General features: G+C 51.3%; 2 protein-coding genes across 2 annotated transcripts; one reads left to right on the top strand and one right to left on the bottom strand.

Annotated features, from left to right (window-relative positions):
- Nucleotides 1–3912: 3912 nt before the first annotated feature.
- On the bottom strand, nucleotides 3913–13462 carry MRPL21 (mitochondrial ribosomal protein L21). The gene is made up of 7 exons (XM_003419534.4): nucleotides 13346–13462; nucleotides 11291–11348; nucleotides 9314–9399; nucleotides 7969–8132; nucleotides 6360–6412; nucleotides 5852–5955; nucleotides 3913–4025 (listed from the first exon to the last, which is right to left on the bottom strand). The coding sequence occupies exons 1-7, from the start codon at nucleotides 13443–13445 to the stop codon at nucleotides 3964–3966; spliced, it is 627 nt and encodes a 208-aa protein (XP_003419582.1). The 5' UTR covers nucleotides 13446–13462; the 3' UTR covers nucleotides 3913–3963.
- A 58-nt stretch (nucleotides 13463–13520) lies between these two features.
- Nucleotides 13521–54227, top strand: IGHMBP2 (immunoglobulin mu DNA binding protein 2). The gene is made up of 15 exons (XM_064287628.1): nucleotides 13521–13659; nucleotides 15589–15758; nucleotides 24773–24965; nucleotides 26421–26518; nucleotides 29381–29544; nucleotides 33445–33645; nucleotides 35840–35987; nucleotides 43427–43601; nucleotides 44956–45138; nucleotides 45522–45640; nucleotides 45989–46083; nucleotides 47379–47502; nucleotides 48717–49670; nucleotides 49938–50110; nucleotides 52808–54227. Exons 1-15 carry the CDS (start codon nucleotides 13574–13576, stop codon nucleotides 53003–53005), a joined length of 3081 nt encoding a protein of 1026 aa, XP_064143698.1. The 5' UTR covers nucleotides 13521–13573; the 3' UTR covers nucleotides 53006–54227.
- The last annotated feature ends 10379 nt before the right edge of the window (nucleotides 54228–64606 follow it).

The following is a 64606-nucleotide window of genomic DNA, read 5'->3' as shown; positions in this document are numbered from 1 at the left end:
TCTCTGTTGTGCTCCCTGTCAGGGCAGTCATCGATTGTGGCCGGGCACCAACTAGTTCTTCTGGTCTCAGGATGATGTAGGTCTCTGGTTCATGTGGCCCTTTCTGTCTTTTGGGCTCTTAGTTATCATGTGACCTTGGTGTTCTTCATTCTCCTTTGCTCCAGGTGGGTTGAGACCAATTGATGCATCTTAGATGGCTGCTTGTTAGCATTTAAGACCCCAGATGCCACATTTCAAAGTGGGATGCAGAATGTTTTCATAATAGAATTATTTTGCCAATTGACTTAGAAGTCCCCTTAAACCATGGTCCCCAACCCCCCGCCCTTGCTCCGCTGACCTTTGAAGCATTCAGTTTATCCCGGAAACTTCTTTGCTTTTGGTCCCGTCCAGTTGAGCTGACCTTCCATGTATTGAGTATTGTCCTTCCCTTCACCTAAAGTAGTTCTTACCTACTAATTAATCAGTAAAAAACCCTCTCCTACCCTCCCTCCCTCCCCGCCCCGTAACCACAAAAGTATGTGTTCTTCTCAGTTTATATTATCTCTCAAGATCTTATAATAGTGGTCTTATACAATATTTGTCCTTTTGCCTCTGACTAATTTCGCTCAGCATAATTCCTTCCAGGTTCCTCCATGTTATGAAATGTTTGACAGATTCGTCACTGTTCTTTATCGATGCGTAGTATTCCATTGTGTGAATATACCACAATTTATTTATCCATTCATCCGTAGATGGACACGTTGGTTGCTTCCAGCTTTTTGCTATTGTAAACAGAGCTGCAATAAACATGGGTGTGCATATATCTCTTTGTGTGAAGGCTCTTGTTTCTCTAGGGTATATTCCGAGGAGTGGGATTTCTGGGTTGTATGGTAGTTCTATTTCTAACTGTTTAAGATAACGCCAGATAGATTTCCAAAGTGGTTGTACCATTTTACATTCCCACCAGCAGTGTATAAGAGTTCCAATCTCTCCGCAGCCTCTCCAACATTTATTATTTTGTGTTTTTTGGATTAATGCCAGCCTCGTTGGAGTGAGATGGAATCTCATCGTAGTTTTAATTTGCACTTCTCTAATGGCTAATGATCGAGAGCATTTTCTCATGTATCTGTTAGCTGCCTGAATATCTTCTTTAGTGAAGTACGTGTTCATATCCTTTGCCCACTTCTTGATTGGGTTGTCTTTTTGCGGTTGAGTTTTGACAGAATCATATAGATTTTAGAGATCAGGCGCTGGTCGGAGACGTCATAGCTGAAAATTCTTTCCCAGTCTGTAGGTGGTCTTTTTACTCTTTTGGAGAAGTCTTTAGATGAGCATAGGTGTTTGATTTTTAGGAGCTCCCAGTTATCTGGTTTCTCTTCGTCATTTTTGGTAATGTTTTGTATTCTGTTTATGCCTTGTATTAGGGCTCCTAATGTTGTCCCTATTTTTTCTTCCATGATCTTTATCATTTTAGTCTTTATGTTTAGGTCTTTGATCCACTTGGAGTTAGTTTTTGTGCATGGTGTGAGGTATGGGTCCTGTTTCATTCTTTTGCAAATGGATATCCAGTTATGCCAGCACCATTTGTTAAAAAGACTATCTTTTCCCCAATTAACTGACACTGTGCCTTTGTCAAATATCAGCTGCTCATATGTGGATGGATTTATATCTGGGTTCTCAATTCTGTTCCACTGGTCTACGTGTCTCTCCTAGTCCAATTTCTAAAAGAAGCAAAATCTCACCAGTTCAACCCTGATATTAAGACTTCACAGGCACGCCCCGGAACAGCTCCGTGGACAACTCCTGCTGGGCTCCATGCTGGGTGACACAACAGTGATGCCACCAGGCACTCACTGTTTCAGGGGTCCGGAGACAGTACTGGTGCCGCTGCCATTTGACAAATGAGGAGCGTCAGGCTTGGAGGGTAAGCGGCTGGCCCAAAGCACACCTGGCTCTTTGGGGGGTGGGTCTGGGTCTCACCCAGGTCTGTCTGGCTCCAAAACACACACACCACTAGGAAAATGCCCCACCAAAGCAGTCATTTTCATTTTGGTGCCCCATTCTGGTATTCTTCGGTGGAGCACTGGTTAAGATCTTGGCTGCTAACCAAAAGGCCGGCAGTTCGAACTCACCAGGCGCTACTTGGAAACCCTATGGGGCAGTTCTACTTTGTCCTGCAGGGTTGCTGAGCCAGAATTGACCCGACGGCAATGGGTTTCAACGCTCAAGGAGCCCTGGTGGCACCGTGGTTAAGTGCTCAGCAGCTAACCAAAAGATCAGCAGTTCAAATTCACCAGGCACTCCTTGGAAACCCTGTGGGGCAGTTCTACTGTCTTATAGGGTCGCTGTGAGTCGGAATTGACTCCTAGGCAGCTGGTTTTGCCTTCGTTTTTGGTTCTCTATTTCAAACATAGTAAGAAATGTGAACTATGTAAGAAAATGAGTTCCAGACGTGATTCCTGCCTGAACATCACACAGCCTGGGGAAGACACGCAGACACCTGCACATGGATCCCCCATGGACAGCACCAATGACCTGGAGACCTGAGGGAAGGCCAGGAGAGGCAGATGCCGGCCACAGGACTTGTGACTCAGCTGTAGGCTGTGGCCGCTAGCATGAACTATGGTGTCTAGAAACTTGTTAAAAAATTCCAGAAGTGGTGGCATAGAAGAGGCGAGAACCCCGTTTTGAGGTTTGGTCCCACCTTCCACATGGCAGCTGTCAACACAAGCTCCCTGGGGCCAGCACAGGGGAGCAGCTCAGTTCACCCGGCCAGCAGGGCTACTGCCCCCTGCTGTCCACAGAGGACACTGCAGGGGAAGGAGCCCTCCAGGGCCAGGTGAAGGTGGAAGTGGAGGGAGGTGGGAGAGGAGAGACACAGAGTGAAAAGTGGACAGTGGAGAGATGGGGAGAGGGAGAGAAAGAGAGCAGTTAAAAGGGCTTCAAGGAGAGGCTTCCTGGTGAGGAGTGCTGTCTTCATTTCTTTTCTCCAGACCACAGGGACGCCCCGTGGGCCTCCCAGAGGAAATGTGTAGGAAAAATGGTGTGGTTAACAGTACCATTGTGTCACATGAGAGCCCTACCCATGCTCAGGGAGTAAGATCCTGTCTCTGTGAATGGCACAAAACCAGGGGCCTATCTGAGAGCCCAGCCCTCCCTCCTCCAGGTGGCCCAAGCCCTCCTTCCTGCCTCTGGGCTCCTGTAGCCACTCTGGGTTCAGGACCTGACACTTCTTACCTGGACCTGCTTCTGAACTGTCCCCCTGCCCCACTGCCTGCCCACCCTCCTGAAAGGGGCCTGGGCACCCCAAACCTGCAGGCCTCTTTGAAGCTCACATGGGTTGGGACCAGGACCAGCCCTGAGTCTCTGCTATTCTCCTAGAAGAGTCCCCTTAAGCAGCCCCAGACCCAGAGCACACAGTCCCCACCACCTTGAGGGTCACCCCTCCAGACTCGGCCCTCCCCACCGCCCTGCACCCATCTCCCCTCTCTGATGGACCGGGAGCAGGACTCTGGAGCCATGTGGCCTGGTTTGAACCTCAGCTTTTAAAAGGGCAAATCATCAGAGAAGGTGCTTTTTCGGTTCCCTAGGGATGCAAGTCTCATGTTCTGTGCATCTTGCCCAGAAATGGGATCTAGATGGCACCTCTCCTGACGGTAGGTCCTGGTCCCAGCCATGCCCCCAAGGCCCTCCCTCCCCCGAGCCAGCCACGGGCGGTGGGGAGGGGGAGAAGGATGGCCGAGAGTGCGATTGTCTTCCACAAGCACACAGACCCTAGGAGGCCCTGCCAGGAGGTTTTCCCCAAGTCCTGTTTTCTCTGGCTCTGCGGAGAAGTGGTATGTGTTAAGAATAAGCTTGTTGCCACAGAGCTTGAGGCAACATGGTCATGCATAACAGGCCTGTGGGGCTTCCTACATAGCACACACACCCGTCTCCTTGGAAAAGCAGAGTTTATTTTTCTGCTTCTGTCAACATGAGTTCCAGTCACAGGCAGGGCGCAATCTCGATGGTGTTTATCCGGAGCACAGTCTGTGCTGTGACAATAACTGCAGGAGAGAACACATTGACAGGCTGGCAGCAAACTCTGTGCTGTTCGCCAGGCCCCGCTCCACAGGCAGCGCGCGCCCAGACGGCCCCAGCAACACCAGGTCACCCGCTGGGGCACGAGTTCCCTGTGATGCTCCCACCTGCTGCCCACACGTTCCGTGCACAGGCTACACCAGCTCTGTGGCTACGTGGACGTCATTGCAGAGGCTGGAACACCCAGAGCCTAGGGCCGGCACGTAGTCTTCCCTCCCCACACTGCTCACACCTGGTGACCTCGCCTGCCTGGGATGGGATGGCCTCCACCGGGCTTACCTGGGGGCTACCTGGAAGCATCCAGATGTAGGGGAGGCTCCCCACTAAAGTGGCTTTAAGGTAGCCTGGGGTCACCGTTTCGGGAGACCCTAATTCACTCATGCTGCTGTGGAACGGCCGGAGGTGCCACTGTTGCGGGTGTACTTTAACTACTCCCCGCTCACAGCAGCGGCGGTGGTAGGACTCTCGCCTTCCATGCGGGAGACCTGGGACCAATTTCCAGCCAGTGCACCTCATGCAGCTGCCACTCGTCCCTTAGTGGAGGCTTACGAGGTGCCATGATGCTGACCAGGTTTCAGCAGGGCTTCCTGACCAAGATGGCCTAAGAAGAAAGGTCTGGCAATCTACTTCTGAAAGTCAGCCACTGAAAACCTAATGGGTCACAACGGTCCAGCCCATTGTGTGTGGGGTCCCCATGAGTGGGGACCACCTCACCGACAGTTAAGTATGACACCGTAGTTTAGGCTGACAATCACTTTTGCAAATGAGAGCTGTAATAGCCATTTCCCCTGACAGGGCTCTATACCCACCCGCCGTATGCTAGCCAGGCCCTGGGCCACCCCAAGGAGCCCTGGCCCCCTGGGCTGTGTCTCCTGGCGGGGCCTCCTGGCGTGGGTGTCCACTAACTGCTTCCTTGGGGGCAATGCTAGGTGTCCAGGCCTGGAACAGAGAAGTGCAGGGTGGCGGGGACGGTGAGGACTTTGGCCAAGCTAGGGGTCAGGAACTCCCTCAGGATGGGCAGAGGAGGACAAGCCGTGGGGGATGGAGTGAGGCCACCTGGCACAGCCTCTCCCGAGACCTCACCTTCCCCTGCCCTCCCTATGGGTGTGTTGGTGTTTACGGACACCCCGGTCCCCTGTGCCCAGAGACTGCTGGACACGCTCCGCCTGCCCCTGCTTCTCTGTCTCGGCCACCCAGGAGCCCGGGTGGTGTCTCCTGTGTCACAGCCAATGCCTGATGCTTCTTGGCTTCTGTGGCCAGGACCAGAATGCCATCAGGGCCTCAGCTGCCTCACGCCGCAGGCCTTGGCTCACTCACACTGTTGAGTAATGGCTGTAATGGCTACAGTTCATTTCCTGTGCGGCTCTGACAGTCCCCAAGTGGGTCTATCTCAGCGAACCCACCCCTGCTCCTAGCATGCCATGGGGGTTGTGTCAAGCTTTTTGCTCCCATAAACAAAGCTGTTGCCCATATTCTTGTTTGTATCTCACGGTGCATGAGTGTGAGAGTCTAGCTGGGGAAGAGCGGAATTGCTGGTTGTGGTGCGGATGGGTGTTCAGCTAGTCCCAGGGGTCGTCCACATCACAGCTCTGGGGGCAGTGACTGCGGGTTCCCAGAGACCTGCTCCCACCACCCTGGCGCAGCTGAGAAGGAATCTTGACAGACCCCGGGGCCTCCTCACCTCAAACGGCACCTGGCAGAGGGTAGGGAAGTGCCTGGCCCGGCCCAGGGAGACACGGGACAACAACCAAGGCACAACAGTGCCCCGGACGCCAGCTACGCTCTTGCTTACTTTTTTTTCTCCTGTAGTTTCTCCTTTTCTTAAATTTCATATTGATTTTTGGCCATGATTCTGTCTTTTCAATGACTGTGGCTTCTACTCGAACAAGATCCTTTCTAGAAGGAAGGAGAATAAACAATGACATACCGTCTGATTATGTTTCAATTTTACTCACACCCCACGTGAGAATTTCTAAAGTAAAATTTTATTTTCCTTTCTGCTGATTATAAAAGGAACTGTGGACATTTTGAAAACTACGGAAGCATGTGAGGAAGGTGAGTTCTGAGCAAGACATCAGCCAGTCCTAAAGGGACCGCACAGGGCTGGATGAGCAACGTGTTCTTTTCAGGGGACGCTGACGGGTACCCTCCACCGCTCTCAAGCAGGAATGCGTTGTGTGTGGCCTTTACAGCAAGTGGGACCAGACCCCCCCTCACACCCAGCCTAGCTGCACTGTCTCCTTGGTCCGCACAACCAGCCCCCAGTCTGGAGACCATGCCCGTCATGTAACAGCACGTACCCAAGGAGCGGCTTGCCAACTAACGTGAAGTTGTCAGACCCAACCAGCAGGACCTTGAAAAATCAAATGGGAGCACTTATTTAATCATCAGCTCATGACCAATCAGTAACAAGGGTCTGAGGCTAGAAGTAAGGATCAAGTCTCACGTGGCTGCACTGCTGACGCGCAAAGGAGCAGATTATCTGATATCGAAAACACTTGAATACGCATTTGATTTATGCAATGACTCCTTTTAACATCAAAAACCTGGGTGGGCAAGCTTCCAGGCTCGTGGCCCTGAACGTGGCGGGGTGCTCTTACGTTCAGGCCCTGGCTGCCTTTGTCGCAGTGGCTCTGCACTCAGATAACTGCCATGAACCCCCTACAGAAACTGGGGCCTTTTCGAGCAGTTGATGTTACTGCTGGTACGGCGGAGTCAGGCTCAGCTGTGTACTAACGGCTGCGAGCTTGTGTACAGCCCGGCAGCCACCCGCAAGGTGGGGAAACCGGGACGCTAAGCTGTCGCAGGGGAAACGTCTGCACTCCAACCACAACGGTCACCTTATCAGATGTTGGGAGAGTGTCTTAAGTTTTACTGATGAGGACGAAATCCCATCCCATCCAACGCAATGTCTAAAGGCAAAGTACATTTTACAGCAATGTCAATGGACGATGTACAGTAGATAGTAACAAATAATAAAAAGAAGCTTTTAGAGTTGATTTCAGCGTGACACGTTCTCCGTTACGGGGTTTCCTAAGTTCTGCGAAGCTGTCTGCATTACGTGGGTTTCCCATAACCTTTCTGTTAACATGGAATGGCTCAAAATGGTGTCTTTTAAAAAATCCTCAGAGACATGCTCCTGAAGTCTCCTACATTTCTGACATGAAAAAACACTGGCACCCTGGCCTGTATGTGGCGACAGGGTCCCTGACATGCTTGGGGAGAACCGGGCTCCGCTGGCTGCTGGTGCTTCACGACAGCTCAACTCACAGGCTGCATGCGGGAGGGCCTGGAGATGGAGGTTGCTGCCCGCCCTGGTCTACAGACACAGAAACTGTACCACCGTGAAGGAAGGAGGAGTTTTAAATAGTAAAATCACACATATGAATTATTAAATACACCCTGGAAAAATCAGCCATTGCAGAGATAAATGCAGGTTGATCCGCTCGGCTGAATCAGAACAGATCACTCTGTGCTGGCTGGGCCGTGAGGTACATCAGTGCCTGGAAGTGCCCTAAACAGTCCCGGTTAAAAATGGCAGCCACAGCAGACAAACCCAAGGTCAGAACAGTGTTCTGGCCGAAATGTAACCTTGTTCCCCTTAAATCTGGGCTTCAAGACCCACTCTGTACTTCCTGGGATGTTTACAGTACCTCAGGGCCAAACATTTCCCGGGGAACGTGCTGAGAGTGGAGGGCAAATCAATATGGACACGCTTCGTTCCAGAGGGAGCAGTCGCCTCACCTGCACTTCCTGCGGCTCTGCCAGCGAGCAGGAGGGAGGGCTCCGGGCCAAACATCCCCCGTCCCTTCCAACAACGCAGGGTACACCTCCTCCCCTCAGCGGTGGACTGGGGCTGGGGTTGCCTCCTTGGTGACTCAGCCCGAGTGCAGGGAAACCATGCCTCACCTTCTCCAGGCGGATCCTCTCGCCACAGGCGGCATCCAGCTCATTCTCAATCAAAATCAGGTCCTCACTGGTCACTTTCCACTGGTGGCCGGCGAAGTGCACCACAGCAAAGAGCCTACCGTACTGGCCCGTGGCGATCAGCTCATTCACCTTGCCCACGACCTCTGCGGGGGAAGGGGACAGGTCAGTAAGCACACCTGGGAGGTAGCAGCCCCTGCAGGGGTCTCACCGTGCAACCCTCCACTCTCCCCAGTGACCCAGAGCTCCGTGAAGTGTCTTGGGCTGATGTGACAGCGGTACGCTTTCTCAGGCTGCCGGCTGAGCTCTTGCCCCCCTTCTCCCCGCCACCCTGTAGGGGCACCGGCACCAAGTACTGCAGGGCCTGCCCCACTCCCAGGAACATCGCTCACCATGAGAGGCCTGCACAGACCGACATCCCCACACGTCAGACCGCCAGAATGCCTCACACAATTCTCTGGCCCATGCACCCGGCCTACGCGGCCCCCTCCTTACGAATCTGGGGCAGTCTTGCTGGGGTGTAACAGCTGGAGGACTGAAGGGTGTAAAAACCCCAGAAGTAAAGGGAGGCCTTAGCACCTTTAGAATTAGCTGGGAAGGCCTCTAACCCACGCCTCACCCACCAGGGCTCCTGGCTCGTCTCCACTGTTGCTGCTCTGACTCAGCCCAGACCCCTCCACCAGGGCTATTCACTTTCTGAACAGGTGCTCCCCGTGTACCAGCCCAGTGGCCCTGGCTCAGGGTGGGGCACAGGCTGGCGTGGCCGTTCCTGCCCTGGACATGCAGCTGAGGCCACAGCTGCAGCCGGCAGTGCAGGGCTGACGGCATCGTCCTGCATTGCGTCCGAGGCAGTATGGTAAAACTAGAGGATTCCATGTGATAATTGGGATTCCCAGCTTCTCTGAAAACTGAAGGTCCGGCATGGGCACGGCCGAGGCGGCTGCTGGCTGTGCCCTCTTCCTCACATGCAGCATCTCACACGGCTCCGAGGGCTCTGCCTGTCTCCAGCAGGAGGACGCACCGGCCCCCGCTGGCCATCACGCCTGGTGCCCTTGTGCTTGGGAGGGGTCTTCCTCTGAACCCACAATTCTACCAACAGACAGGGAGGGCCGCCCTCACCCCGGTACCTGCCCAGAGTGCGGCAGGTGCTCAGGGACCATCCGTGAGGTGAACACATTTCACATTTTGGTGTCAGCTGGCAGAAAATTAAGAGGCGCTTTTACACGTGCTGTGTCCCAGAGCACCTGGAGGTGAGACCTCCTCGACCTGGGCCAGGGGATGCCTCTGGCTGGAGGTATGGGTGTGGCCTTGCGGTGAAGCCTGTTACCTGCGTGGTGCTTCACCTCCTCAACGGGGTCGGGCAGCACGACCTCTGGCCAAGGTGGCGAGCTCAGGGAGGTCTTAGGAACGTATCTGTGAAGACAATTTTATAGACGCACATCACACTCCCGTACAAAGGTGCACAGACCCTACGAGGTGATGTGCACAAAAGGCTAAGAAGCACAGGGTCCCACCCGCTCAGGGAGTCGGGCTTGGGTCCTGCAGGCCCTTGTGGGGAGGCTGCCCTTGCAGCGGGAGTTAGCTGCCCTCAGACATTCACAGGAATGGCTGGAATGCTGGGAAGGGGCGTGCGGGTGTGTGCACCCATGTATGTGTGTGTACGTGTGTGCATGCACGTGTGAGCTATCTTGATGTTAAGTGACTCCAGGCAACACCAACGCTGTCTCTCTAGTACAGACCCCACTTCTGCTGTGACCCTGAGGACAGGCGCCCACACATGCTCTCAGAACCCCATATACTTCAAGGGGCAACAGCAGTCATTCAGTGATCAGGGCAAGAACCCGAGGATATTGTGCTGTAGGCCAGCCCTCACTCCTGGGTGGGCACCCAGGGAGGCCGGACTCTCCCGGTGTCCTGGGGCACCCTTACCCTCGGAGGCTGAACCACTCACCCCTTCTCCCTACCTTCCCCATACGCTTTACTCTCCCCGCCTCCCGAATGCAGTTATGGTGCTCCCCACTCCCCTCCCCGCAGGCAAGGGCATCGAAAGCCTGGCTCCAATCGCCCTTCCCTGCATCTCATGCGAACAGGACTACTTTCCTTGCTCTTCCCTCACCTTATGAGCCCCAGCCCCTACCCGTGCCAGGTGGGTGCCTCCTCTTCCTTTCTGCCCAGACAGGAGCTGTGTGTCACCCCTGCCCTGCCACTTATGGCTACCATGATCTTAGGCAAGATGTTTACTCTATGTCCCAGCTCCTTCAGCTGAGAAAATGAGAACAGAAGCAGCAGCCTGAAGGGCTGTGGTGGGATGAGATCAGCCAATGTTCCCAGATATGCACTAGGCAGGGCCACAGGGCTGGGAACGTGGCCAGTGTGCTGTACCTGGGGCCCATCACAGTCTGTCCTTGCTACAGCCACGGGTCTGTCCGCCCCCCACCTCAGTGACTATGAGTGCCATATGGGCAAAGTCATCTCTGTTTTAGTAACTCCGCCTGTTCCACCCTCTGCCTCAGTTCCCAACTCCCTGACCCATACTTCCCTCTAATACCTGGCATCTACAAAGAGGGAAGGCCTGGTGGCACAGTGGTTAAGAGCTCGGCTGCTAACCAAAAGGTCAACAGTTTGAACCTATCAGCTGTTCCTTGGGAACCCTATGGGGCAGTTCTGCTCTGTCCTATAGGGTCGCTATGAGTCAGAATTGACTTGACGGCAACAGGTACAAAAAGGGGAGGGGTAGCCAGAGCCCAATCCAAACGATCCTGACTGCTTTTATGCTTTTGTTGTTGCTTCTAACAGAAAATGAAATTGCAGTTTTTCTACCCCAGGGCCGCATAAAAAACAAACAACAAAAACCAAACCAAACAAACAAAAGCTGCCTGCAGGGAAACGTGCTCTCCTCTCGGGCACTGACACACAGAAGGTCTCAGCACAAAACTTACTTCTGTTGTTTACATTAAATTTCTTTTTGTTTTCCAAGTGTAACATTTTAACACTCAGTGTGATTTTCAGATCATGTCAATTCCTCCTGGAGATTGTGATACAGCCTTCTGCTCTCTCTTCCCAGTTAGAAATCTCTGATTAGGAATTACAAGATTTCCCTTAAGGAACTACAGCTATATAAGGCCTAAAACGCCTTTCTCTCGGGGTGTTTGCAATGCTATCTATATTTAAAGGGCCTGAGGAAAACACTGCCAAAAAGTCAAATTTAAATATTCTTGAAAACCTGATGTTTGAATTTATGAATTCAGAAAGACAGTCCTACCAATGAAAGGAAAGAGCCACCAAGCCCCGCGTTTGGCATTACCCTTGTGGAAGTGAAGAGCTCTGGGAGCAGAGCTGCCGAGCAGCGGACCAGAGGGGAGCTGCGGGAACAAGAGAGACAGGGATGATTACCAGCGTGAACCACAAACTGCCCTTTACCGTGCTAAACACGCAACCGCAGTCACTGGTCCTAGCCAGTGTAAGCCACGGCATCGTAACTTCTGCAGAAAACTCTAGGGAGCCAAGCTAAAAGCATGTGGTTCTAGTAGCTGGTTATCTGTTGCCATGTGCTCATCACGCCATGTCACAGTACCAACTGCAGAATCATCTTCCCACGCACTTGGTCCTCAACCAAGTGCCTTGTACGTTTGTCTCCATTCTATGTCCACCTGGGGGAGCAGCCTCCAAGAGGGCCCCAGTGAGCCCCGCTTCGTGGCCTTCTCACCCTTGTGTGGACCCACCTACAGGGTGGGTGTGGCCATTGGCACATCACTTCTGAGACCAAGTTATAAAAGAGACCGTGGCCTCCTCCTGCGTGCCCACTCTCTCTCTCTCTGGCTGTGGGGGCTGCTGTGTTGTGAGCAGCCACACGTTGTTGAGCAGCCACACGGAGAGGAGCTGAGTCCTGCTAAGCACCACAGGAGTGAGCTTGGCAGCACTTTAGCCCCAGTGGAATGTTGCAGTAAGTGCAGTTCCAGCTGCTGCTTGACTGCAATCTCTTAAGAGACCCTGAGCCAGACCCTTCCAGCCCAGCTGCTTCTGTATTCTCAGCACTCAGAAACAGTGTGAGATAATAAACGTTTGCTGTCTTGAGCTACTAAATTTTCGGTAATTTGTTTTGTAGTAGCAGATAACTAATAGTTTAGGGGACAAAGGCACTCACAGTCAGAGGAGAGAAATACAGTGTATGGTACTTTGAAAAAAACAGGGGAGAGGTTTCTCAGTAAGTACAGTTCCTGGAGAAGGACGTCGTGCTTCTAGCCTTTAGAAATAGCTTGCCTAGTTTCACGTAATTGTATTTAGGTGATCAGGCTCACTCAAACACTTGAAACTTATTCTTTCAGAAAACAATCAAGGATTAACGAACATGACTCCAGAGATCTTGTAATCGTGGCTCACTGATCCTGTGATTGTCTTAGTAAGATTTCTATTTTTTATTCTTTATAATGTTTATGCAGATTTATGTATTCTGACATAATCCTCTACCAATCAAAACTTCTTGTTCAAAATTCCTGATTAAATTATACATAATTACCCTCAAAAATCTTAATTGGTGCACTGATTTACTTAGTAATGGTGTGATACCCAGCTTTAAAAGTTGTCTGTTAAACCTGCATGTTGTTGCTGTTAGGCGCCCCGGAGTCGGTTCTGACTCACAGCAACCTGTGTATGACAGAAGGAAACACTGCCAGGTCCTGTGCCATGCTCACAATCGTTATGCTTGAGCCCACTGTTGCAGCCACTGTGTCAATCCAGCTTCTTGAGGGTTTTCTTCTTTTTAGACGATCTTCTACTTTAGCAAGTATGACGTCCTTCTCCGGGGACTGATCCCTCCTGATAAACCTGCACAACAATCTGTTAATGGTGTTCTGAGTTGTATATTTTGGACAAGAGGCCTGCAGAGCTTGGACAATGCGATCCTCTTTTATCTCTGAACCATCTCCTGTGCTCCTTCCCCCTTGCACCCTGCACCAGCTGCTCTAGTTCCTTGCCATTCCCGGAATCCGCCAGGCACACGCCTGCCTCCGAGCCTTCGTCCTGTGACTTGGGGGTGCGTTTGGATCACTCCCGTTTCCCTGCTGTGTGACCCTGGGCAAGTTACGTAACTCCTCTGAGCCTGAGTCCCCACCCCGACCCCTGTAACACAGAGAATATACAGAAGCTGAAGCGCCATAGTCAAAATTTAAGCTATTAACGGGAGAAACCGAGATCTGCACCCAGGTTCCCCTAACTCCAAAGCCCGTGCTCTAGCCACCGCATCAAAACACGTGATCAAACCGAAGCCACCAAGCTGGACAGACACGGACGCACACGTGGCGGGACGGCAGGGAGCACCGCTCGCCATGCCTCCCCCTCCACTCCGGGGCCCGGGTCTCACCCGCTCCGGGGCCGGGTGCTCTGAGGATGCTGCGGCGGCACTCAGACGCCAGCCGCCCGAGGTTGACCCTCAAAACCGAAGCTACTACGGCCGCCGCCATCTTCCTGCAGCCGCGGCCGGAAGCGGAAGTGGCGCGAACGTCGTGCGTCGACGCATCGGGTCCGGGGGGGGAACACCGGCCCGGCTGGGAGCATCCGACGGGTAGAGAGCATCGGCCCGGCGGCGGCCATGGCCTCGGCGGCTGTGGAGAGCTTCGTGACCAAGCAGTTGGAACTGCTGGCGCTCGAGAGAGACGCGGAGGTCGAGGAGCGCAGGTACGGTCGCCGCCTCCCTGCGGCCCCAGCCCGCCCGGCTCAGAGCTCCCGGGCCCTCCGGTGCTGCCGGGGCCGCGGGGCTCTGCTCGGCCGCCTGCAGGGAGGGCTCCCTCCGGACCTCCCGCGGCAGCCTGTGGGCGTTTTCCGACCCCTGGGAAGCCCTTTCGTTTCTCGGCCCGAAGCCCCCTTTCTAGACTTGCACTCAGAGGGCGGTGGTGGTTCACCGTAGAGCCCTCGCCTTCCATGCGGGAGACCCGGGTTCGGTTCCCAGCCAGTGCGCCTCGGGCGCAGCCAGCACCCTGTCGGTGGGGGCTTGTGTGTTGCTGGGATGCCGACCAGCCTTCAGCGGAGCTTGCAGCCTGAGGTGGACGAGGAAGAAAGGCTGGCGATCTACCCCCCAAAAATCAGCCAAGGGAAACCTTATGGGGCACAGTACACGGATCCCGTTGTATATGGGGTCGGCGTAAGTTGGGGCCGACTGGAGGGCAGCTCACAGCCACCCCAAAGCATACAGCTATAGGTACTGGTCCTAGCCCCAGTTCAGCCCCAGCTGCTCTCAGCCTTTTTCCCTATTCATCCGCTCAGTAAGCACCGTTTGCACCTATTCTGCGCTAGGCCCAGGCAAAGCAAGTAAGATACGGCCTCTGGGCCTCTGTGCCCGGTATGGTCAACTGGAGGCTGGGTGTAAGCAGACAGGGTAGATGGAAACGTAAACAACTGCCTTCCAGTGGGAGAAATGCTGACAACTCCTTTACAGCTCACTCCCCCGTGCAGCAGGTTACTGTTGTCACCCTCACTTTGCTGATAGGGAGATGGAGCCAGAGAGGTAAAGTCACATGGTAACACAGGTGTCAGGATTTGAGTTGAGGCACACGGATTCTAGGGTTTGCACTCAGCCAGCACACTGCGGGCAGTGATGGGATTTGTTTGAGAGCGTATTGCTGGTGAAGGTTAAGTCAGCCCTCCCTTACTGGAATCCCAGCTCTCCATCTATGGCTGTGTGACTCTGCAGGTTCCCTCTCCGAGCCTGAGTTACCTCATCTGTAAAATGGCAACAGTTCCCACCTGGCAGGTTTACTCTGAGAATGGAATGGCCTCCAGGTGCTTGGCGTGGTACGCAGCGCCTCAGGTTGGTAGCTGTTCCTGACAGCAAAGGAGAGAGACAGAGGGTGCTCATCCAAGGGGCGTCTGTTCTATTCTGTGCACGGAGCGTGGGCAGCAGAGCTGTTAAGCAGGTGACGGAGGTGGATCGATCTGCATTTTAGCAGGCTCACTCTGGTACAGCTGCTGGACAGCTGGTCTGGGAGAGGCCAGAGCTCAGGCAGTTACAGTTACAGCTGCTATTGAGGCAACTCTGATTCGTGGCGCCCCGGTGTGTGCTAGAGTAGTACTGTGCCCCGTTGGGTTTTTGATAGCTGATTTTACGGAATTAGGTCACCAGGCCTTTCTTCCGAGGTACGTCTGGGTGGACTTGAACCATTGACCTTTCCGTAGCAGCCGAGCACGTTAACTGTTTGCACCACACAGAGACTCTGGTGAGGCTAAGTTAGGAGACCATTGAGTTCAGGTGAACAGTGACATTGGTGTGAACCAGGGCTACAGCAGTGAGCATGAGAGGTGGAGATAGACTCAGGGTATAACTGGGGGGAGGGGTTGATAAAACTCAACGACTAATGGGAGTAGGGGAGGGTAAAAGTGAATGAAGTCTCCTTGGGTAGCTGAGAGGAGGGTCCTGGTGTCATGGGCACCGGGAGATATAGGAGGAGGAGCAGGTTTGCGAGTGGCCCGGTTCTGAGTTTCGTCGGGGAGTATTTAGTGCTCACACAGATCTCTTTCTGCTTTTCTCTCCCTTTTACTTTCCTCCTGCATGAATGGAAGTAAAGGCCTGCAAAGTACAAATATTGAGAATTAATGCCGTGTGTCTTCCAGGTCCTGGCAGGAAAGCGTCTCCCTGAAGGAGCTCCAGAGCCGAGGTGTTTGTCTGCTGAAGCTCCAGGTATCCAACCAGCGGACTGGGCTGTACGGGAAGCTGCTGGCCACCTTCGAGCCCAGGAGGTGCGGGTCTGCTGCAGTGCTGCCCAGCAACAGCTTCACTTCCGGTTCGTGCCATGTTTGCAAACAGCTTTATTGAGTTAGAATTTGCACGCCATGCAATTCACTTGTTTAAAGTGTACAATTTGATGGAAGAAACCCTGTTCTCTTTAACTGTCACCTCCCCACCCTCCAGCCCCCCAAGCCCAAAACGCAGTGCTGTTGAGTCAATTCTGACTCATAGCAACCCCATAGGACAGGGTAGAACTGCCCCATAGGGTTTCCAAGGCGGTAGTCTTTATGGAAGCAGACTGCCAGATCTTCCTCCTGTGGGTGGCTGGTGGGTTTGAATCTCTGACCCTTTGGTTAGCAGCAGAGTACTTAACCACTGTGCCTCTAGGGCTCCTTCCCTAAGCCCTGGGCACCCACTAATCTACTTTCTGTCTCTATGCATTTGCCTACTTTGGATATTTCATATAAATGGAACCATACGCTATATGACCTTTCTGTCAGGCGTCTTTCAGTTAGTGTGATGTTTGCAAGGATCATCCGTGTTGTAGCATGTATCAGAATGCCATTCCTTTTTTTTTTTTTTTACACATTTTCAACAGCTCTATTGATATATAAGGAGCCCTGGTGGCACAATGGTTAAAGCAGTCAGCTGCTAACCGCAAGGTTGGCGGTTTGAACCTCCCAGCTGCCCTACAGGAGAAGGATGTGGCAGTCTGCTCCGTAAAGACCACAGCCTTGGAAGCCTGCGGGGCAGTCCTGCTCGTCTAACACAGGCGCCGTGAGTCAGAATCCACTCGGTGGCAGTGGCCTTAGTGTTGGTTATTGATGTGTAATTCGCATATACGGTTGACCCATTTAAAGTGTATAATTCAGTGGGTTTTAGTATATTCACATAAGTGTACAACCATCACGATAATCACGTTAGAACATTTTCATTTCCCCTAAAAGAAGCTGCCATTTCTCAGTCCCTCCCATCCCATTCCAGCCCTAGGCAACCACTAGTCTACTCTTTGTAGTTTTGCCTGTTTCATATAAATGAAACCATACAGTATGTAGTCCTTTGTGACTGACTGGCTTTCTTTCACTTAGCATGATGTATTCAAGGTTCATCCGTGTCGTAGCATGTATCAGGACCTCATTCCCTTTTATGACTGAGTAATACTGCTATCAGAAATATCAGGAAACGTGTGCGGCAGGGTTGTATTCTTTCGCCATACCTATTTAGTCTGTATGCTTAGCAAATAATCCAAGAAGCTGGACTATATGAAGAAGAACAGGGCATTAGGATTGGAGGAAGACTCATTAACAACCTGTGCTATGCAGATGACACAACCTTGCTTGCTGAAAGTGAGGAGGACTTGAAGTACTTACTGATGAAGATGAAAGACCACAGCCTTCAGAGTGTGGATTACACCTCAACATAAAGAAAACAAAAATCCCCACCACTGGACCAATGAGCAACATCATGATAAACGGAGAAAAGATTGAAGTTGTCAAGGATTTCATTTTACTTGGATCCACAATCAAGAGCCATGGAAGCAGCGGTCAAGAAATCAAAAGACGTGTTGCATTGGGCAAATCTGCCGCAAAGGACCTCTTCAAAGTGTTGAAGAGCAAAGATGTCACCCTGAAGACTACGGTGCGCCTGACCCAAGCCATGGTATTTCCAATCGCATCACGTGCATGTGAAAGCTGGACAATGAATAAGGAAGACCGAAGAAGAGCTGACGCCTTTGAATTGTGGTGTTGGCGAAGAATATTGAATATACCACAGACTGCCAAAAGAACGAACAAATCTGTCTTGGAAGGAGTGCGGCCAGAATGCTCCTTAGAGGCAAGGATGGCGAGACTGCGTCTTATATACTTTGGACATGTTGTCAGGAGGGATGAGTCCCTGGAGAAGGACATCATGCTTGGCAGAGTACAGGGTCAGCAGAAAAGAGGAAGACCCTCAACGAGGTGGATTGACACAGTGGCTGCAACAATGAGCTCAAGCATAACAATGATTGTAAGGATGGCGCAGGACCTGGCAGCGTTTCTTTCTGTTGTGTGTAGGGTCACTATGAGTCGGAACCGATTCGACGGCACCTAACAACAACAACAACAACATTGTTACTGCATGGATATCCCACATTTCGTGTATCCATTCATCCGTTGGTGGACATTTGGGTTGTTTTCTCCGTTTGGCTGTTATGAATAATACTGCTGTAAAAAGTCATGTACAAGTTTCTGTGTGGACATGTCTTCATTTCTCTTGGGTACATGCTTAGGAGTAGGGTTGCTGGGTCACATGGTAAAAGTTTGTACGTTTTTTCGTGCAGAAATATGTTGACTCTTGCTGGCATTCAAACTGTGACTTTTATTCTTGTAAAAGAATAACCGAGGTTGGGAGAAGGACAATGAGAAACTCCACAGCTGCATGGCTTTCTCATAGTCTAGATCAGCAGTGTCCACAATGGCAGCCGCTGGCCACCGTGGTTATAGCACTTGAAATGTGGCTAGTGATGTGTTGAAAGTGTAAAATATACCCCCGATTTTGAAGACTTGGTACAAAAAACAGAAATCTAGAATATATCCTGGATAATTTTCTGAATATTGATTATATGTTAAATGGATCACATATTCTTCGTTTCTAAGGTTAAATGAAATATATTACTATTAAAATTAATTTTACCCATTTATTTTTTGTTTTGTTTTTAATGTGGCTGCTAGAAAGCTTTGAATTACACGTGGCTCTCATTACATTTCCGTTGGACGGCGTTGGTCCGGGTTGCTGAACATGCAGCCTGTGTAGTTCTGTATTCCCGTACTTTCCGTACCACACATACTGTGGCCAAATCTGTGCGTCTTAGTCACCCAGCACTGCTGTAACAGAAATGGCACAAGTGGATGACTTTAACAAACAAATTTACTCTCTCACAGTCTAGGAGGCTAGAAGTGCAAATTTATGGTACCAGCTCCAGGGGAAGGCTTTCTCTCTCTCTTGGCTTTTGGAGAAGGCCCTTGTCATCAATCTTCCCCTGGTCTAGGAGCTTCCCATCCCATGGACCTTGGGTCCAGAAGATGCACTTCGCTTCTGGAGCTTCTTTCTTGGTGGCGTGAGGTCCCTTTCCTCACTGCTTGATTCTCTCCTTTATATCTCAAAAGAGGTTGACTCAAGATACAACCTAATCCTGTAGATTGAGTCTGGCCTCATTAACATAACTGCTTCTAACCCTGCCTCATTAATATCATGTTGTTGTTGTTGTTAGGTTCTGTCCAGTCGGTTCCAACTCATAGCGACCCTGTGTACAACAGAACCAAACCCTGCCCACTCCCGCAGCAGCCTCACAATCGTTGTTGTGCTTGAGCCCATTGTTGCAGCCACTGTGCCGATCCATGTTGTTGAGAGTCTTCCTCTTTTTCGATGACCCTCTACTTAACAAGCATGATGTCCTCCTCCAGGGAGTGATCCCTCCTGACAACATGTCCAAAGTACATGAGCTGAAGCTCACCATCCTTGATTCTAAGGAGCATTCTCATTGTACTTCTTTTAAGACAGATCTGTTTGTTCTTTTGGTAGTCCATGGTATATTCAGTATTCGCCAACACCACAATTCAAAGGCGTCAGTTCTTCTTGGGTCTTCCTTATTCATTGTCCAGCTTTCATGTGCATATGATGCTATTGAAAATACCGTGGCTTGAGTCAGGCATGCCTTAGTCTTCAAGGTGACATCTTGGCTTTTTAACACTTTAAAGACATCTTTTGCAGCAGATTTGCCCAATGCAACGCGTCTTTTGATTTCTTGACTGCTGCTTCCATGGGTGTTGATTGTGGATCCAAGTAAAATGGAATCCTTGACAACTTCAGTCTTTTCTCAGTTTATCATGATGTTGCTCATTGGTCCAGTTGTGAGGATTTTTGTTTTCTTTATGTTGAGGTGTAATCCACACAGAAGGCTGTGGTCTTTGATTTTCATTGGTAAATGCTTCAAGTCCTCTTCACTTTCAGCAAGCAAGGTTGTGTCATCTGCATAACGCAGGTTGTTAATGAGTCTTCCCCCAATCCTAATGCCCCATTCTTCTTCACATAGTCCAGCTTCTTGGATTATTTGCTCAGCATACAGATTGAATAAGTATGGTGAAAGGATACACACCTTTCCTGACTTTAAACCATGCAGTATCTCATTGTTCTGTTTGAATGACTGCTTCTTGGTCTGTGTACAGGCTCCTCATGAGCACAGCTGAATGTTCGGGAATTCCCATTCTTTGCAATGTTATCCATAACTTGTTATGATCCACACAGTCAAATGCCTTTGCATAGTCCATAAAACACAGGTAAACATCCTTCTGGCGTTCTCTGCTTTCAGCCAGGATCCATCTGACATCAGCAACGATATCCCTGGTTCCACGTCCTCTTCTGATCGGGCCTGAACTTCTGGCAGTTCCCTGTTGATATACTGCTGCAACCACTTTTGAATGATCTTCAGCAAAATTTTACTTGTGTGTGATATTGATGCCTATTCCAAAGAAAGGTGATCACCTTTCTTTGGAATAGGCATAAATATGGACCTCTTCCAGTCGGATGGCCAGGTAATTGTCTTCCAAATTACTTGGCATAGGTGAGTGAGCACTTCCACTTCTGCATCCGTTTGTTGAAACATCTCATTTGGTATTCCATGAAGTCCTGAAGCCTTGTTTTTTGCCAATGTCTTCAGTGCAGCTTGGACTTCTTCCTTCAGTACCATTGGTTCTTGATCATAGGCTACCTCCTGAAATGGTTAAATGTCGACCAGTTTTTTTTGGTACAGTGACTCTGTGTATTCCTTCCATCTTCTTTTACTGCTTCCCGTGTCATTCAGTATTTTGCCCATAGAATCTTTCACTATTGCAATTTGAGGCCTGATTTTTTCTTCAATTCTTCCAGCTTGAGAAATGCCAAGCATGTTCTTCCCTTTTGATTTTCTACCTCCAGGTCTTTGCATGTGTCCTTATACTACTTTACCTTCTTGAGCCGCCCTTTGAAATCTTCTGTTCAACTCTTTTACTACATCATTTCTCCTGTTCACTTCAGCTACTTGATGTTTAAGAGCAGGTTTCAGAGTCTCTTCTGGCATCCATTTTGATCTTTTTTTCTTTCCTGTCTTTTTAATAACCTCTTGCTTTCTTCATGTATGGTGTCCTTGATGTCATTCCACAACTTGACTGGTCCTTGGCCATTGGTGTTCAGTGCATCAAATCTATTCTTGAGATGGTCTCTAAATTCAGGTGGGATATACTCAAGGTCATACTTTGGCTCTCATGGACTTGTTCTAATTTTCTTCAGCTTCAACTTGAACTCGCATATGAGCAATTGATGGTCTGTTCTGCAGTTGGGCTCTGGCCTTGTTCTGACTGATGATATTGAGCTTTTCTATCTTCTCTTTCCACAGATCTAGTCAATTTGATCCCTGCGTATTCCATTCGGTGAGGTCCATGTGTATCATTGCCATTTATGTTGTTGGAAAAGGTATTTGCAATGAAGAAGTCGTTGGTCCACAAAATTCTATCATGTGATGTCTGGCATCATTTCTATCACAAAGGCCATATTTTCCAACTATTGATCCTTCCTCTTGGTTTCCAGCTTTGCCATTCCAATCACCAGTAACTATCAATGCATCCTGATTGCATGTTTGATCAATTTCAGACTGCAGAAGCTGGTAAAAATACTCAGTTTCTTCATCTTTGGCCCTAGTGGTTGGTGCATAAATTTGAATAATAGTTGTATTAACTGGTCTTCCTTGTAGGCATATGGATATTATCCCGTCACTGACAGCGCTATACTTCAGGGTAGATCTTGAAATGTTCTTTTTGACGATGAATGCAACACCATTCCTCTTCAAGTTGTCATTCCCAGCATAGTAGACTATATGGTTGTCCAATTCAAAATGGCCAGTGCCAGTCCATTTCAGCTCACTAATGCCTAGGATATCGATGTTTATGCATTCCATTTCATTTTTGATGATTTCCAATTTTCCTAGATTCATACTTTGTACATTCCAGGTTCTGATTATTAATGGATGTATGCAGCTGTTTCTTCTCATTTTGAGTCGTGCCACATCAGCAAATGAAGGTCCCGAAAGCTTTACTCCATCCACATCATTAAGGTTGACTCTACTTTGAGGAGACAGCTCTCCCCCAGTTGTCTTCTGAGTGCCTTCCAACCTGGGGGGCCCATTTTCCAGCACTATATCAGACAATGCTCCGCTGCTATTCCTAATGTTTTCACTGGCTGATGCTTTCAGAAGCAGACTGCCAGGTCCTTCTTCCTAGTCTGTCTTAGTCTGGAAGCTCAGCTGAAACCTGTCCTCCATGGGTGACCCTGCTGGTATCTGAACACCGGTGGCAAAGCTTCCAGCAACACAGCAACACGCAAGCCCCCACAGTACGACAAACTGACGGATGCGTGGGGGCATTAACACCATAGAGGTAGGATTTACAACGCATAGGATAATCACATCAGATGACAAAATGGTGGACAACCACCCAATACTGGGAATCATGGCCTAGCCAAGTTGACACACATTTTTGGGGGACACAGTTCAATCCGCGACAGTGTGCCAACCCTGCTGGAAACGGGACACTTCTTAACCACATGCTTCAAATCCTTGTCATCCTTGGACGGAGTTAGAAACCTAGAGAAAGGAATCCCGCCAACACCGTAGCTTTCGCCACCGCAGCCTCTGCCCCGTTTTTGTGGTGAAGGGGTGTTTGATTTCACGGACTCTTTCCCCAACAATTGTTGGAACGTTGTCCTGGTAAAAACGATCTCTGTCTAAAATAGACAATAGCATGAAACTTGTTTTCCAGCGACAAATGTGACGTTCCAGGCATGGGTGAGAGGGCTCAAGGTCATGGTTGTGGAAATCTAGAAGACAGGCTACGTTTAGAGACAGATGAGTCTAGGCGGACAGCAGAGGATGAGGCGTGGGGGGGAGCCTGCTGGTCCGAGTCAGACTTGAGCAGCAGGAGGTCTTACACTTTCTTGCTCTGGGCCCTAGAGTCCATCACTCACCCTCTCTGAAGACTGGGCTAAAGGGATAAGAGTGGCACCCGTGGTGTTGCTGCACCTTCCGCGTTGCCGAAGGTGCCCCGGTGGCACGGTAGTTAAGTGCTTGGCTGCCAACCAAAAGGTTCGAGGTTTGAACCCACCAGCGTCTCTGCAGCAGAAAGACGTGGTAGTCTGCTTCTGTAAAGATGACAGCCTTGGAAACACTATGGGGCAATTCTGCTGTCCTGTGGGGTCACATCGTTTGGAATCGATTCGGTGGCAGTGGGTGGTGGTGGCGTTGCTGTGGGGATGAAATGAACAGGTTGGATGTATGTGCGGTGGTTTGTAAACTCTAAAATGCAAAGATAAAAGCATATTCATTTAGTAACCCTTTGTGAAGTGGATGACTTAATAGGTTAGTTAGTAGTTGATGACAAACAGGAAGTCGGCGGATGTAGCATTTATGTGGAAAAGTCGGGAGTTAAATTTCGCTGTGTTGTTATAGCTGTTGGTCAGATTCCGGTGGAGCCGTGATTTCTTCATCTTGGAGGCACAGTGTTAAGGCTCAGGAGCTCAGAAATACAAATCTGAAGTGCTGTGTCCCATGCGGGGCTGCTGCTGGGAGGGTCAGTTAGGGACGAGGCCTCTGTGTGCCCGCCTCTGGGGGTGCCCGGACACAGACCAAACCTCTCTCCCGGAAGCAGTGTTGCCACCTCCTGTTTGTCGTGAAGAACCTGGGGAAGGAGATGAGATAAGAGTCAAGGTGCGTGGAATTCACTGGGGAAGGAAGCCAGCCAGGGCTGAGCATGAGCCTGATGTTCGGTGATGCCGTGCACACATTCACACTCGGAGTCAGAGGGTGGAAATAGATGGCTTTGACCTCAGAGTGGGTTCTGTCAGGCAGGCCTGTCTGCTCCAGGTGACAGAAAACCCCAGCCAAGCTGGCGTAGCCCAGGAGGGAATGCGTCAGCTGTCAGACCTGAGCGGCCAGCTCTGGGACTCCAAGGAGGTTGATGCCAGGGCTGGTTTCTCTCCACTTCCTGGCTCGGCCACGTGGTAGCAGTTCTGTCTCTACCGTATGTCCTCTCAGGCTCCTGGTCTGCTTCCAGGTGTCCCGGCAGATGTCTCCGTGCCTCTCAGGGGCTGCATTTGGTCACACCGTGAGCCCATCCCCAACACACTTACTGTGGTCAGGGACTTGCAGAGCCCTGGTCGCTGGCATAGGCTTGGATTTGTGTGCTATCCCTGGAGTTGGGTGAGGCCCCTCAGAGTCACCTGGCAATGAGTGGGTCACCAAACAGTTATCCCAGGAAAAGATCCATGCAGAGCGGGCAGTAAACAGCCACCGTCTCCATCGGTCTCCTGTTTCTGTCTGGAATGTTCCTCCCCAGCCATGCTGAAGGTCTTCACTCATGTGGGGCCGCCCTGCTTACCTGTCACCCCTCAGGGGGCCTTTCCACACAGCCTTCCTACAGTACCTCCTCGTCCCTCTGCACCCCTTCCTGTGCCTCGCTTTCCTTTTTGGCACTGACAATATCCTGTAAGTAGTTTGAGGACAGGGGCTGGGTTTTGTCCACAGTACAGAGCCAGTGCCTGGCACAGTCGTGGTCGAGACAGGCTCTTTATATAGCTTGTTGATTGTCATGTGTATTTAAACAGCTCCTTGATCCTGAATAAATTTCCTTATGAGTTAACCAAACCTGTTGCCGTCAAGTTGATTCCGACTCATGGTGACCCTATGTGTTAGAGTAGAACTGCTCTGTAGGGTTTTTTTCCCCCTGTAATTTTTTTAATCTTTATGGTAGCAGATCGCCAGGCCTTTTTTTCTCGGTGCTGCTGGGTGGATTGGAACTGCCAACCCCTCTGTTAGTGGTCTAGCGCGAACCGTTTGCCCCACCCAGTGACCTTAGGTGTTAATTTTTTTCTTTTTTCCTGTTACTGATTTTGTTTACAAAAGAAAGTAACAGAGATAAAATGTTGGAAATAGAACGGAATTTATTCTGCAGCTCGTATGTCGCTTTTCTCAGTGTTTCACGTACCTTTGCGTTTCGGGGTTTGCAGGCGATATCGTGGGGCTGTATGACGGCGCTAACGAAGGCAGTCCGCTGGCCACGGGGATCCTGACGCGGGTCACCCAGACATCGGCCACGGTGGCCTTTGACGAGTCGCAGCATTTCCAGTTGAGCTTGGAGCGAGAGAATTCCTACAGACTACTCAAACTTGCCAACGACGTCACCTACCAGCGACTGAAAAAGTGAGCGTGCGCGCCGAAATCAGGCCTGACGTTTCCCGGAAGCTCAGCCAACGCCCGCCCACTACTTTGCCTGCTGCGCCAACAAAAAGCAACCCTGCGCTCCCCAGTGCTTCTTGCGGCACATGCGGACGGGGAGCTGCAGGCGGCGGGGCCTGGTGGGGGCGGGGCCGGGGCGGGGCCGGGGCGGGATTGGGCAGGGAGGGCGGGGCCGGGGCAGGGATCGGGCCGGCGGGGTGGGGCCAGGGCGGGGCCGGGCGGGGATCGGGCCGGCGGGGTGGGGCAGGGCGGGGCCGGGCGGGGATCGGGCCGGCGGGGTGGGGCCAGGGTGGGGCCGGGCGGGGGATTGGGCCGGCGGGGCCGGGCGGGGGGCCAGGGCGGGGCCGGGCGGGGATCGGGCCGGCGGGGTGGGGCCAGGGCGGGGCCGGGCGGGGATCGGGCAGGCTCGGGCTGGGCCGGGCGGGGTGGGTGGTGCTAGGGCGGGGCCGGGGCCGGGCGGGGCTTCAGCAGGCTGGGGTGGTGCTCAGAGGTGGGGGGCTGGGTGGGGCTGGGGAAGGGCTGGGGTGGGCCTCGGAGGCGGAGCTGGGTGGGGCGGGGGGGAGGGCTGGGTGCGGCTGGGGGAGGGCACGGAGGTGGGGCTGGGGCGGGCCTGGGTGGGGCTGGGGTGGTGCTCGGAGGTGGGGCTGGGTGGGGGCTGGGGAGGGCTGGGGCGGGGCTCAGGTCTGGCTGGGGTGGGCTGGGACGGGGCTCGGAGGTGGGGCTGGGGTGGGGCTGGGGTGGGCTGGGGCGGGGCTCGGAGGTGGGGCTGGGTGGGGCGGGGGGGAGGACTGGGGTGGGGCTGGGGTGGTGCTCGGAGGTGGGGCTGGGTGGGGCTGGGGAGGGCTGGGGTGGGGCTGGGGTGGTGCTCGGAGGTGGGGCTGGGGTGGGCTGGGGAGGGTTGGGGAGGGCTGGGGTGGGGTTGGGGAGGGCTGGGGAGGGCTGGGGAGGGCTGGGGAGGGCTGGGGAGGGCTGGGGCGGGGCTCAGGTCTGCCTGCGGTAGGCTGGGGCTGGGCTCAGAGGCGTGGCTCGGTGGGGCGGGGGAGGGCTGGGTGGGGCGGGGGAGGGCTGGGTGGGGCGGGGGAGGGCTGGGTGGGGCGGGGGAGGGCTGGGTGGGGCAGGGGTGGTGCTCGGAGGTGGGGCTGGGTGGGGCTGGGGTGGGCTGGGGCGGGGCTCGGAGGTGGGGCTCGGAGGTGCGCTGGGGCAAAGTTGGGGCCTGGGGGGAACGGCGGCGGCGTGGGGCTTGGGGCAGGATTTGGGCTGGGGCCTGGAGCCGGGCCTGGGGCGGGGCTCGGAGGTGGGGCTGGGGCCGGGCACCTGGGGAGCACAGGGTGGGGTGGGGTAGGAGCTCGGGGCAGGAGCTCTGGGGCGGGCCTGGGGCAGTGAATCCCGGCTGCTGACCCGGGGCGTCTCCCTCGGCAGAGCTCTGCTTGCCCTCAAGAAGTACCGTTCTGGCCCCGCGTCCTCCCTCGTAGACGTCCTCTTCGGCGGCTCAGACCCTAGTCCCGCTGCTGACACACGTAAGAACTTCGGGTTTTTCTTTTCAGCTGACATGGCTGTTGACAGCCTCTGGAAGAACGAGACCGCGGGCCATTTTAGCAGGCATTTGAAAATGTACAGTTAGAACAAACCTATCCTTGACGTCCTTTTATGAATGTCTTTGAGCAACTTGTATGTGTTAGACCCTCTTTCAGCTACTCAGTAGAACAAAAGGAGCTTGTTCCATCGTTCTTTAGAATGTTCTTTCGAATGTATCTAAACATCTTATTTTGAAATGTGAGGCTATTTTTTCTAGCTCAGTACCGTGTGAAATTAGAGGACGCCTGATCATACTTTATGCTTGATAGCACTTTTTGTTTGTTTGAAAAATCTGAATTCGGCAAGCATTTGATTATTTTCTCAACATCCTTCCAATTTAAGATAGTCTGTCCTGACTGTGGGGTCCCTGTGTGGGGCAGACGTGCCTGACTGCTGAGAGGTTGGCTGTTTGAACCCACCCAGAGGCACCTCGGAAGACAGGCCTGGTGACTTACTTCCAAAAAATCTACCACTGAAAATCTTACAGAGCAGAGTCTACTCTGACGCCCATGGGGTCAGCATGACGCCCATGGGGTCAGCAGGCAACTGTTTTTTTTTCAATTGTAACAGTAACATGTTACTGTTGCACGAAGTTTAGAAATAAAGAAGCATAAAATCAAAGGAAAAAAAAAATCGTTCACAAAAATATGTTGACCTAGCTTGTCAGGGCTGCTGTAACAGAAATGCTACGAGTAGGTGGCTTTAAAGAACAGAATTTTGTTTTCTCACAGGTTAGGAGCCTAGAAGTCCAAATCAGGGTCTCGTCAGTGTTGCACCTTCTGTGGGCCTGTCTCCTGGTTTCCGGTGACTGCCGGCAGCCTTTGTGGGATGAGACCTTACATGGCATCTCCCCGTGTGTGTCTCTGGGTATATTCTGCTCTTTTCATAGGTACCAGTCAGAAGCGGCTATCAGGCTTAGGGCCACCCTATGCTGGCATGGCCTCATTAACGTAACAGAAGAAAACCCCTATTTCCCAAGAGGGCCGTATTCTTTTTGGGGGACACGGTCCAATCTGTAACATGTCGTCTAGAGTTAGCTGCACTAGTACTTGGTGTATCTCCTTCTAGTCTTTTTCCTGTACGCATATGGAACAGTGTATCTGTTACACACACGCACACGCATGCACGCACGCACACACATCCTACCCTTCACTTCGCTGTCAGTCGTCGCTGTACTTCCTTCAGTGTTCTGGAGGAACGTCGTTTTCGAGGGGAGTTTGTGTCTCATCAGGCAGCTGCGTGTCATTTGTCTAGTCCTGTAGACGCTGGACTTTGTCGTTTTTTACAGCAGTGACTTTGGTCCAGTCTAGTACGAGGGTTAGCCCACAGCCGTTTCTGTCACATCTGTGCTAGTGTCGGCTTTGAAGGTGCAGGGCTGCTCTGTAGTGCTTTTCCAGTCTTGGTCCTGATGACTTACTGTCTTATAAATACGCATTTTCTTTGTGTGTCTGTCTTTGGCAGTTGTGAAAGCGCTCACATTTCAATGATACCTTTTTTTTTTCCAGCTAATATTTATTGAGGGGTTATGGACTGAATTTTGTCCCTCAAAAATATGTGTTGTAAATCTTAACCCCTGTACTTGTGGATGTCCCATTTGGGGATGAGGTTTTTCTCTGTTATGTTAATGAGGCCATATCTATGTAGGGAGTGTCTTAAGCCAATCACCTTTGAGATATAGAAGGAGTGGTTTAGGCACAGAGAAGGAAGCCCGGAGGGGCAACGTAGATCCCAGCCACATGACGATCACCAAGGAATCGAGGAACAGAGTTGGGAAGAGAAAAAGACCTTCTCCTAGAGCCAACAGGGAGAGAGCGAGAGGCTTCCTCTAGAGCCAGTGCCCTGAATTTGGTTGGACTTCTAGCCTCTTAAACCGTGAGAAAATAAATTTCTGTTTGTTAGAGGAACCGCTTATAGTATTTCTGTTAGGATAGTGCTAGATGAATAAGGCACGAGGCTGCTGTGTGCTCAACACAGAGTTAGAAACGTGTTTACTCTGTGTTTAGGAACACGATGTGTCTTACTTATAGCTATGAGCTAAAGACAGGGGTACAGTGAGGAGTCACAGAGGGGACCCTGGAGCTCTGGATCAGAGGGACCGTGACGACCCCACATTCCACTATTGTGACTGTTCATGAGGGTTGCTTCAGCCTTATTTACTCGCTTACTGAGCGTCTCTGTGTGCCAGGTACCGGGAGCACAGCTGAACAAACGGTCCCTGTTCTCAAGGAGACAGAGCAGAAGAAACAAATTAGCCTTGTCATGGGAGATTTGAAATAGAAACACGATCCTGGAATTTGTTATTAGTTGTATTTTGTCATTTGTCATTTTTTGGGCCCTTAAAAAAGGGACAACGTGGTAGAAGCTAGTGTGTTCCAAGAATCATTTACTTCAAAAAAGTCTGTTACTTAGGAGCATGAGTTGGCCAGCTTTTTCTGTAAAGGGACAGATAGTAGATACGCTAGGCCTTGCGAGCCATATCGCCTCTTTTGCACGTCAGCTCTGCTGTTGTAGTGGAGAGCAGGCACACAGACGATATGCCGACAAGTGAGTGTGGCTGTGTGCCAATAAGACTTTATTTACAAAAACAGACAGTGGGTTGGATCTGGCCCATGAACCGCAGTTTGCTGATCCCTACTGCAGAAGAAGTTGTGTGGAAACAAAGATTGATTTCGTGTTGATGGGGTTTTCCTTGTGGGGAGGTTGTTCCTGACGTGTATCAGTTGCTTCCCTCAACGCACACTCTGAGAGGAAGGAGTGCCAGGTGAGGGAGAGCTGGGGCCTAACTGCCATTGCTTCTTCTCCAGCACCGCCAACCTTCTACAACCCCTCCTTGGACGCCTCCCAGAAAGAAGCGGTTTCGTTCGCACTGGCCCAGAAAGAGCTCGCCATCATCCATGGGCCTCCTGGCACCGGGAAGACCACGACTGTGGTGGAGATAATCCTTCAGGCTGTGAAGCAGGGCTCAAAGGTGGGCAGGGGTGCCTGTGTCTGTCAGGTGGCCGTCCACGCTTAGCAGGAGCTCAGCCAGGCACCAGCCTTGGTTCTGCTGAAGCTGGTCAACAGCGTTACTGAGCACTTATTCTTTTATTTTTAAGGAGGAGGTTTTATTCATGAAGAGATTTATAACCACTTACATTTATAAAATGTAAACCTGGTAACAACCTAAGTCTCCAACAACAGGGAGTTGGGGAGAAAGACTACGACATACCTACAAGGGGGGCTGTTGTACAGTCGTGAAAAGTGCGTTTGTGCCGAAGAGATAACACATATACTGGAGGTGACCAGCTGTCCCTGTTTGCCGAGGACTTCCCCAGTAATTTTAGGTCTGAAAGTCCTGCCTCTCAGGAAACGCCTGGGTCCTGAGCAAACAGGGCCAGATGGTCACCCTAGGCAACTAGTTGCAGCTGAGTCAGTTCTGACTCATGGTGGTCCCGTGTGTGTCAGGTGAACTATGCACTGAGTCGTTGCCGATCCAGCACTGGGCTGGGCCCTTTCTGACTCTGACCATGCCCCAGGACAGCCAGGAGGCCCTGGTGTTGTGTTTGTGCTCAGAGAGCGTCCGTCTGGGCCATAGAGAAAGTCTCCTGGCAGCCTTTGTTATGGACCAGGCATCGGTCTGGGATGCAGCTGCTCATCCTACTGGCTGTGCTGGGGGTCTGGCCAGGGCTGGGGCTGACGCTGACCACGGCCCCATCTGTGTCTTCGGGAGCTCAGGGTCTGGTTGGGGCAGACAGTTGAATCGTAGTTAATCAGGTCGCCTGGTTAGTGGGTACAAGGCCACGTGCAATCACAGATCCCTGGTTTTTTGACGTATGGAATGTAATATTGTGCGTTATTGTGTACAGCTGTTTTTTTAGGTTCCCATTTAACCATTTCTGCACAGGCTGTTCAGTGACATTGATTACATTCTTCATGTTATCTCCGTTCTTGTTGTCCTGTTGCCATTAGTTTCCCTGGCCCCTTACATTCCCATCTTTGTCTTAAAGTGACTGTTGACCATTTGGTCTCCTACAGGTTATTTTTAAAGGAGCACAGTACTCATGGGATATTCTCTATTTTGTGAGCCAACCTGTTATTCAGCTACAAGGTAACCTGGGGCCAGCTTTGGCTCAAGGCTTAAAGGGCATCTCAAGGCAGTAGTCTTGGGGAGTCATCCAGTCTCAATCAGTCCAGTAACTCTGGTTTTTTTTTTTTTTTCTTTAAGAATCTGAGCTCTGTTCCATATTTATCTCCCATTCTGTCAGGATCCATGTACTGTGGCCCTGATTAAAACGGTAGATAGTGGTAGCTGGGCACCATCTAGTTCTTCTGGTCTCTGGATAGGTGAGGCCATGGTTCCTGTAGAGTAGTTTCTTCTTTGAGTCTCTGGTTTTCTTCTTTTTCTTTTGCTCCAAACAAGTGAGGCCAGTAGTTATATTTTAGATTATTACATCCTTTTGTAATGTTTGAGGAAGGATCTCTTATCTCATTCTCATCAACATGATGCCATCGTGGAAGGCTTTCAAAAAGGTTTCAGGTTTACCAAGTGTTGGATAACAATGAGAATTGGAACAGTGATGGTCACCATGTGCAGGTCAATGGTGACCAAGTGCTTCGAGACCTGGGCTCTTGGAAGTGCTTCCACTCTGCTTACCCCTCTGGTGTGAGCTGGACGCTATTGCTGCCCAGTTCCCAGACGAAGCTGAGAAGCAGGATCAGGTGCCCCAGGCCCTGAACAGCGAGGGCAGAGCTAGGACGAGCACCCGGGCCGACGTCCTCCCTGAGCCTTGCTGCCTTTCTGCTGCCTCTCAGAACTGAGCAGGAGGGCGTGCTGCTCCTGCAGAGGCACAGAGAGTGAATCTTCAGGTTTCCTTTGCAAATTGACTGCCGTTGCAGCAGAAAGCAGCTGTAGATAACACCTACCGGGAAATCTGCTGCTCAGAGAACTGCCGTCAGGGTTTTCCTGCTAGTGTGTCTTGGTTGGCACAGACATTTGGAAACTAGTAGGAAAAGATGGCTTATTGGCAGGAAGCAGACTGGGTGGTTTTGGTTGGGTGCCTGTGTTTCGATAAACAAAGTGCAACAGGAGACCTGGCGCTCGCTGCCTCTGGCTGCGTCTGTGAGGATGGGGGCTGTGTCGGGAGGGCGCGGGGCTGGCAGCTCCTGCCCGATTCCTGGGCTGCCCTTGCTGCCTCCTTTGCAGCTGCCGCCTGCTCCCAGAGTGGAGCTGCAGTTTCTGGAGCAAGGTGGGGTCCATTCAGAAAGAGTCCCCCTTTCTAACTGTCCGTGATAGGGTGGTTTGGCCAGGGATGTGACGGAATGCCCCACCCGCTTGTTTCAGGGCACCCGCCACCCCATCCTTTTCCTTCTGCAAGTCACTTAACCCTGCTGCTGCTCTGGTGACTGGCACTTTCTGAGACACAGCTTGTGGTTACCCACGTACTGTGTAGTTGGCAGTCAGGTGTGTTCTCTAGACTATTTTTACACATTTTTTTACAGCTCCAAGCTTACACGTTAAAATGATCAGTCATACACACTTCACCCTTCTTTATTCTTCAGGCTTTCAGTTTGTCTTGGTGTAAACTTAAGTGGTGTGATTAAGATATAAATGACCAGGCCACAGTAGATGGACCCGGATAGAATGGGAGAAAAACATGGACCTTAAATTCCTATTAAAAAAAAAAAAAAAAAGACTGAACCGGTTGAGACTGGCGGACTCCCTGAGACTCCTGAGATACTCTTTAAACCTTGAATCAAAACTAGCCCCGAGGTCACCTTGTAGCTAAGTAACAGATTGGCTCACAAAATAAAGAATATCACCCATGAGGACTGTGTTTCTTAAAAAAATCATCTGTCTTTATGAGACCAAATGGTCAACAATTATTTAAAACAAAGATGACAGTGTCAGGGGGCCTGGAAACTAGATTAACGGAAGAGGAATAGCTAGAATGGCAATACAGAGAGTGTTCACCCATTGTAAAGAGCATAACCAATGTCACTGAACAATTTGTGGAGAAATTGTTGAATGGGAATCTAAACTGCTGTGTAAACCTTCACCAAAAACACAATAAAATGTTACTTAAAAAAAAAAATATGCATATGTGTCTTAGTCACCTAGTACTGCTATAACAGAAATACCACAAGTGGATGGCTTTAACAAAGAGAAATTTATTCTCTCACAGTCTAGTTGGTTACAAGTCCAAATTTAGGGCGTCAGCTCCAGGGGAAGACTTTCTCTCTGGAGGAAGGTCCTTGTCCTCAATCTGCCCTTGGTTGAGGAGCTTCTCAGGCGCAGGGACCCCGTGTCCAAAGGACGCGCTCTGCTCCTGGTGCTGCTTTCTTGGTAGTTTAAAGTCCCCAACTCTGTGCTTGCTTCTCTTTCCTTTTATCTCTTAAGTAATAAAAGGTGATGCAGACTACACTCTGGGAAACTCCTTTAACTTTGGAGCAGGGAGGTGAACTGAGCAAGGGTGGGGTTACAATCTCACCCTAATCCTCTTAACATAAAATTACAATCACAAAGTGGAGGACAACTACACAATACTGGGAATCAAGGCCTAACCAAGTTGATACACACATTTTTTGGGGAACATAATTCAATCCATGACAATGTGTATATAGATATTCATGTATGTATGACTAACTAAATCTGTTATTGTCGATTCTGACTCGTAGTGACCCTATAGGACAGAAGAGAACTGCCCCATAGGGTTTCCAAGGCTGTAATCTTTATTGAAGCAGACTGCCACATCTTTCTTCCACGGACCTTTCGGTTAGCAGCCAAGCACTTTAACCATTGCGCCACCAGGGCTCCTTGTATACGTGTAGGTGCATATATAAAGTTACAAATGAGCAGACCCTGGTTTGAACTTTGCGTTTCTTTTCCTAGGTCTTGTGCTGTGCTCCCTCGAACATCGCAGTGGACAACCTGGTGGAGCGCCTGGCCCACTGTGAGCAGAGGGTTCTGCGCCTGGGACACCCAGCCCGCCTGCTGGAGTCCATTCAGCAGCACTCCCTGGACGCGGTCTTGGCGCGGAGTGACAGCGCCCAGATCGTCGCAGACATCAGGAAGGAAATCGACCAGGTCTTTGTAGGTATCTCTTCGCCAGCGCCCAGTTGATTTCTAGTCTCTTTAAGGAGTGTGCTGTGTCTGTTTGAAGTCCTCTTTGTTTGCTCCTGCCTCCATCTGTTCATTTAGTAATTTCAACAACTGGGACTCTCATTTTTTTTTTTTTTTCGTGCTAATCATAAAATGTTATTATTTTTTTTATAATTTATTTTTGTTGTTGTTGAAAGTATACACAGCAAAACATACACCAATTGAATAGTGTCTACATGTACAATTCAGTGACATTGATTACATTCTTCTAGTTGTGCAACCATTCTCACCCTCCTTTTTTGAGATGTTCCTCCCCTATCAATGTAAACTTGCTGCCCCCTAAGGTTCCCGTCTAACCTTTCGAGTTGCTCTTGTCAGTTCGATTCTGTGTAGACAGATCTTAAAAGAGCACAGTGCTCACAGCAGACGTTCTTTACTAGTGAAGCGAAACTATCTGGTTTTAAGAAGACTTGAGCGGATATTTTTGGCTTAAGGTTTAAAAAGTATCTCCGGGCAATTGTTTCGGGGGTTCATCCAGCCTCCACAGCTCTAGATTGTCTGGATTCCATGAGAATGTGAAATTCTGGGAACTGCCCGTTTTGACAGAGAACTAAACTCAGGGTTCTGCAGGAACCTAGCTGCCCTTGCGGTAAGTTCGTCTGTGGATGAGGGATCATTGTAAAGAAGACATGTTTCTAAATGCCCACCCGTAACTGCACACATTGTCTAGGTAATTGCATGAAGAAAAACAAAGCCTGAAATAGACGTTCAAAGTATATGTATTCTTGGGGAGCTTTTTTTGTCTGTCTTTACGTCATCATTGTGATAGAGAGCACCTGTAACCTGGGAGCCAGGTAGTGGGGTTTCCATTTGCGATGCAGTTTTTCTCGAAGGCAAGCCCAGTCCTTTAAAGCTCTTGCCTTCTCTGGTTTACACGTTCCCCAGTTTCCCTAATTACTTGTCCTGTCCCGAGTCCCCATCAGCAGCCTCCCTGCCTCTCAGGAGCCCGCCTTGATGTCCCAGCCTTGGACAAGTAATGGCAGGGCAGGGTGCTGGGAGCCGGTGGCCTTCCCTGAGTCCTCAAGCAGAAAGGCTGCTCTGGTGCCACAGCAGGGACGGTTCACACGCTCTGGAGGTGGGGAACAGGACACACACGTCTCTCTCAGCTGAAGGCGGGTGGGAACATGCTGTCGGGTGACTGGCTGTGTCTCAGACTTGGGTCATTTCATTGTCTTGCTTCTGTTTAAATCCGGGCTTTTCAGAGTTTTCTCCTCTGCAAATTAGGCAGGAGAAAGTGTGTGCTGTCACATACGGTCAGTTGTGTCCTGTTACCCCTGCCAAACCTGTCTTCAGAGTAGCTGTCACAGATGAGGAGAGGGCTACATGTCTTTCTGAGGTGTTAAAGGAAGTGAGATGGGCGTTGTTGTTGTTGTTGTTGTTGTTAGGTGTCGTCGGGTTGGTTCTGACTCATAGCAACCCCGTGTACAACAGAATGAAATGCTGCCCGGTCCTGCTCCATCCTCACTGTTATTGCTGTGTTTGAGTCCATTGTTGCAGTCACTCTGTCAGTCCATCTCATCAAGGGTCTTCCTCACTTCTGCTCCAAGAGCATGTAAAGTGACTGTCTGTGCAGGGCTGGGCTGAGGTCCACTTTCTGGACTCTTAGGAGTCTAGTTAAATGTACCGTCTTCTTCGAGGACTTGGTCCCTTTTGACCTTCCCTAAAAGGCAAGTGAGGGCTCCCTGGGTGGTGCTAGTAGATTAGGACTTGACTACTAACCAAGCAAATGGTTAAGTACTTGACTACTAACCAAAAGGTTGGTGGTTCCAACCAACCAGAGGTGTCTCAGAAAAAAGGCTTGTCCTTCTATTTCCAAAAGGTCATAGCCTTAAAAACCCTATGAAGCACAGTTCTACTCGGCACGTGCGGGGTCGCCATGAGGCAGAATTGACAGCCTCAGATTTGGTTTGGGTTTTGGGTTATAAGGCAAGTGAAGATGTCAGGGGCTTTGTCACTTGTGTGATTCTGTTGCCCCTTCAAGAAAAGTTTTTGACATTTCAGTGCTTTTTAAGGAGCCTGCTGAGCTGGACCAACTGATTATAAAGAAAAGCCATCATAAACGAAAAAGAGCTAAGTAAGTGTGGAGTGTGTCAAAATTTCCTATTTTCTTTGCTTCTCTTTGTAGGTGAAAAACAAAAAGACCCAGGATAAGAGAGAGAAGGGTAATTTTCGAAATGAGCTGAAGCAGTTAAGGAAAGAACTGAAGGAGAGGGAAGAAGCAGCCATGCTCCAAAGCCTCACCTCGGCCCACGTGGTCCTCGCAACCAACACCGGTGAGCGGTTGTCTGCATCCGTCCTGTCGGGCCTCAGAGAGCCAGTTGGGAAGTGTACCCCCCCTTCAGTTTCTGGAAGAGTTTGGGTACCAATGGTATTATCTCTTCCTTAAACGTCGGGTATGATCTGCAGCTGCAGCCCTCTGTCCCCCGCGGCACTCCTCACAGGAGGGGTTTTAACTACATACTCCGTTTCCTTGTAGATGCAGGAATATTCAGGCTCTCTCTTCTTTTTTTAAAATGATATTTTATTGTGCATTTGGTCAAAGTTTACACAGCAAATTTGGTTCGCATTATACAATTTCCGTACATACTGTTCTAACTCATAGGAGTTGACTCACTGGCAGCTGAGTTTAGTTTTTTTATACATAGTGTTCAGCGCATTTGTTATTGTTTTCACAACACGTCCGCATTCTCTGTGTTTCCAATCTGGTCGTCAAGTTCTTTCTCCTTGAATGAGCTTGTATCCTTCAAAGAATTTGCCCGTTTTACCTTTGTTGTCAGTTTATGGGTGTAAAGTTTTTCATAATGGTTCCTCATTCCTTTACTTTGTAGACACTCTAATGGTGTTGCCTCTCCCGTTGCTGGTGTCAGTCATTTGTGCGTCCTTGTTGTTTTTCCTGATTGTTTTCGCTAGACGTGTATGGATTTTATAGATCTTCTCCAAGAAGCAGCTTCTGGTTTCATTGCTTTTCTTTGTTCATTTTCTGTTTTCAGTTTCATTGATTCTGCGTTGATCTTTATTAGTTCGTTTTTTTGCTTCCTTGGGTTTAACTTGCTTCTCTTTTTCTTAGCTTCTTAAGGTGGAAGCTGAGGTCATTGAGCTGAGACCTTTCTTTTCTGACACATTTGTGTTGTCACTGTCCCCTTGAGTCCTACTTTTGTGGCATCCCACGTTTTTTGATTTGTATTTTCATTCATTTCAAAATCCTTTCTAACTCCCATCTTGATTCTTTCTTTGAGCTGTGGTTATTTAGAACTGTGTTATTTACTTTCCAGACATTTGGGGATTTTTTAGATCTTTCTTGTTGATTTCTAATTTAATCTCACTGTAGTTAGAGGACATACATTATATGACTTGAGTCATTTCAAACTGAATTGAGACTTCATTAGGGACTAGAATGTGGAGTGTCTTGGTAAATGTCCGTGTCCACTGTTTGTTCATGTTTAAATCAGTGCTTCTCAGGATTTGCTTTTCTTTAAATTTTGTTGTTGTCAGGTGCCGTCCAGTTGCTTCTGACTCATAGCAACCCATATACAACAGACTGAAACGCTGCCTGGTCCTGCACCATCCTTACAATCATTGCTATGTTTGAGCCCATCGTTGCAGCCGCCGTGCCAGTCCATCTCATTGAAGGTCTTCCTGTTTTTCACTGACCCTCTACTTTACCAAGCATGATGTCCTTCTCAAGGAACCAGTCCCTTCTGATAACACGTCCAAAGTACCTAAGACGAAATCTCGCCATCCGTGTTTCTAAGGAGCATTCTGGCTGGACTTCTTCCAAGACAGATTTATTTGTTCTTCTAGCAGTCCATCATATATTCAATATACCTGCAAGCCATCAGTTCTTCAGCCTTCCTTATTCACTGTCCAGTTTTCACATGCGTATGAGGCGAGTGAAAATAACAGGCTTGAATCAGTGGCACCTTAGTCCTCAAAGTGACATCTTTGCTCTTCAGCACTTGAAAGAGGTCTTTTGCAGCAGATTTGCCCGTTGCGACACGTCATTTGATGTCTTGACTGCTGCTTCTGTGGGCGTCGACTTTGGATCCAAGTAAAATGAAATCCTTGACAACTTCAGTATTTTCTCTGTTTATGATAATGTTAGTTATTGGTCCAATTGTGAGGATTTTTGTTTATGTTGAGGTGTAATCCACACTGAAGGCTGTAATCTTTGATCTTCATCAGTGAGTGCTTCAAGTCTTCTTCACTTTCGGCATGCAAGGTTGTGTTATCTGCATCTCTCAAGTTGTTAATGAGTCTTCCTCCAATCCTGATGCCCCGTTCTTCATGTAGTCCAGCTTCTTGGATTATTTGTTCAGCATACAGATTGTATAAGTATGATGGAAGGATGTGACCCTGACACATACCTTTCCTGACTTTAAACCATGCAGTATTCTCTTATTCTGTTTGACCGACTGCCTGTGTACAGGCTCCTCGTGAGCATAATTAAGTGTTCTGGAATTCCCATTCTTTGCAATACTTCCCATAATTTGTTATGATCTACACAGTCGAATGGAGCCCTGATGGCACAGTGGTTAAGAGCTCAGCTACTAACCAAAACATGGGCAGTTTGAATTCACCAGCAGCTCCATGGAAACCCTATGGGGCAGCTCTACTCTGTCCTGTAGGGTCGCTAGGAGTCAGAATCGGCTTGACAGCAACGGATTTGGTTTACACAAATATCTTTGCGTCGTCAGTAAAACATAGGCAGATATCTTTCTGGTATTCTCTGCTTTCAACCAAGATCCATTGGACATCAGGAACGATATCCCTCGTTCCACATCCTCTTGTGAATCTGGCTTGAGTTTCTGGCAGTTCCCTGTCGATGTACTGCTGCAACCGCTTTTGAATGATCTTTAGCAGAATTTTACTTGTGTGTGATATTAATGATATTGTTCGATAATATCTGCATTCTGTTGGATCACCTTTCTTTGGAATGGGCACAACTATTGATCTCTTCCGCCAAGTAGCTATCTTCCGAATTTCTTGACATAGACAAACGAGCACTTCCAGTGCTGCACCCATTTGTTGAAATATCTCAGTTGGCATTCTGTCAATTCCTGGAGCCTTGTTTTTTGCCAATGTCTTCAGTGCAGCTTGGACTTTTTCCTTCAATACCATCGGTTCTTGATCATATACTACCTCCTGGAATGGTTGAACGTCGACCAGTTCTTTTTGGTACAGTGACTCAGTGTATTCCTTCCATCTTTTGATGTTTCCTGCGTCGTTCAGTATTTTGCCTGTGGATTCCTTCAATATGCAGCTCAAGGCTTGAACTTTTTTTCAGTTCTTTCAGCTCGAGAATTGCTGAGTGTGGTCTTCCCTTTTGGTGTTCTAACTGTAGGTCTTTGCATATTTCGTTATAATACTTTACTTTGTCTTCTCTAGCCGCCCTTTGAAATCCTCTGTTCAGCTCTTTTACTTCATCATTTCTTCCTTTTGGTTTAGCTACTCGACGTTCAAGAGCAAGTTTCAAAGTCTTTTCTGACATCCATTTTGATCTTTTCTTTCTTTCTTGTCTTTTTAAAGGCCTCTTGCTTTCTTCATGGATGATGTCCTTGATGTCTTTCCACAGCTCGTCTGGTCTTCGGTTACTGGTGTTCAGTGCATCACATCTGTTCTTGAGGTGGTCTCTGAATTCGGGTGGGGTATACTCAAGATTGGACTTTGGCTCTTGTGGACTTGTTCCAGTTTTCTTCAGCTTGAGCTTGAGCTCGCATATGAACAATTGGTGTCAGTTCCACAGTCGGCCCCTGGCCTTGTTCTGACTGATGATGTTGAGCTTCTCCATCGTCTCTTTCCACAGATGTAGTCGATTTGATTCCTTTGTTTTCCATCTGGCGAGGTCCAAATGTGTAGTAGTCGCTCATATTGTCAAAAAAAAAAAAAGGTATTAGCAATTAATAAGTGTTTTCAATGAATAGATCGTTAGTTTTCAAAATTCTACCATGTGATCCTCGGTGTTGTTGCTATCACCAAGGCAGTATTTTCCAAGTACTGATCCGACCTTGTTTCCAGCTTCTTGGGTTCCAATCGCCACTCATCAGCAATGCATCTTGATTGCATGTTTGATCAATTTCAGGCTGCAGAAGTTGGTAAGAATCTTCCATTTCTTCATCTTTGGCCTTAGTGGTAGGTGTATAAGTTTGAGTAATAGCTGTATTAACTGGTCTTCCTTGTAGGCGATAGGATATTATCCTGTCACTAACAGCATTGTACTTCAGGATAGATCTTTTTTTTAAGTTTTTTTTTTATTATGCTTTAAGTGAAAGTTTACAAATCAAGTCAGTCTCTCATACAAAAATTTATATACACCTTGCTGTGTACTCCTAGTTGCTCTCCCCCCACTGAGACAGCACACTCCTTCTCTCCACTCTGTATTCCCCATATCCATTCAGCCAACTCCTGTCCTCCATCGCCTTCTTACCTCCCCTCCAGACAGGAGCTGCCCACACAGTCTCATGTGTCTACTTGAGCCAAGAAGCTCACTCCTCACCAGTATCATTTTCTATTTTATAGTCCAGTCCAATCCCTGTCTGAAGAGTTGGCTTTGGGAATGGTTCTTGTCTTGGGCTAACAGAAGGTCTGGGGACCACGACCTCCGGGGCCCTTCCAGTCTCATTAAGTCTTGTCTTTTTACGAGAATTTGAGGTCTGTATCCCACTGCTCACCTGCTCCATCAGGGATTCTCTGTTGTGTTCCCTGTCAGGGCGGTCATCGGTTGTAGCCGGGCACCGTGTGGTGGTTCTTCTTGTCTCAGGGTGATGTAGTCTCTGATTTATGTGGCCCTTTCTGTCTCTTGGGCTCATAATTACCCATTGTCTTTGGAGTCTTTCATTCTCCTTTGCTTCAGGTGGCTTGAGACCTGTTGATACATCTTAGATGGCTGCTTGCTGGCGTTTAAGACCCCATATACTGCTCACCGAAGTGGGATGCAGAATGTTTTCTTAATAGACTTTATTATGCCAGATGACCTAGATGTCCCTTGAAACCATGGTCCCCAGACCCCTGTCCCTGCTACGCTGGCCTTCGAAGCATTCAGTTTATTCAGGAAACTTCTTAGCTTTTGGTTTAGTCCAGTTGTGCTGACCTCTCCTGTATTGTGGGTTGTCTTTCCTTCACCTAAAATAGTTCTTGTCTACTATCTAATTAGTGAATACTCCTCTCCCTCCCTCCCTCCCCACCCTCATAACCATCAAAGAATATTTTCTTCTGTGTTTAAACTGTTTCTTGAGTTCTTATAATAGTGGTTTCATAAAATATGTGTCCTTTTGCAACTGACTGATTTCACTCAGCATAATGCCTTCCAGATTCGTCCATGTTATGTTTCACAGATTCCTCACTGTTCTTCATTGATGCACAGTATTCCATTGTGTGAATATACCATAATTTATTTATCCATTCATCCGTTCATGGGCACTTTGGTTGCTCCCATCTTTTTGCTATTGTAAACAGTGCTGCAGTGAACACAGGTATGCATATATCTGTTCATGTAAAGGCTCTTATTTCTCTAGGATATATTCCAACGAGTGGGATTGCTGGATCGTATGGTAGTTCTGTTTCTAGCTTTTTAAGGAAACGTCAGATCGATTTCCAAAGTGCTTGTACCATTTAACATTCTCACCAACAGTGTATAAGTGTTCCAGTCTCTCTACAGCCTCTCCAACATTTATTATTTTGTTTTTTGGATTAATGCCAGCCTTGTTGGAGTGAGATGGTATCTCAGCGTAGTTTTGATTTGCATTTCTCTAATGGCTAATGATGGTGAGCATTTCCTCATGTATCTGTTAGCTACCTGAATGTCTTCTTTAGTGAAGTGCCTGTTTCTATCCTTAGCTCATTTTTTAATTGGGTTAGTTGTCTTTTTTTAAGGTTTTGCAGTATCGTGTAGATTTTAGAGATCAGATGCTGATCGGAGATGTCCTAGCTAAAAACTTTTTCCTAGTCTGTAGGTAATTTTTTTACTCCTTAGGTGAAGTCTTTGGATGAGCACAGGTGTTCGATTTTTGGGAGCTCCTGGTTATCTCGTTTCTCTTCTGGCATTTGTGCATTGTTAGTAATGTTTTGTACACTGTTTATACCATGTATTAGGGCTCCTAGCATCGTCCTTATTTTTTCTTCCATGATCTTTATCGGTTTAGATTTTATATTAAGGTCTGGTCCATTTTGAGTTAGTTTTTGTTCATGGTGGGAGGTATGGGTTTTGATTCGTTTTTTTGCAGATGGGTATCCAGTTATTCCAGCACCATTTGTTAAACAGACTGTCTTTTCCCCATTTAACAGACTTTGGGCCTTTGTCAAATATCAGCTACTCACATGTGGATGGATTTACATCTGGATTCTCAATTCTGTTCCGTTGGTCTATGTATCTGTTGTTGTACCAGTACCAGGCTGTTTTGACTACCTTGGTGGCATAATAGGTTTTAAAATCAGGTAGTGTGGGGCCTCCTACTTTGTTCTTCTTTTTCAGTAATGCTTTACTTATCCGGGGCCTCTTTCTTTAGGATAGATCTTGAAAGGTTCCTTTTAATGATGAATTTCTCTTCAATTTGTCCTTCCCAGAATGGTTGACCATACGATTGTCCATTTCAAATTGGCAAATACCAGTCCATTTCCACTCACTAATGCCTAGGCTATCAATCTTTAAGCATTCCACTTAATTTCTGACAACTTCGAATTTTAGATTCATACTTTGTACATTCCAGGTTCCGATTATTAATGGATGCTTGCAGCTGTCCCTTCTCATCTTGAGTGGTGCCACGTCAGCAAATGAAGGTCCCGAAAGCTTGATTCCATCTATGCCATTAAGGTCGACTCTGCTTTGAAGAGGCAGCTCTTACCAGTCTGTTTTGAGTGTTTTCCAACCTGAGGGGCTCATCTTCTGGCACTGTATCAGACAGTATTCCGTTGCTATTTGTAAGGTTTTCACTGGCCAGGTTTTTCAGAAGTAGACTGCCAGACCCTTCTTCCTAGTCTGTCTTAGTCTAGAAGCTCTGCTGGAGCCCGTCCACCATGGGTGACACTGCTAGTATTTGAAATACCAGTGCCATAGCCTCCAGCATCACAGCAACACACAAGCAACCATAGGAGGACAAACTGACAGACGAGTGGTGATCTATTTAAATTAAAAAATTTAAATTAGGCACAGTAAATTATCTACTATATTTTATATAAATATCTGTCAGGTCAAGATGTCTGATGGTGGTGTTCAGGCCTATGAATGTTTGCTGATTTTCTGTCCGCCTGCTCTATCACTTACTGAGAGGGGCTGTGGAAATCCGTGAATGTGAACACGCACCCTTCAGCGTCTCATTGTAGTTCTGTTGGTTTTTCTCATGTCTTTCGAAGCTCTCTTATTAGGAGCGTGAACGTTTGAGCTATGTTCTCTTGATTAATTGGCCAGTTTATCATTATGAAATGACCTTTATCCCTGGTAATTTTTTTCTTGAGCCTATTTTGTCCGTTATTAAAATAACCGCTCCAGCTTTCTTTCAGCTGGCGTTAGCACGGCATATCTTTTCCCATCCTTTGACCTATAACCTATTGTGTCTTCGCATGTACAGTGAATTTTCTGTAGATAGCACATAGTTGGGTGTTGCTTTTTTATCCGGTTTGACAGTCTCTGCCTTTTAATGGGGGCGTTTGGAACATTGACATTTAGTGGTGTTAGAAGCCACGGCCACCTGTAAAGACTTTGGGTTCCTATTTTGACCAGGTGCTTCTTCTGATGGCCCTTTAAAATTGCTGCCCGAGAGCTACTTTGACGTGGTCGTCATCGATGAGTGTGCCCAGGCCCTGGAAGCAAGCTGCTGGATTCCTTTGCTGAAGGCCAGGAAGTGCATCCTGGCTGGGGATCACAAACAGCTGCCTCCCACCGTCATCTCGCACAAGTAGGGCCCCTCTGCCTGAAGCGCCTTTCTCTGCCCCTCCCCTCCATGCTCTGCACAGCCTTCATGGTCCGGGGTCACCCTGGGCTCACCAGGAGGCTGAGGCTGTGCCTTCTTCACTCATTTCCTGAAGCCCCTCCTGCCCACTGCAGTGCCTTGATTCCTTGAGACGGCTCATCTTCACTTAGACTCTGCTCTCTGAGGGCGGGGTTGTACCACAGTCAGCAGAACCTGCACAGTGACTCTCACGTTACCAGCGTTCAGTCAGGAATCGTTGATTTAAGTTAAATCTCTCCCGAAGAGTCCAGCGGGTCCCTGGCTGGTGTAAACAGTTAAGCACTTGACTGCCAGCCAGAAGGTGGGTGGTTCAAACCCACTCCAAGGCATCTGAGAAGACAGGCCTGGAGATCTGCTTCCGAAAGGTCACAGCCTTGAAAACCCTGTGGAGCAGTCTACTCCATCTGCGTGGGGTCGCCACGAGTCAGTCGACTCAACAGCAACGGGTGAATGAGCCCAACAGGCTTGATGTAGGCTTCTGTAGGCTCGTCTGTCGTAGTAAACGTGGCGAGCTGAGGCCTGCCCACCGTGGAGGTGCAGTATTCCTGAGCATCGTGACCCAGCTCAGACTCTGTCCTGGGTGGAGGCTGTGCCGCTTTGCGGACTGGGCCCTCTCACCTCGTTTCCCACCACTGGGCCGCATCGACCCCCTCTGCCTGGGCCACTCCTTCCCCAGGTAGTGGGTGGGTTGCGTCCTCCCTCATTTGGTTCTCTGCTCAGGTGTAACCCAGCGTAGTCTCCCATCACAGCCCTGCCTGAGCAGCATCCCCGTCAGCATCAAGCCCCTGCTATAGCTCGTTTATTTATTCTTAGCACCCGTCACAGCCAGGCAATGCAGCTTATTTATCTCTTCACTTGCTTGTCTTCCCACCTAGCACATCAGTTACATGCAGCCTGGGAACAGGGCCTGGCAGGGGGGTTCTTCTTGAGCAAGTGCCAGCTCCAGAGTCCATGCCCAGAAAGACAGTCCCGCCTCGTTTTCTCCTTGTCTTCTTAATTCTGTTGCTCTTTTAAGCAGTTCTCTACCTCACTGTATGTGTCTAGAAGTCACAACTGAACCTGAGGGCCAGGAAGAGTGATGTGCAAGAGTGACTGGCGGGGTGGAGGGGTGTCTAGGCCAGGTATCTCCTAGAAAGAGTCATGGAAGACTACTCCCATCACTCAGGCCCTCTCCCCGATCCTCCCTGGTTGCAGGGCCATGCTGGCAGGTCTTCCCCATTCCTCTCCTCTTCCCGTCTGGCTCCGGGGCCCTGCCGTGGCCCCCTGCTCAGGCTCTCTCCCCGTTCCTCCCTGGGTGCAGGGCCGGGCTGGCGGGGCTGTCGCTCAGCCTGATGGAGCGCCTGGCGGAGCAGCACGGTGAGCGTGCAGTGCGCCTGCTGACGGTGCAGTACCGCATGCATGACGCCATCTCGCAGTGGGCCTCCGAGGCCCTGTACGGCGGGCAGCTCACCGCACACCCCTCTGTGGCCCAGCACCTCCTGAGGTGAGTGATGTGCTCGGCCCGCCCCAGCCTCCCGCCCCGTCCTGCACGGACTGACCCGTGTCTGTGACCTGTTTATAAGCAACAAGCTGAAGTAAAACATGTTCCCTAAAGATTTCAGCATCAGAGGTTCACTGTGAGACTCATTGTCTCAGCGGGAGAGGCCCTGCAGTTGGGGGGGCTAGTCTGGGTGCTTCTCCATCCCTGGTGTTCTCTGATAGCACCGAGCTTTCGGGGCGGTGTCTCCGGGTCCCTCCGAGGTGTCCCCCCGAGGTGTCCCTCCGAGGAGACTCGGTGCCACAGGAGGTGAAGGGTGTGTGGGCTTGTCCTGGGGACTTCAGCCCGTTATATCGCCGTGAACTCACTCGCTGGGACCCCTCTGCCAGGGACCTCCCAGGAGTGGCCCCCACGGAGGAGACGGCCGTGCCCCTGCTGCTCATCGACACTGCCGGCTGCGGGCTCTTTGAACTGGACGAGGAGGAGGAGCAGTCGAGAGGGAACCCAGGTGGGCGCCCTTGGGAAGGGCCAGCCCTGAGCTCTTCTCTAGCACCAAAACCAAGTCGAACCTGTTGCCATTGAGTCTGTTTTGACTCATAGCAACCCTATAGGACAGAGTAGAACTTCCCCAGTGGGTTACCAAGGAGCTTCTGGTGGATTTGAACTGTTGACCTTTTGGTTAGCAGCTGAGCTTTTAAGCACTGTGCCACCAGGATTTCCCGGAAGCTCCCTTAGACAAGGGGTAAAGTCAGCTCATCTCCATAGCAGGACATTGCCCCCAACAAGTGCGGACTGGTGATGGGTGTCAGCTGAAAGCATCTCTTTGCTGGAAAGCCTGTTGTTTGTTGTCCTCCAGGTGAGGTCCGCCTTGTCAGCCTGCACGTCCAAGCTCTGGTGGATGCCGGCGTCCCGGCCCGTGACATCGCTGTCATCACGCCGTACAACCTCCAGGTGCGGAGAGCCCTTTGTCCTTCGTCTCTGTCAGTTGGGACTCAACCTGCAGTAGCTAAAGGGAAGGCTTTGTGGGCCCTCATGACCTCAGGGTCCAGGGAGATCAGCACAGCTGCAGCCAGGGCTCAAGTGGTGCCAGCCAGGCCCATCGGGTCTGTCCGTCTGTCTGTCTCCCCTGCAGCTCCCTCTCTCTCAGCCTGGTTCCCGTGTGTTGGTTTCATTTCCAGCAGCTTTCCCAGGGGCCTGGCAACCATAGGTACCCCCTTAGTGGTGGGCCTGCCATGTTGGCAGCGTTTCCCCAGGTGCCTCAGCCCTGACCCTCACAGCCTGGTATGCCCCTGCCTCTGAGCCGATTGCTGTGGCCAGGTGGGATCGGCTCGGCCGTACCCCCACCCTGAGCTGATAGATCGCTGTGGCCGGGGTGGGGTCGGTTCAGCCGTGGCCCGCCTCTGAGCTGATACATCGCTGTGGCCAGCCGGGGTCGACTTGGCTCAGCTCCAGCGGAACCCCACAGTCACTGGGGGGAGCAGGAGGCCTCCCAAAGAAAAGTCAGGTGTGAGCTAGAGAACCGGAGCAGCAGTGGCTCAGTGGTAGAACTCTCACCTTCCATGTGGAGACCCGGGTTCAGTTCCCGGCCAGCGTACCTCATGTGCACCAACCGCCCATCTGCCAGCAGGGCTTACGTGGTGCTGTGATGCTGAGCAAGTTTCAGCGGAGCGTCCTAAGTGGACTGGAAAGGAAGGCCTGGAGATCTGAAAGCTAGCCAGTGAAAACCCTGTGCACCACAGTGGGCCAGTCCCGTTGTGCACGGGGTTACCATGAGTCGGGGGCCGACTCAGTGGGAGCAGACAGGAACGACCACCTGGAGAAGCAGGGGAGGCCGTGGACAAGCAGAGCAACAGGTGTTGCTCCCTGCCGCCTCCTCTCGCCTCTCTCCTGGTTCCCCTCCCAGCACCCGTGAGCTCAGGAAGGAAGCCCGCCCAGTTTGGTAGAACAGACACGCCCCCTTCCCGTCGGGCCTGTGGGAACCGCTGGCCCCTTCCTGCTGCATCACATGGAGGGTGTGCTCAGCCCTGCAACATCTGGAGTCAGAAGGAACAGCCAGGTTCCCGTGATGGGGTCATGTTGTACCCGTTCACGTGTCATCTGTCTGTGTTAACCTGGGGCCTCTGAGCAGGGTAGTCACTGCAGCCGTGTTTCCAGGGTGGCTCCCACAGGGTTCCCCTGGCCGTGGCGGTTGAAGCAGGGGGCAGGGTGTGTGGCAAAGCCATGTCCTGCCTTGCTTGGTGTTTCAGGTGGACCTGCTCCGGCAGAGCCTTGCCCACAGGTACCCCGAGCTGGAAATGAAGTCGGTCGACGGCTTCCAGGGGCGAGAGAAGGAGGCTGTGATACTGTCCTTCGTCAGGTCCAACAGGAAAGGTTCGTGGCCTCCCCAGAGTCCCACCAGGACAGTGCAGAAATGCGTTTACTTGTTCAGAGGGCGAGGAGTGTCTGAGTGGAGCACATGGGTAAGCACTCAACTACTAGGCAAAATGTTGGTGGTTTGAACCCACCCAGAGGCACCTTGGAAGACAGACCTGGCAATCTGCTTCCGAAAGGTCACAGCCTTGAAAGCCCTATTGAGCAGTTCTACTCTGGCACACAGGGGGTCGCCATGAGTTGGAATCAGCTTGATGGCAACTTGCAACAACAATTCGCAATGCAGAGTGGCTTCCTGTGGGTGCCAGGCCGGCTGCTGGGACCTTGGTGGTGGAGCACAGGGTCTGTCCTTGACAAGCTTGCATCAGGCAGACATGATCCATGTGGAATCAAGTGAGGCAGTGAGGCGGGATGCATGTCCTGGTGGAAGCCCGCCCAGAGAATCCGCCTGCTGGGGCAGGGCGGGACCTGCGTCCCGGGAAGACAGCGTCTGAGTGGTGCGTCATAGTGGAAGCGGCACAAGCCCGGTGCGCCAGATCGGGGCAGAGTGCAGAGGTGGAGAGGCAGAATGTGCACCGGGGAGGAGGTCGGTGTGGTGGAATGAGACGGGAGGTGGGCTGGTAACTTGGGGCTGGCCGGGAAGGGCCACAATGCCAACAAGAGCGGTGGGACTGCCTAGCCCAGAGAGCTGCTCCCCTTCTAGGGGTGGTTTCTGTGCCGCTGCGGTTCAGTACGAAAACTGCCCACGTGACGTTTAGCTCACGGGCCTTGTGGAGAGCTTTCAGTAGAAGGGAGGCAGGGTGATGGGCAGGAAAGGGAACTAAGTTCTGGAGCACCCTGCGCTTTTTCTCACGCGTCAGCTGCAGCCACACCCCCAGGCTGTCTCCTGAGTCTGGGCTTGGGGGGAGGATTCACATTTAGGTGGGAGTTAGGAACAGCATGGTGGCTACCAAGACCCAAATCAGATAGCATGGAGCTGTTCTCAACTGGCAGCGGTGAGCTGGTAGAATGTGTGAGGGTACGGTGTCATCACAGCTGTCCTGTAGGCTGTGCGGTGGCCAAGGCGGGAGAGCGGGTGGTGGCAGAGGCCAGGTGTGGGCCAGCGGTGAGAGTGTGATGCCCTTCAGGACTGTTGTTGGCCAGGGCTTGCAGAGCCTGACCACCACTGCTTGGTCTGGGACCTGCTCTTCAGCTCACCTGTGGCTCCGTTGCAGGTGAAGTTGGCTTTCTTGCTGAGGACCGGCGCATCAACGTGGCTGTCACCCGCGCGCGCCGCCACGTGGCAATTGTCTGTGACTCGCGCACCGTCACCAACCACGCGTTTCTGAAGACCTTGGTGGGCTACTTCACGGAGCACGGGGAAGTGCGCACGGCTTTTGAGTACCTCGATGACATCGTGCCCGAGAACTACTCCCATGAGAGCGCCCAGGGCCCGGCAGGCGTGAAGGCCCAGGGCTCGGCCCCGGAGATGAAGAGGCCTCCGTGCAGTGGGCAGCAGACGGGAGGCCAGGCCGCCAGAGCTGCCAGACTGGACCAGAAGAAGCTGGATGCTAAGCCTTCGGGCTCTGAAGCCCCTTCTCAGCCCAGCCTAAATGGGGGTGGTCTGGAGCCAGTGGAGGGAAGAGACAACGAGGACCACTTCAGGGCTATGATCACGGCGTTTGTGGCGAGCGAGGAGACAAGGCTGGAGTTTCCTGCTTCCTTGAATGCCCATGACAGGATGCGGGTCCATCAGATCGCTGAGGAGATGGGGCTGAGGCACAGCAGCTCTGGGGAGGGCAGGGGGCGGCGTGTGACTGTGAGCAAGAGTACCGGCCCCGCCTTGCTGCCCTCCAGCCCCCCGCAGGCCAAGCGCTCCCCTAGCCCTCTGCAGGCTGAGCCTCCCCCCACCCCCACTCAGGCTGAGCGTCCCTCTAGCCCCCTGCCGGCTGAGCATCCCCCCCTTCCTGTACGTGCCAAGCATCCCCCCAGCCCCACACAGGCCGAGCACCCCCGCAGTGAGCTGAGCAGTAGCGGCGGCCGCGGCGGGGACCCGCTGGACCTGAAGGCACTGCACCTGGAACGGCTGCAGAGGGAGGCGGGCCGGTGGGAGCAGCTGGCCACGAAGGGGCAGGCGGGCGTGGGGACGCGGAGGCTGTCAGAGAAGAAAAAGAGGAAAGAAGGAAAAGGTAAGTTGGCCCGCTAACGAGGCCTCAGTGTGCGTGCCCCTGACCACAGGGTTTGCCACGTTTGCAACCCACCTGCCGTCCTCAAAAAGAACGAAGGCGCCACCTCCTCTGTTTGCCGTCTCACCCCTTACTTTTTACCGTGTGGCGGGGCTGCCTCAGGCCGGGGTCAGCGTGGCAGGCCGAGTGTCGCCTGCTGCGCCTGGCGGCGGGGCCTTCATCGGGTGCTCGTCTCCGTGGGCCTGGGGACTGACTCTGTTCTTCCCGTAGGGCACACCGCCAGAGCCTTACCCGTGGAGGAGGACTTCGACGCCCTGGTTTCTGCTGCCATTAGGGCTGACAACACCTGTGGCTTTGCCAAGTGCTCGGCCAGTGTCGTGACCCTGGGCCAGCTCTGTCCGCACTGCAGCCGCCGGTACTGCCTCAGCCACCACCTGCCCGAGGTACCAGCCAGCTGCCGGGGGCTGTCGGCTTGGGGGGGGATGGGCTGTCCTCGAGGCGGTGGGAGAGGCCGCTCCTCAGACATGTCTTCTGAGGCCTGGGGAGACAGCAGTCCTGCTGGGCTCAAGTCACTTCCTGGGGTGGCGTTCCCCCCAGATCCAGGCTGGTGGCCGTTTGTCCACGGTGCTTTGCCCAGCCCTGCCCGCCCCTGAACCTAGAAAGGGCCCTCCCTGGTGAGAGGCTTCCTCTCTGTCCGTTCCCCTGGCCCTCCACACAACGCCCGTTGGTGGAGTGTCTGGTGTGAGAAAGATCTGTGTCCAGAGCTTAAACCGGGTCAGGTGTGAGGTATGGACAGTGGCTCCCAGAGCTGGGTGAGCGCCTGCTGGCCAGTGGTCCCTGCTAGGAGGCCAGGGCAGGGGGCCAAGCCTCCAAGCTGTTCTTCCTGTAGGAGCTGCACCCCCACCTCTAGACTGTGAGATCTGGACCTCACACCATGCACCTTGGTGCCCCACAGGAGAGGCTCCTTTTGGCCATCCTGTGTGCTGCTTATAGGGTGGAGAAGCAGCCGTCTGGTTGCCAAAGAGCGCTGTGGGAGAGGGAGCAGCCGTCTGGTTGCCGAGGAGCATTGTGGGGGGGAGGAGCAGCCGTCTGGTTGCCGAGGAGCACTGTGGGGGGGAGGAGTAGCCGTCTGGTTGCCGAGGAGCATTGTGGGAGAGGGAGCAACCGCCTGGTTGCCGAGGAGCACTGTGGGGGGGGAGGAGCAGCCGTCTGGTTGCCGAGGAGCATTGTGGGGGGGAGGAGCAGCCGTCTGGTTGCCGAGGAGCACTGCGGGGGGGAGGAGCAGCCGTCTGGTTGCCGAGGAGCATTGCGGGGGGGAGGAGCAGCCGTCTGGTTGCCGAGGAGCACTGTGGGGGGAGGAGCAGCCGTCTGGTTGCCGAGGAGCACTGTGGGGGGAGGAGCAGCCGTCTGATTGCCGAGGAGCACTGTGGGGGGAGGAGCAGCCGTCTGATTGCCGAGGAGCACTGTGGGGGGAGGAGCAGCCGTCTGATTGCCGAGGAGCACTGCGGGGGGAGGAGCAGCCGTCTGGTTGCCGAGGAGCACTGTGGGGGGAGGAGCAGCCGTCTGGTTGCCGAGGAGCACTGCGGGGAGGAGGAGCAGCCGTCTGGTTGCCGAGGAGCATTGCGGGGGGGGAGGAGCAGCCGTCTGGTTGCCGAGGAGCACTGCGGGGGGGAGGAGCAGCCGTCTGGTTGCCGAGGAGCACTGCGGGGGGAGGAGCAGCTGTCTGGTTGCTGAGCAGCACTGTGGGAGAGGGAGCAGCTGTCTGGTTGCCGAGGAGCACTGCGGGGAGGAGGAGCAGCTGTCTGGTTGCTGAGGAGCACTGTGGGGGGGGAGTGGCTTTCAGGCGGGCAGGAGCAGGAGAGGCTGTACAGAGGCATGTGGTGTTTGGTGTCAGGGATTCCACCCTCGGAGCCTCCCTTCCTCCCCGCCCCCATCAAGTGGGGCTGCGGAGTCTGATCTCCGTCACCCAGGTGCTGTGCAGGGCAGCTGGGATAGTGGACATGGAGCCCTGGACCACACGGGAAAGATGACACAGCCCGCCTGTGTTTGTGGAACAGCCTGGTGGGTAGGCAGGGCCCCGTGGCTGCAGGGTGGGGTGGTAGCCCCAGGGGACAGAGGTGGCAGGTGGGCACAGGCTTCACTGAGGATGGGAGGGAGATGATGGGGACATGGGTGGGCACCAGTGTGGGGGGCTCCAGGTGTGGGGCACACTGTGCCAAGCTGGGCAGGCAGGTCCTGTCAGGTGTGAACGGGGGCCCCACCAGCAGCTTCCAGGGCAGCACCCCTCCGTGTGGTGGGGACAGACACAGGTGTGAACTGGGGCCCAGCCAGGAGTTCTGAAGGCAGCACCCCTCGTGTGGTGGGGACAGCACGCAGGTGTGAACTAGGGCCCCGCCAGTGCTCCGAAGGCAGCACCCCTCGTGTGGTGGGGACGGCATGCAGGTGTGAACTGGGGCCCCGCAAGCAGGCAGGCTCCAGTGGACGAGACAGGAGGTCAGTTTGGCCCCGGGCTGTTCTAGGAGTACAGATGGGCCCACAGAGCACCGGATGTGCGTTTTCTTCTGTTTTTCTCTTTTCCCTTCCTTTTAAAGAGGGAAGAGTCATGTTAGCGTTTAATTGAAGCACATTGGGAAACAGAGGCTACTTGCCCCACGTGGACATTCACCAGCACACGTTTGAGCACCTGCTGCGTGCCCAGCCCTTGTGTGACATCAGGCGAATAGCCCTGGCCCTGGAGAGGGTGGCTGATGTGGGGTGTGTGTGAGATTACAAGGTGCAGAGGCAGCACTACTGGCCGCTGGGCACTTGTGGACTTCCCGCTCAGGGTGGCAGCATGGTGCCTGGGAAGGCACGGGAGTGGGCTTGACCAGATCTGCATGGGGGGTGGTGGGAGACCATGCAGAGTGCAGAAGACGGGCGTAGGGACCTGTGTCTGCAGCAGTCACGTCTGGGAAGGACCCTTGGTGCTGCTGTTCCCATTCTGCACACTGGGGAGACCGAACTGGGGTGGAGGGTGATGGGTTGCTGCAGGGAGAGTCACACTGGGCCCCCCAGGTCTGAGCTCTGTGACGGGCAGAGCGGAAAGGTCTTGTCCCCCCACCCGCGCACCATTCCTGACGTGCTGACCGTTGTGTTCTCAGGTCCATGGCTGTGGAGAGCGGGCACGTGCCCATGCCCGGCAGAGGATCAGCCGAGAGGGTGTGCTCTACGCAGGCAGCGGGACCAAGGACAGGACCCTGGACCCCGCCAGGAGGGCACAGCTGCAGAGGCGGCTGGACACCAAGCTGGATGCCCTGACTAGCCAGAGGAAGAGCAAAAGGAAAGACAAGGAGAAGTGACAGACGGGCTCCATGCGGCCCCCAGGGTGTCTGTCTGCAGTGTGGGTAGGGGTGAGGGGCTGCCCCCAATAGGTTACACTGTACAGCCTCATCTCTGCTCACTGGGCCTTGAGGGGGAGGTGTCCTGTGGGGGGACTGCTGGGCTTTTGGACCCCAGTAGTAAGCTCTACTGACATGACAAAAGGGGGAAAATACCTTCAGAGGAAAATAGAGCCATTGACCCTTGACCGTCTCTGCTCGATGTGGGGCAGACCGGGAAGTGTGTGCCCCCGACACCAATTCTTGCCCTGGTACCCAGTGCCTTCTCCACCACCAGTCAAAAGAGAAACCCCAGCCTCTGGATCCTCAAAGCTCTCCCAGGGGCGCCTGGAAGGTTCCACCACCTTGGAGATCTGCCTTGGCCTGAAGCCTGTGAGAGTGACACCCACTGTCACAGCCCACTAGGGTCAGGCACCTAAAGGTAACAAGGAGCCCAGGCTTGTTAGCGGGCATGCAGGTGTGTCATGAGAACGTTTCAGCACTTCTCCTTCACAGTCCAAGGCCATCTTGCATCAGTCTGTCTGTCTTCCTGGTGCTGCTGGGACTCCTTCCTGGATGTCCTACAGTGCTGCAGACAGCCTGCCCCCCCCGCCTGCTCAGAGTCTGGAGGGTCTTGGGTGCCTCAGCAACGTTCTCCCTGGTCCCCAAGGGTCCCTGGCTCTGTGCCTGCACATGCCCACCCTCTGCTCGGGACGCGGCATGGGGAAGCCTGGATGTGGCTGCCCTAGGTAAGCGGCCCGGGAAAGCCTCCAGAGTCCGCGCTGGTGACACCTGCAAACCCAGAGGCGGGCAGAGATGTCCTCCTTGCTCTCTGCCAGCTTTTGCTGAAGAAAAACTCAGGGGAGGCATTATCTTAGTCTCAGGTTGTTATTTGTTTCAAAGGGATATAAATTATTTAAAATAAAAACATATGCATCATCCACGGTATACTTGTTAACGTGTCTGAAAGGAACCTTCTTCCTTTTGCCCAAGGTGTCACTTTATTGAATGGCTGACGAGCGAAGGTTTGCTCCACATTCTCAGGGCGTCAGACAGCCTCCGTGATGCTCCGAGCAGGGGCAGGGGCTGCCGGCCTGCCGGCTGGGGAGTTCTTGTTAACAGATGACTGGGAGAAGGAAGAAAGCATCGCTGTTTTGCTTCTGGCTTTCCTACCAACCAGAATGAAGGTTTCAAATTGGACTTTTAGAATCAGAAAACTGGAGCGCCAGCCGAGCCCAGGGGAAGAGCGGGGCTGAGGGTGTTAGAGGGGCCACCTGCTGCAGAGGTGCCACTGGTCCCAGGAGGCCGCGGGGAAGGCCCAGCGCTGGGGCGGGGGGCACCTTCTGCTGAGTGACTGGCCCCTGCTTGCCCCTGACTGCCTCCCTCCCCTCCTCGCTGTCACGCCTGGGTCTGTCTCGGCTCCTGTGGACTATCCCCTCTGAGGTCCCCCACCTCCGACTCCTCACTGCAGCCTTGTGCCCACTGATGCTGACTGCTGTGTCTGCCCCCTGGGCTTCTGAGCCAAGCTCGGCCCCCAACAGCATCCAGGGCCATGGGACCAGGGCTCTGTCTTCCCGGGAGCCTCCTCTGCTCCATGGCAGCACAGTTGTTCAGCCTGGCTTCCATGTCGGGCATGGTGCTCCTGGGCGGTGCTGCCTTTGCTCGTACCTGGACACCCTCCTGGGGGCACCCTCCCACCACTCAGGCCAAATGCCCTGTGCCCAGCCACCTCCTGGGGGCACCCTCCCACCACTCAGACCAGATGCCTGTACCCGGCCACCCTTCTGGGGGCACCTTCCCACCATTCGGACCAGATGCCCAGTGCCCAGCCACCCTCCTGGGGGCACCCTCACACCACTCAGGCCAGACACCCCTTTTGCCATCACCCTCCTTGGGGATACCTTCCCACCACTCAGTCCAGACACCCATTGTCTGGCTACCCTCCTGGGGGCACCCTCCCACCGCTCAGGCCCAACCCTCCACTCTGTCACCCTCATGGGGCACCCTCCTACCACTCAGGCTTGACACCCCACTCACCCTCGTGGGGTACCCTCCCACACTTCAGTCCTGACACCCTACCCTGTCACCCTCATGGGGTGCCCTCCCACTGCTCAGGCCTGACACCCCACTCTGTGCCACCACCTAGACGCCTTCCTTGCTTGCCGCCACCGTGGTAGACTGAGTTGTCCAAGGAGACGGGGACCACCGTAGTTGATTCAGTTATTTAAGCATCGAGGAACATGACCGCTGCTGAGCATTGAGAGGTTCAGCAAGCGGCTCTCACCTCGAGGACCCAGGCCGCAGGGACCCACGTGTGGATGGGTGGTTAGGGGCCAGGAGCGACGTGACTGAGCGCCACTGTGTGGTTGCTGAGGCGCACGGTGGTAGCTGCTTTCCCTGCTGAGGGCTCATGCTTTCTCTCCCTCTCTGGTCATCAGCCCTGACCCTCTGGGCACGGGGAGGCTCAGCTTCCTTGGCTGGCTCAGTCAGAGCACCACCCCATCCTGGCCACTGCAGGGTGGTTAGGGATGGGCCCGACTCCAAACAGGGCCAGTCAGAGTTCTGCCCTGGGGTCAGCACACAGATGCTGAAAAGAAGGTTCCCCTCCCGACAGGGCTGGCTGGCAGCCCCCCTCCCTGCTTCCTAGAGGAATACGTCTGCAGGGGAGGGGACTAACTCAGAAACAGCCCCAAATGGGGGCTGGGATGGCCTGATGATATATTATATGATTGCCTACGCACCTGCATTCAGCCACACCTGACACCCACACTATCCTTCGCCGGTCCCAAACCAATGTCCTTTATTGGCTGAAGAAAGGCTGTGTTCGGTTCCTGTCACTTGCAGCTCTAAGAATCCTGTTGGTCAGTGCTGCCCACGTCTGTCTATCATACTGGGTATCCCAGCCCCTGCACAGGCAGTGCCGAGTCGGCGCCCCTTTGCCCGTTAGAGAACGAGCAGAGCTGGGACCCAGCCCTGTACCTTTCCACAGGCTCTTTCTGTGGGCTGTCCCTCCAGAAAGAGCGCCGAGCATGGGACAGCAGCATGTGGGGCGAGATGGTGCGAAGTCTCTGGAATTGCAGGGACTGGAGTCTGCCAGAGCCACCACTGAGGGGCGTGTGACGTCAGCACGCCCCTGCCCCTCTGTGCCTGTTTCCTCATCTGCGCAGGGCGTGAGGACTGCCCCTGCTCGCAGGACTATGCAGAGAATTTGGGGAGCAAGGGGTGGGCAGCCCCACATGCTGGTGAGGCCAGACCAGGGCCTAGTGCCCTGGCAGGGATGGCACCGTGTGGGCACGTGGCCCTTGCCCCCCACCTGCTCTGTCCATCACTGACCCCCACGGAAGCCAAGGCTGATGCATTGTTAAAATGTCAGGGCTGAAGGCTGCAATGCAAAGTTTCCATTTCCCACCCCGGAGGGAGCTTGTTAGGAAAATGTTACTAGCTGGTTGCTTGTAAAATGTCCTACAGTTTGGCCCGGACAGGATAGCCCAAAAAGAGGAAAAATATCCCACGCCAAACGTCCTCACCAGCGTGTGTGATCTTGCTGAGAGCAGCCTGCAGCCCTTTTAGAAGGAAGAGCGCAGAGCTGAGGGTTCCCTTCAGGGGCGGGCCAGCCTTGCTTTCTCTCCTCTGGGGCCATCGGGGAGGAAGGCCTACCATTTTCTTCTTCTGGTAGCTTGGGGTGAAATGGCACAGGATGGAGCCCTGGGCTTAGGGCTCGCTCCGGGCTCACCTCTCAGGTGCCGCAATGCCTGCGCCTCAGTTTCCTCATCTGTAAACTGGGAGAAATACCAGGACCCATCTCATCACCTGGTTGTGAAGACTCAACAAGTTAATCCATGCAAGGCACTTGGAACAGTGCCTGGCACGTAATAAAAGTGCAGAAAGTGTTTGCTGTCACTGTCATCAAACGAGACGGCGCGCTCTGCACGTAGTAGGTGTTCGTGGTCCAGCGGTAGGACTCTCGCCTTCCATCCAAGAGACCTGAGGTCGATTCCCAGCCGATACACCTCGTAAGCAGCCACCGCTTGCCTGTCAGTGGAGGCTTGACTGCTGCTAGGATGCTGAACAGGTTTCTGAGGAACTTCCGGACTAACAGGGACAAGGAAGAAAGGCCTGGTGATCTGCTTCCCAAAATCAGCCAAGGAAAATCCCGTGGATCACAGCAGTACGATCGCAACCTACCACGGGGATAGCGCAGGACCTAGCAGAGTTTCGTCCCGTTGCGCGTGGGGCCCCGTTTGCTGGGAGCCGATTCAACGGCAGCTAACAACAACAACAGGGGTTCAGCAAGTGGCCTTTTCCTGCGTAAGGCGGAGAGGGTGCTCCCGCCCTCAGCTCCCGCTCCTGGTCTCCTTCCAAGCAGCAGCGCTCACACCCGCCCCCTGCTGGATGGCCGCGGGGCTGTCTGTGTTTACTGGGGTTTGTTTGGAGCAGTCCCCAGGGGGATCCGGGCCGAGTGGGCTGATAGGCATGGTGCTGCTTCGGGGCGTTGCGGGCCCGAGCTATAACCTGGCACTTAAAAGGAATTGTGTTCCGTGCCAGGCGCATTGCAAAAGCCGCAGCCTTATTTGGTCTGGAAATTTCTCTGCTTAGAGGAAAAGTGGAGCAAATAAGCAGACCTCTCAAGTGGACGGCGATATGTGGGCAGTTCTTAATTACCCCAGGGCTGGTGGTTCAGCTTCTAAATGACTGTGATCACTCTCTGTCTAGCTGTCTCTTGCAACAGCCATTCTCCCCTAGAACCCCAGCTCAGCTATCTCTCCTCTGCCCTCAGCTGCCATCAAGGGTTTTACTTCACAGCGTTATTGAGGTAGAAGTTACACACCATCCAGGGCACCATACAGTAAATTAGTAAATTCAGAGGGTTGTACAATCTACCATCCCCACAAACTTCCCTCAGACCAATTTGCAGTCAACCTGTCCCCACCCCCAGCCCCAGGCAATCACTGATGGGCTTTCTGTCTCTGTAATTTGCCTTTTCCGGAGACTTCGTATACATGGAACCACACAGTTCGTGGTCTTTTACATCTGACTTCTTGTACATAGCACGAGGTTCCTCCGTGCTGTATCAATGCTTCGTCACTCTCTGCAGCTGAGTACCACTCAGTTGTCTATGCGTTCCTCTCTTGATGGGTATCTCAGTTTCCGCTCTCACAAGCAATGCTGCTACGTTCACGTCTTTGTGCGGACATGTGTTTCATTTCTCTTTGGTAGATTCCTAGATATGGAGATGCTGGGTCATATGGTAAGTTTATATTTTTTAAGGAACTATGAAACTTTTCCAAAGTAGTTGTACCATTTTATATGATCACCAGCAAGGTGTGAGGGTTTCTAGTTTCTCTACATTCTTAGTTTTGTCTCTTTTTTTTTTTTTTTTTAATTATAGCCATTCTGGTGAGTGTATAGTAGGATTTTATTGTAGTTTAAATTTGTATTTCTCTAATAACTAATGATGTTGAGCACCTTTTCATGTGCTTATTAATATATCTCGGTGCTGGAGGTACTCACTCGTCTATGCCAAGAAATTTGAAAGACAGCTGCTACGTGGCCAACTGGCTGGAAGAGATCCATATTTGTGGCCAACCGGCTGGAAGAGATCCATATTTGTGCCCATTTCAAAGAAAGGTGATCCAACAGAATGTGGAAATTATCGAACAATATCATTAATATCACCAGTAAGTAAAATTTTGCTAAAGATAGTTCAAAAATAGTTGCAGCAGTACGTCGACAGGGAACTGCCAGAAAATCAAGCCCGAATCAGAAGAGGACGTGGAACGAGGGATGTCATGGCTGATGTCACACAGATCCTGGCTGAAAGCAGAGAATACCAGAAAGATGTTTACCTGTGTTTTATTGACTATGTAAAGGCATTCGACTGTGTGGATCATAGCAAATTATGGATAACATTGCAAAGAATGGGGATTCCAGAACACTTAATTGTGCTTGCGAGAGGTAGTCGTTTGAACAGAGCAAGGGGGTACTGTGTGGATTAAAATCAGAAAAGGTGTGTGTCAGATTTGTATTCTTTCACTATACTTATTCAGTCTGTATGCTGAGCAAATAACCCAAGAATTCAGACTATATGAAGAAGAACAGAGCATCAGGATTGGTGGAAGACTCATTAACAACCCGCCATATGCAGATGACACAACCTTGCTTGCTGAAAGCAAAGATGACTTGAAGCACTTACTGATGAAGATCAAAGACTACAGACGTCAAGGATTTCATTTCCCTGGATCCACAGTCAACATCGATGGAAGCAGCAGTCGGGAAATCAAACGACATCTTGCAACGGGCAAATCTGCAACAGACCTCTTTAAAGTGTTAAAAAGAAAAGATGTCACTTTGAGGGCTAAGGTGCACCTGACCCAAGCCATGATAGTTTTAGTTGGCGCATATGCATGAGAAAGCTGGACAATGTATCAGGAAGACTGAAGAAGAATTGATGCCTTTGAATTATGGTGCAGGTGAAGAATATTGACTATACCTTGGACTGCCAAAAGAACGGACAAGTCTGTCTCGGAAGAAATACAGCCAGAGTGCTCCTTGGAAACGAGGATGGTGAGACTTTGTCTCACGTACTTTGGACATGTTATTTGGAGGGACCGGTCCCTGGAGAAGAACGTCATGCTTGGTAAAGTAGAGCGTCAGCAAAAAGGAGGAGAATCCTCGATGAGATAGATTGACAGTGTCTGCAACAGTGGACTCAAGCATAACAACGGTTGTGAGGATGGCACAGGAGAGGGTAGTATCGTACATAGGGTTGCTATGAGTTGAACCGACCTGATGGCACCTAACAACAACATTAAAATACCTGATTCTTTTAGACATTTTATGATGCTAGCTTCACAGTTAAGTCTATGATCCATTTTGTGCTAATTTTTACATATGGTGTGAGGTAAGGATTTTTTTTTTTTTGCGTATGGATATCCAATTGTTCTAGCCCCATTTGTTGAAAAGATTTTCCTTTCCTCATTGGATTGTCTTGGCATTTTGTGGAAAATCAATTGAGAGGAAGTGGAAGGGTTTATTTCTGGGCTCTCAGTTTTGCGCCGTTGATTTGTATGTCAATCCTTAAACCAATGCAATAGTCTTGAATTTGTAGCTTTGTAGTAAGCTTTGAAAAATTGGCTCGTGTAAGCCTTCCAACTTCATTCTTCTTTTTTCAAGATAGTTTTGGCTATTCTAAGACTTTTGCATTTCATGTAAATTTTAGAATCAGCTTGCTGATTTCTACAAAAAATGCCTGCTGGGATTTTAACAGGACTGCATCAAATCTATAGATCAAGTTGAATGTAACTGCGATGTTAACAATATTGAGTCTTACAATCCATGAACATGCAATATTGCTCCATTTCGTTTGGTCTTTGATTTCTCAGAGTAGCGTTTTGTGGTTTTCAATGTATCATTTTGAACCAGCATTTTGTTTTTATTTTTGATGTTATTGTGAGTGGAATTATTTTCTTAAATTCACTCTTGGATTTTTGGTTAGTATAAAATATGACTGATTTTCATATATTGACTTTGTTTCCTTCAAGCTCACTCAACTCGTTTATTAGTTCTAGTGGCTATGTCATGAATTCCTTTGGATTCTCTACAGAGAAAATCATGCCATCCACAAATAAAGACAGCATTGTTTCTTCCAGTGTTGACATCTTTTTTTAAAAACGTGTTTTGTTGTAGTAAAATCTATCTAACAAAACATTTGCCAAGTTAACATTTTTTACGTGTAAAATTCAGGGACACTGATGACTTTTGTCAGGTATCGTAAACATCACCACTAACCATTTCCAAACCATTCCACCGCCATTAACAGAAACTCAGTGCCCCGCTAAGCAATGGCTCCCCTTTACCCCTCCCTCCCGCCCTGGTAATAATGTGGATATCCTTTAATTTTCTTTCTTGTCTGTATTGCGCTAGCTAGAACCTCTAGTACAAGGTTCAATAGAAGTGGCAAGAGCTGACATCTTTGGTTCCCTGTCTTAGGAGGAAAGTCTCAGTCTTTTTTCATTAGGTGTAATGTTAATCGTTGGGGTTTTTTGTAACGTTTTTCATCAGATTGAGGAAGTTCCCTACTATTCTTCGTTTCTTCAGAAAAAAAAAATTTTTTTAACCTTGAGTAGGTTTTAGACTTTGTCATATGCTTTTTCTGTGTCTATTGAGATGACCATGAGGTTTTTGTCCTTTATTCTATTAATATGGAATATTGCATTAATTGATTTGTGAAATGGTAAACCAACCTTGAGTTTCTGGGATAAACCCCACTTGGTCATGGTGTATAATTTTTTTTGCTTGTTGTTAATGATCAATAACATTTAAAAACCACTGTTTTGGGGTCTTTCCCCAAGCAGAAGTGAATCTCCTTATGGGCCGACCACACTTGGATTCTTCTCATGAAATGAGACAGAAATTTCAGGAACCAGAGAAAGAGAGATCCATAAAAGTCTTTCTCACACCCCTCCCTTCCTATTAAATACCCAGATTTTGTGTGCACTTGTTTTAGCCTGTAGCCCAAAGGTAGAAAACTTGAACAGTCGAAGTATTAGGGACTGAATTGTGAAGTCCTAACCCCTATCTCAGAAACTCTGGTGGCATAGTGGCTAAGTGCTACAGTTGCTAACTAAAAGATCAGCAGTTTGAATCCACCAAGTGCTTCTTGGAAACCCCATGGAGCAGTTCTACTCTGTCCTACAGGGTCACTATGAGTCAGAAATGACTCAAAGGCAATGTCTTTTTTTTTTTTTCAAATCCCTATCCCTATAAATGTGACTCTGTTTGGGGAAGTGGGGTCTTTCTTTGCAGATGTGATCAGTTGACAATGTCATACTGGAGAAGGGTGGGTCCTAACCCTAATCCCCTCTGAGTGGTGCCTTATAAAAGAGAAGGACAGGAAAAAGTCCTTCACGCAAGGAGAAGATGGCCTGTGAGGATGTCTAGGCCAGGAAACATCAAGGAATGCCTGGGGCTACCAGAAGCTGGAAGAGACAAGGAAGGACCTTCCCCGAGAGCTGACAGAGAGAGCACCACCCTGCTGAGGGCCTGAACTCAGACTTCCAGCCTCCAGAACTGTGAGACAGTGAATTCTTGTTCTTTAAAGCTGTCTGTTCTATGGGATTTTGTCATGGCAGCCCCAGAACACTAAGGCACAGAGAGGCTGGCCCTGAGCCAGCACTGCTCACACCTGGGGGTGAGCAGAGCTGGGCCTCTAAGCGCACTGTGCAGGTTGGGCTGCAAGGAATGTGTAGGGGCTGGAATCCACCTGCGCCCTGCTCACCCAGTCATGCACGCAGACTGAGGCCACTTGCAGGAAGTATGCTGTCTACAATGTACAAGAAGATGTGTAGGCTGCTGATGGCCCCGGACAGACGGAGATGGGGGCGGAATGGGACGTGGGGCTAGAACATACAGCTGAGCCTATATGGCCTGTGTGGGGGATTTGGGGTCCATCTTCTTTAGTGAATGGAAGGAAGGTCCTGGCTCTCTTTGAAGCCCTTTCCTGGAGTTCAGAGGCCAGTCTGTGGCTTGCCAGTGATATCTACTTCCAGCCCCCCAGCACTTAGTTCCAGCAGAACTTGAAGGACAAAGCTTTTGGAAAATCCTACACAGAGTGCCGACCCTTTCTCTAAATATACTGCCGGGGAGACATCTTCACTGGGAATGGTGAGCAGTGACCCTGGACAAAAGCACTCTGATCAGGGAATGAATCTGTCTCGTGCTCCCACGGTGCGGAGACGCAGACATCCCCCAGGTCTTGGCAATGACCTTCAGCACGTTGCAAGAGGAGCATTGGCCGTGCCATCGCTGTCCTCCACCCTTGGGTGGTGAGGAGGGGAAGTTCCGGCTCCCTGGTGGGTTCTTCCCAAGCCCCCCATCGTAGAGGGCTGCCCATTTTGCAGAAGGCTTAGAAGCGAGACTTCTGGCCATGATGGTGTCACAAGCTTAGGCCGAGAGCCACAGTCTCCCCCACCCCCAACCCAACTCTCAGCAAAGATACAAAGAATGGAAAAAAGACTTATAAAAACATGCAGCCACACTCAGAAAGATTGCTGCTGTTGTTAGTTGCCTTTGAGTTGGCTCCGGTTCGTGGTGACTTTACGTACAACCGAAGGAAACGTTGCGCAGTTCTGCGCCATCTTCATGATCTTTGATGTCTGAGCCCATTGCCGTGGCTCTTCCATACTTCTCATTTTGAGCCCTGTTACGTCAGCAAACAAAGGTCCTGAAGGCTTGACTCCATCCACGTCATTAAAGTCGGCTCTACTTTGAGGAGGCAGCTCTTCCCCAGTTGTATTTTGAGTGCCTTCCAGCCCAAGGGGCTCATCTTGCGGCACTATATCGCACAATGTTCTGTTGCTATCCAGAAGGTTTTCACTGGCTAATTTTCAGAACATCCCTGAATTTCAGAGAATAGACAGATATAGTGCAGTCAGAGGGTGGAGGCTCCTGGATGGTCAGGCAGAGGTGGCCCCGAGTTCTTATCATATGTGTCACAGAGATGGAAAGGGCCAATTCCAAGTGGGGATCAGAGCCAGGCTCAGACTGTGAAAGTAGGTGCTGGGCAGGGCTTTCTGATTCACAGGGGAAAAAGGCTGCTCCCGTTACTATGGCTGCATAATAAATTTGCCCTAAACTCCTCAGTATGAAACAGCCATTTGTTATGCTCATGGATTCTGTGGGTCAGGAACTTGGACAGCGCGCAGTGGGACATGAGGATTCCAAAGACCAGCCCTGGCCTCAAGGGGAACCGAGCTCTGTGCTGGAATCCCTGCCCTGGGGCTCCCGTGGGGTAGGACCCAGGCTTGTCAGCAACAGAGACCACAGCTCTGCTTGGCTTGTCCCCCTGGCTGGTCTGCTCCCCTCCCTCTTCTCCTCCTGGGTGTCCTCGCTCAATAAATCCTACATACCCGACCCCCATCTCAGGCTATTTCCAGGAACCCAGACCTGGGCCATGCTGCCCTCTCGGGGCCTTAAATGCCATTTATCTGCTGATGACTCCCCGGAGAGTGTCTTTGCCTGGACTTCTGGAGCCCCAAATGCCTGCTCCCATCTCCACTTGGATATTTCATGTTGTCCCTGTGAGTCCAGGTGGTCCCTGACTCATGGTGACTCCATGGACAACAGAATGAAACACCACCCAGGCACCTCAGACTCCATGTGTCCAAAGCAGAATGCCTGATCTCTCCCTGTATGGACTGAAAGGTGGCCTCCCAAAGATACGTCCACATCCTGACCTCTGGGGCCCGCAACTGTTACCTCAGTTAGAAAAAGCACCTCTGTAGATGTGATTAAGTGAAGGACCTTGAGAAAAACGCATCCTTGATGAGCGTGGGCCCTAAATCTGATGACTGGTGTCCCTTTAAGAGGAGAACAGGAGACAGACGCATACACAGAGGGAAGATGCTGTGTGAAGACAGGGGCGAGGTTGGAGTGATGCAACCACAACCAAGGAATGCCTGGGGCCACCAGGAAGGGAGAGACAAGGAAGGAAGCTCCCCTGGAGCCTTCAGAGGGAGCGTGGCCCTGCCGACACCTTGATTTTGGACATCTGGCCTCCAGAACTGTGAGAGAATAAACTTGCTG

The sequence above is a fragment of the Loxodonta africana genome, chromosome 7 (genome assembly GCF_030014295.1).
Source record: "Loxodonta africana isolate mLoxAfr1 chromosome 7, mLoxAfr1.hap2, whole genome shotgun sequence".
Lineage (NCBI taxonomy): Eukaryota > Metazoa > Chordata > Mammalia > Proboscidea > Elephantidae > Loxodonta > Loxodonta africana.
Note: the sequence above shows the minus strand (reverse complement) of the source record. Positions and strands in the feature narration are given on the sequence as shown.

What these genes read in the sequence shown, in the direction of transcription:
- IGHMBP2 (XM_064287628.1), top strand. Translation starts at nt 13,574, where the DNA reads ATGGCCTCGGCGGCTGTGGAGAGCTTCGTGACCAAGCAGTTGGAACTG. An exon ending in CAGCAACAGCTTCACTTCCG is followed by an intron (nt 15,759 to 24,772) that starts GTTCGTGCCATG and finishes CGGGGTTTGCAG; the next exon opens with GCGATATCGTGGGGCTGTAT. An exon ending in TCAGCCACCACCTGCCCGAG is followed by an intron (nt 50,111 to 52,807) that starts GTACCAGCCAGC and finishes TTGTGTTCTCAG; the next exon opens with GTCCATGGCTGTGGAGAGCG.
- MRPL21 (XM_003419534.4), bottom strand. Translation starts at nt 13,445, where the DNA reads ATGGCGGCGGCCGTAGTAGCTTCGGTTTTGAGGGTCAACCTCGGGCGG. An exon ending in GTTGGCAAGCCGCTCCTTGG is followed by an intron (nt 5,956 to 6,359) that starts GTACGTGCTGTT and finishes CCTTCCTTCTAG; the next exon opens with AAAGGATCTTGTTCGAGTAG. An exon ending in AAACTACAGGAGAAAAAAAA is followed by an intron (nt 4,026 to 5,851) that starts GTAAGCAAGAGC and finishes TCTCTCCTGCAG; the next exon opens with TTATTGTCACAGCACAGACT.